This window comes from the organism of the source record quoted next, unplaced genomic scaffold (assembly GCF_019419815.1).
Source record: "Pyrus x bretschneideri cultivar Hongxiangsu unplaced genomic scaffold, Pyrus_bretschneideri_v1 Contig19, whole genome shotgun sequence".
Lineage (NCBI taxonomy): Eukaryota > Viridiplantae > Streptophyta > Magnoliopsida > Rosales > Rosaceae > Pyrus > Pyrus x bretschneideri.
In genome coordinates this window covers 380,176-448,885 of record NW_025999490.1, presented here as the reverse complement: position 1 = coordinate 448,885, position 68,710 = coordinate 380,176, and the positions used below count along the sequence as shown (strand labels likewise).

The window sequence follows — 68,710 nt, the reverse complement described above, 5'->3', positions numbered from 1 at the left end:
AAGAAATGACTCAATGATTGCCAAAACAAAAAAGGGTGCGAGCTTGAAGTCTGTAACTCCTCTTTTGCTCTGTAATGGCGTTTTCTCATCTCTCTCACTCTTGTTTTATGCTTTAATGGCTACTCGAAGTCTGTAAACCAAAATCCACCTGGGAATAGCACCTGGAAGTTGCAACCAAGGTAAATACACTAACAAATTTTGCTTCTTTTCCCATGTTATTTTACAATCTTTGTGTAAATTAATATATATATATATATATATATATCCTGGGTGTTCTTTGACTGTCATGGATTCAATGGAGTTCTGGGTTTTTGTTCATTTTTGGTGTGAAGCTCTGGATTTGATCCATTCAACTTGTTCATCTTCTGTGTTGGAATTCTGGGCGGTGCACTTGTTTCACTTGAATGCTTTTTTAGTGTTTTATACTTGATGATAAGCTTTTTAATTGGGGATTGCATATTGGTGTTTAGTTATTCTGGGAATTTTCCCTGGTAAGTTGGTAGCAATTCAAAAGCAGAATCTTCAGATTTCTAACATTGATATCTGTTTTGGATCTTGTCCAGCAGGGCTAAAGTTTCAAACTTTAAATTATAGAGGGGAAGGATTGAAAAGAATCTAGTGGAGAGGTGAATTGGTGGAAGGGAAGTAGAGTCCTTTGAATCATCGGGTTTCGAATGGCTGCAAGAATGGCAACTGATGAAAGCACTGATACGAATGGTAACGTTTGGGTTTTGGATCAGCAGCTTGATCAGCCCATGGATGAGGAGGCTAAAAGGTTGAGAAATATGTACAAGGAAAAGGTATTATCTCACTCCTTCACCCCTGTTCTGCAGTGGAACTGTTTGAAAACCGAATTCACCAGTACAAATAGAAATTCGACCTTGAACTTTCGAAATCTAGCAGTCCAGCAATTGGTTGGTTTGTTCATAATCAATTCATTAATGTCTTCAGAGATTTGTTGTTGATATTAACTTTTCGTACTATACGGTTGAAACGATTCCTTTATGTAACCTTGAAGGTATTCTGCTATTTCTGAACTATATTTGCTCTTGTTGCTGATCACTTCTTTTCTTATTCTTCCAGAAATTTTCAGCATTATTGCTTGTGCAGCTTGCATTTCAAAGCCTTGGTGTGGTATATGGAGATTTAGGAACATCTCCTTTGTATGTTTTCTACAATACATTTCCTGATGGAATTGGTGACCCGGAGGATTTAATTGGAGCTTTATCTGTTATTATCTACTCCCTCACTCTTATTCCACTCCTGAAGTACGTTTTTATTGTTTGTAGAGCAAATGACAATGGTCAAGGTATCGATATATAAGCTCTTCCTTCCCCTCCCCACCTTTGTAATGTTACCGTATTACCTTGAACGCTGTGCTCAGATCATTAATCAAAAGTATCTATGTTTTGATTATTCACTGATAGAGACAATAACATCGAGAGCTATAGATGCTGTTCTTCCGGGTTTTAGTTCATGTAAATTTATCCTCCCCATGGTTGCAGGTGGAACGTTTGCTCTATATTCACTACTCTGTCGATATGCAAAAATAAAGGCTATTCCTAACCAAGACCAAACGGATGAGGCACTAACAACATATAGTCGTTCTTCGTTTGGTCAGAAATCATTTGCTGCAAGAACCAGGAAATGGTTGGAGGGGCATGCATTTATGCAGAGCACGCTTCTTATTCTTGTCCTAGTTGGCTCTTGCATGGTGATTGGGGACGGGATTCTGACTCCAGCCATATCAGGTGCGCAGCTTCATTGTTGATATTGTAGGATCATTCTTCTGTTTAAATATCCTCATTGGTAATTTTCGTGATCATGTAGTTTTGTTTTATGGATATCCCAACACTTTCAACCTGCGTGATTAGTTCCTGTAGGCGTAACTTGTAAGGGAAGCATATTGCAATCCCTTATACTCTAACCAATCTTAATTGAGAAACTATTTTTTTAAATGGTAAAAGCTACTTCCTGGAAAGCATTTAGACTAGGTTAGAACATTAAAATACTCTACAGTTTATGATAACTCCCGCTGTGGCGAGTATGATTCTTTGTCAGTTCTATTGGAAGCTCTTAATCATATTCTGTTTGATAAGTATACTTAACGCTTAACCCTGTTATCGTTTGCAGTTCTGTCAGCAGTTGGTGGGATCAATGTAGGCCACTCCAAGATTAGTAATGGTATCTCCATACTCTTGGACATAAAGATACTGTTTCATTTGCTTCACCATGTTTGTTACTCATTGATCATTGTTTCCAAATCTAATCATAACTACTCGTTTGTTATACAGAGGTAGTCGTGCTTGTTGCTGTTGTTATACTGATACTTTTGTTTAGTATGCAAAGCTATGGGACAGATAAAGTCGGTTGGCTGTTTGCACCAATCGTTTTTATTTGGTTTCTCGTAATTGGAGGAATTGGCATGTTCAATGTTTGGAAGTATGATAGTAGGGTTTTAAAAGCCTTTTCACCTGTATATGTATATCGATTTTTCAAGAGGGGAGGAAAAGATGGGTGGACTTCCCTTGGAGGTATTATGCTTAGTATAACAGGTAAAATTTCGATATTCCATCCTTTTTTATTTGTGAAATTCAAGCAAGTTTGTGACATAGTCCCTGAAGACTGGTTGTGAACACTTACAGGTACTGAAGCACTTTTTGCTGACCTATCCCACTTCCCAGTCCCGTCCGTGCAACTTGCTTTCACATTGGTTGTATTTCCTTGTCTTCTATTAGCCTACAGTGGTCAAGCAGCATACCTTACAAAACATCCACACAACGTGATTGGTGCTTTTTATCATTCCATTCCAGGTTTGTTTGATTTCTTTAACTACAAAATATAACATTTAGGTTTTGGGTGTTTATTTTGCCAAAACTGATACCAGCTCAATATGTCTGAGAGATACCATGATACTCAAATTTCACGTAAAGTAGAAATCAGTTATTTAAGAAAACCCGTTATAAACTTTACATATATCATCAGAGTGGCATGAATGCCCTGGCTTTTCGGTAATGCGTTGCGGAAAGGTTCTGATTAATCGTTCTTGCAGACAAAATATATTGGCCTGTGTTTATTGTTGCAACTGGAGCTGCTGTCGTTGCAAGTCAAGCCACCATAACTGCAACTTTTTCATTAATCAAGCAGGCACTTGCATTAGGCTGTTTCCCAAGATGTAAAGTCGTGCATACATCAAGGAAATACCGTCACCAGATATATATTCCAGAAATTAATTGGATTGTTATGATTCTCTGCATTGCCGTGACAGCTGGGTTTAAAAATCAAAACCAAATTGGGAATGCCTCTGGTAAGTTTAATTGGATGTAGCTTGTATTATACACATCTTCCTATGTTAAAACATAATTTCATGAAATTTTCATTGTTTTATCCATCCATGAAAAGACATCGACTTCAGTTAGTATGAAATTTTTGGTATAGCATTGGTGAAGAAAGAATTTTCCTCCATATCATGCCATCTTTAAATTCTATGAAAATTTTATAGTGTTAGGAAATCTATGATGGCAATAAGGATTCAGGGTAACCATTTCTCTTCTCAAAATTATATTCTCACTGTTACTTGTCGTATCTCATTTCAAGCTTCTTGGTTGAAATTAAGATTGCACCAACTAACAAAATCTTACGCGTTGCAACAGGGACGGCAGTTTGTATAGTCATGCTGGTAACCACATTGCTTATGATTTTAGTCATGATATTGGTGTGGCGCTGCCATTGGATTCTTGTCCTGATCTTCACTGGCTTATCATTGGTTGTGGAGGGCACTTACTTTTCTGCTGTACTTCTCAAGGTCAATCAAGGCGGCTGGGTTCCTCTTGTGATCGCAGCAGCCTTCTTTATCATCATGTATGTTTGGCATTATGGTACAGTTAAACGCTATGAGATGGAGATGCACAGTAAGGTTTCAATGGCATGGATTCTTGGACTTGGTCCCAGTCTAGGACTGGTTCGTGTACCTGGGATAGGCCTTGTATACACGGAGCTAGCAAGTGGAGTGCCCCGGATCTTCTCTCATTTTATCACCAACTTACCGGCCATCCATTCTGTTGTCATCTTTGTCTGCGTGAAGTACCTTCCTGTCTTCACGGTCCCAGAAGAAGAGCGGTTCCTTGTAAAGCGGATTGGACCCAAGAGTTTCCACATGTTCCGTTGTGTTGCAAGGTATGGCTATAAAGACTACCACAAAAAGGATGATGATTTTGAGAACAAGCTCTTTCACAACCTATTCGCGTATGTCCGGCTTGAGTCCCTGATGGAAGCGTCTTCAGACTCTGACTTATCTAGTTTACTTGAGCAACAAACTAATCAGCCAGCAGATTGCGAGTTGAGCAATGTCAGCAATATGCACCACTCCAATCAAGTAGACCTGTCAATTGCATCAGTGGACTCGATCATGCCTGATGATTCTCCATCGCATGCAAACAACCCGACCTCCTTCATTCCGGCAAGCAGCCAGGCCGAGGCTGATGAGATAGAATTCTTGAACAACTGTAGAGATGCAGGAGTGGTGCACATACTAGGAAATACTGTCATAAAAGCCAGGAGGGAATCAAAACTATTGAAGAAGATCGCTATTGACTACCTATACGCATTTCTTAGGAAGGTGTGCAGGGAAAACAGTGTAATGTTCAACGTTCCTCACGAGAGTCTCTTGAATGTCGGGCAGGTTTTCTACGTATAGCATCTGCGCCAATGTTGTAAACTTCTAACACTTCAAGCTTACATATTGTCATCCATTTCAGTTCACTGTAAGTTGTGGACCGAAATCTAAGTCCCTCCCACCGGGAGATTTTTCAGCCAAATTTGTTTCAGTAACGAGTTTTCTGCTGTACTCCTCAAGGTCCATCTATTGTTTCATATTACTTCAAGTCTTCAATGGTGGACAAATAGATTAAGCAGTGTGATTTTGTGCTTGTTTATTTGTCTTCAACATTCCACTTCGAATGCTTCTGCTATATATCAGCACAGAAATTATATACACAAGTAGAAGGAAGAAAACAGGAGGAAACAGAAGGCAATTAAATTTAAAACAAACATTTAACAAGAGTAAACGAAAAAAGGTCTAGTAAAATTCAATCCGAGATGGATATTTGCTCCCGCAATGGTGTCAAATGACTCGAATCTTTTTCATAGGTGGATAATAGTTTATATCTTTGTCGTAGGTAGATAATTAATGATATTAAATATTATCATCATTAAGTAGAAAAGTGCTACAAGTTGATAACAATATTAATATTTCCTTGAAATGTCGAAAGAGGTCTTAAGTTCGAGCAAGGTTTCTTAATTGATTCACAAGGGAGTCGGGACCATATGTTTCTCTATCGTAATGCAACAATAGGAGTCGAATATTATTGTCAAGGTCACTCTAATGTTTATTTAACTCGCTAATTAGTAATCAATGTTGGGCAAGATTTCAAGTTCAAATTCCCCCTCCGTTGATAATACGAAAACGGAAAAATAAGGAGGGGGTGATGGGTTCAAATTGGATAGGTCCAGGGTTCGAAACTCTCAAAAGTAACCAAAAGGTTAAAAATCATATATACATGCGTCACAGTATTCTGCTGCACAAAAAGTCTAATATTCAGGCAACTAATTGTGCCTCCTCACTTTCAGGGACAACAATGTCAAGCCTCATCATGGGTTTATATTTCTCAGGGATCTGTGCACCTGCCTGCAAGCAAACCTCTACAACTGCCGGAGCCTTCCCGTAGAACTTCTTGAGTGCACCGCCCTTCAAAGGAGGTCCTTTGGGGTCTTCGACATGCCATACGTAATTTGGAGGGAAAACTTCATCCACGGTAGCATCCTGCCAGCCATGCTTCCCATCCCTCCATTGGTGCTTGAATTCCCCACAAAGCTTTGCATTGTGACCCCAAGGTCCCACGTGAACCTCGGAGCAATACCCGCATGCCTTCACTGTGTATTTATCCATCAGCTTCGTCACCCCCAACTTAACAGTTTCATATGCATCCATTGTCTCCTGTGCAATCTTGGGAATATCTGATGGTGGTGGAGGTGGAAACCGCCCACAAGCCCCATGTGTATCGAGATCAATAAGTGATGATGGATTTGCAGAGATCCCTGGTTGAGGCTCCTCAATCAATCCACCTCGATCGATCACTTTCCTTCCAATCATACGGATGGGTTTGGTTCTTCGACGTGAAGGGTACTCAGGGATCTCAACACCAGCTTGGATGCACAGCTCCACAACAGCTGGAATCCTGTCGTATTGAAATCTAGTTTCATGCTTAATGCGCCGACCAAAAGGGTCATAGAGATGATATGCCTCGATGGGTACAAGCACGTCATTGACAGAACCCTTGATCCAGGAGTGGAAGCTCCGGCGTTTAGCACTGGTTGCACCAAGACAGTCCTGTATGTGATGACCAGAGTGGCTCACATGAACCTCAGAGCATTCACTGCAGAAAGAATTGAAGCATTTTATCGTTCCAAGTAAAACCTAGGTTTCTCAGAGGTTAGTACACAGCTATTTACAGCCGCATCATAAATTTTGATGGATGGCCACATCATACAAATAAAGCATACTTACGTGCAAGCGTATACCGGAATAACGTGCAACAGCTGCGCAATGCCTTTAATTAAAATTTTCCAGGAATCTAGTACATGGTGAGCAACGGGAATCAGATCAGGGGCAAGTAATCCATTTTTTGGAGGTTCGAGGGGCTTCTCTATACCCAATTCTGCAAGTTTTTTGTCCTCCTTTGCGGCCTGCTTGATCTTATTTAAGGGAATAGGATACGGTTTCTTCTTATTCTTAGGTAGTACAGGTGGAAGATCCACATTTTGGGGATATGCTTCTCTCTTCCTGTAAGTTGGTTCTACTCTGGTCTTTCTACTGGCAGAAAAGATGGTTCCAAATATACTTCCTCCTTTATGAAGCTTTCCATGCTCAAACTACATTGTGAATAAAACTTAAGCATTAGGTCTCAGGATGAAACTCAAACACATGACTGCTTATATGAATTTACAAATTAAGTAGGACGATATTCTCAAAGCAGCCATACTGTCAAATTACAGTAGCCTTAGAGTGTAACACCACTAGGAACACTTGTAAGAAGCTAATTGATTAGTTGTGAGAATCCCGAAGATATGCGTGGGAACATAAATGGTTATAACAGAGTTTCTATTATCAGTATCGAGTTATTAACGGCAACTTTAGGAGGAATCCTTTCAATACTTTTTCATCCCTTTTTCTTTGCATTCATTTATTTTCTTTAAAAAATTTCAGTCTCATATGGAAACAGATGATTCTGCCTCAGTAGTGGGCAACCAAATAGTATGATTGAAAATCACAAAGTTGAGCACTTGTCAAGACTCAAAATTCAAAACACAAGAAAATTTACAGTATTCAGATAGGGGTGTGCTATCCACACACACATTTTTACTTCTCACACACCCCTTGTTAATTTATGTCCGTTGATCTTCTTCAACTCATCCGATCCGACGGCCGAAAACCAAAAAGGTGTGGGAGAAGTAAAAAGGGGTGTGTGGATATCACACCCCTTCAGATATTCATAACCATTTCAAGGAGACAGACAATCCACAAATCGGAACCAACGCTGGGTAAGTCTGATAATTGACATTAGCATTCATATGTTCCATGCTATGATTAGGAATTAATTGGCTCTAAATTGAGCTTACGCATAGCAAGCTCAACTAAAAAGCTTACAGCAATGGTTAAGGAACTGGGTACGGACTTTTGCATAATATTTCTCCAAGTCATATGTTATGCATACTTGTAGCACAGTTCCACAATAACGAACAAACAAACAAGACAGAAAATAAAAGATAGAATCAAACCTTCAACCCAAGACCATACGATGTTGCAGCTGATAACTGAGGCTGCTTGAACTCAATGGTACAGAGGCAAGCACCTACAAAGTTAAGCAAAACCAATACATGTTATTCGTAAACTTGTTTCTAAAAATAAAAAATCGAAGATCGAAAATGAAAGAAGAACTCGATCACCTTTCGGATATGACTCCCACAAAGCAGAGGATGCTATTGGAGGATTCTGGAACATCTAGCTAATATTATTACGAGTCTGCAGTCTCCTAATAAAACCAGTTACCCAATTATTAACATGGCATTTCAATTCCAATATGTAACAGCTGAGACAAAATTGCTAATGAGTGCACAATGATACAAATACAATAAAAAAAACATGGGTATTCAACCAAAAAGGAAAAATATTTCCACCAGCACAGCACCCCCGCCCAAATCCCACTTTTTTTTTTCTTGGTTAAAGCCAAAGCTAATGAAATGGTGTTGCTTTTGGACTGTAGAATTTACAGAACCCATCAAATTAATGTTGGATGGGTTCTCTGAGGCCTTTCGTCAAACACTTTGCGTGCACAGCAGACGACGGCCGGATAAACACAACGCAATTCAAAACTTTGAAGCAGGCATGCGCCCGCGAGAGAAAGAGCTTACCTTTCAGCAATTTTGAGAACACGACACTGCGAGTCTGCTGCTGTCAAGAGTTCGTGGGTGGCTGTTGTTCTTCAATTAACGGTATTATTTACAGCAAGCTTCTCCTTCATTATCTATTGATGGAAAGGACATAGTTGTAAATAACGCGCCAATACGAGGGCATATATAGGAAATTTATTATTAATTTTCGTTGGATGGTTTCTAGACCACGAGTATCGTGTATAAGCAAACAATTCAACAATGAGATAATGCACTCACAACAAGGTCACATTATTACAATAGAATTAGCCGTATTTAGGCGTCAAATTCAAGAAAAACGATCATCATTGACTCATTGCACTCGGTAAATCAAAATTGATATCTCGTCCAACCAAGTACAAACAATTACCGAGAAATCTAAAGCTACATGATTTTTTTTTTTTTTTTAACTCCCATGTTTAAGTGTTTTGTTCTTAGTTTTCAACAAGGAAAACTTACTCAATCTTATCAACAAAGCGAATAAGAAAGATTTAAGAGATGGATTAATCTTGAACCAAATGATAAATTAAGTTATTAACATGTCCAGCTAAACCCTAATCCTAACATGATGAGAATCCGAACTCCACATGTATTTATTGACATGAAAGTAATTAGCTTTACCACGTTATGTTTTATATACAAGCAATGTCAAGAAAAGATGATTTAAACACAAGATCGTAAGTCTTTAAAAGAGGAGGAGTCAAACATAAAATCTCAAGCACACAACTTTAACATGTTAAAATGTGGGCAAAATACTTTAGAATGTGACCTTTTTATTTTTTTTCTAACCAGTATCATTGTCACATTATGTAAAGAGAACGGCTTGGCTCTTTAAGATTGAGATTTATGAAACTTTGTGTTTATATTCGAACCATTCGTATTATAAATCATTCTGCAAAAATTATATCTGCAAAAAAATCAATTCAAAATAAGATTGTTTTGCCAATCAACTGTACTCTATAGATAGACTATTCGTAATTCTTTTACCAAATCCGTCTATATATTTTCATATGTTCGTTGACTATACAATCTCATATTTTATTGATTTTCTGCAATGATGATCTTTACAAAGTAAATTTATAATATGAACAGTTTCAATCATGAGCACAAAATTTCGTTAGTATCTTGAGAAAGAACTCCTCAATCTTGAGCAGCCAAAGTCAAAAACCAAAGTGACCTTTGAAGTAGATGATCAAATGAACAGGAAACCATTGTCTTTCACTACTATCTTTTTTTTTTTTTTTTTTTTTTTTTTTTTTTGGTTTATTTCATTGAATTTTGAGCTTTCAAACAAAAGGAAAAATAAAAGTTTGTATTTCACTATGAACACAAATAAATTGATTTACGTATAAAACCCAATTCTTCCCGTTTTATGCACCAAAAACACAATCACTCCGTTCCGTTCTGTAAAATAGTTGGTTGGGAGCCCTTCTCCCTATTCATATAATACACACAACCTATATGGGGTATAAATAATTTATAATAATCGGCTCTCGTGCTTTAGCCGAGATTGCACAAGGGAATCATCGTCGAACTCTGCTACTTGGGGACCTGGTTCTGTGGCTGAACCGGTGGTTTAGTAGGACGGCAAGCTGCAGTCATCACCCTCAAGCGTTTGGTTATTTCTGTAAACGACGGGCGAGCAACAGGATCCGCGGCCCAGCATTGCTCCATTAGCAACTTCCATTCAGAATCACAAAAGGGTGGCACATGTGGCCTCAATGTGTTATTCACAATGCCTCCTGCAAGTAATCAAGTGTCAGTATTTCCGGTTTTCTCTTTCAATCTCGGCTCCATACACACGAAAAATCAGCACGTCAGCAATGAACACACGCTAAATCACCAGGACTAATAAACAAGATATTATATGTGCTTGAATATCGGACTGAAGCCCAGTAAGACCATGAAGAGAGAACTTAGCGTACACACCTATGATTGCTCCGTAATGCATATTGGCATAAGGCTCCTCACCGGTTAGAATCTCCCATAAGACAATACCAAAGGAGAATACATCAACCTGTCAAAAGGCATAAAGTGGTTCAATGACGTTGCATCAACGTGTGTGAAAAAGAAAATCAGCTGAAACTGTGTGGTAGTAACATTCTTTTTCTGCCAGTAAGCATTAGATATGAATTGTACCATCCTACCTTTTCAGAAACCTTACTGCTGCCACCATTAAGAAGCTCCGGAGCCATCCATGGTAGGGTACCCCTAACACCACCAGTGACCAAGGTATTTCTTTTGATTTTTGACAATCCAAAATCTGCTACCTGCAAAATTATATAATTCTCTGCTAAATACAATGTTTGATTTTGGAACATAATAACAGTTTGGCAAAGAAGAAAGGACGATAAAAAAGACCCACATAATAAGCTCGATTCCATCATGAATTCCTGATCAACTATAGAATCTTATATAGACAACAAGAATTATACAAATACCTTGCAAATGGGTCGTTGAGGGTCTTTCAAGTTTACAAGCAAATTGTCGCATTTCAAATCAAAGTGCACTATGTTTTTTGAATGTAGGTATTCCATTCCAAATGCTGCATCCATCGCAATAATGAGCCTCTTACGACGATCAAGATGTCTGGGAATTCACAAAACCAATATAAGATAAAGATTGAAGTGCCTGGTACACTGGTAAGGATTACATCATTGACGTAACTAAAGAGAACAGTATTACCTTTCCTTGCTAAGTAAAACATGCCTCAGAGAGCCATTCACCATGAACTCGGCCACTGTGGCTAGTGTTCCTCCTGGTCCATTCTGGACAACGCCATAAAATGCCACCACATTTGGATGGTGAAGCTTCGAAAGAATTTCAGCTTCGCGCCAGAACTCAACAGTCTGAACAGGGGGAAAGAAAAGAAAAAAAGAAGAGGATCAATGGTTATTGTTATTGACATGTCACATGATGACAAGTTAATGAGCACAATGCTGTAGGTGAATGCTACCCTCCACCAGCCAGCACCGAGAGGTTACTGTAAATATCTGATATAACGATTACTACCAGACTAGATGATGGAGGGATGACAGCCATCTGAGTTTGAATCGATGGATTGTTTATAGCCTTCATTTTGTATAATATCATAATAGAAATATTCTTCACGTTTGACTGGAAAAACATATTCACCTAACATGACTCACTTGACCTCTAGCTTAGTGAACTATTGAACAAAAAAACTATCTGTTCCGACTCACCAGTCTTTCTTGCTCTGATGAACGCCCTGTGAAACAGCTCTTTTTTATCCGCTTAATGGCCACATCTGTTCCCCTCCATTTTCCATGATAAACAGTTCCAAATGTGCCAGAACCCAATTCCCTAAGCTCTTCAAGATCTTCATTCTCTATGATCTGCAATGAAATACATAGATGGCCAACAAGAGAATTAACAGACTTCAAAAATCTCCAATTTGCACAACTGAACAAGGTGCAGATGATATTAATAAGGGATAAACGTATGTGTCTGTCACTACATGATGAATACACGGCAAGATGTTCCATCAATCAATTTTGCTGTGCAAAAGTTGGGATATGTGATATTAGCATGACAATGAAGCTTCTACTAAACAAATCAAAGTAAAAAAAAATAACTAGGATTCATGTAGCATAGAAACAAGGCAGAGCTGGTATGCAATACATTCTATTAGGCAGTCATTTAGGTTTAACAGTTGTAAGATTAGAGGTGGCAAGATGCCAAAAATGGTATGAAGAAATAAAACTGTAAGTTAGTAATGGCAGTGCCATGGTAGTTAGGGAATTATAATACTATATATTCTGATGTTTGAGGGATTAGTGGCTTCCATAAAATAGAACTACAGAAAAGGAACATGGTGGGAGTGTCAACACTGCTAATAAGCAGGCTGTGCAGGCAGAATTCTATAGTGGAAAGGCAAAATTTTACTTCCAAATACAACCCAAGTACTACTAGTTTTACTCAAATACTTCCTTGACTTTAATTGAACAAGGATCCTAAAAATTCTTATAGTTGGAAGAACAGAAAGTAAAGAAAAACAGATCTGTATAGTTTATTGATTGGTTAAAACGAAGACCACTAGTTAACGTTTCCATAATGCAGATTGAAATTGTAATAGGTAAATTATCTTACCTGCAAGGTAGTAATATCAAATTCTTCCAAAGGAATATCGACAAGAGGTACACCTGTGTTCTGAATATTTAGCTCACCATCCTACAAGAAAGAGCAATAGAAAATTGGTCAGAGGCAATCAATATGATAAGTTGATAACAGTGTGATTTACTAGTAAAAGATACAGAAGAAATACCTCATACTCTGATTCTCTTACTCCATGATTTACCCCATCCAGCTGCTCACTTTCAATTCCCCTTAGTGGCGTAGGATTGTAATCTGAACCTAAATTCACTTTGTTTGGTCCAGCTAAAGCAGGCAAACCTTGACGAATATCTTCATCAAAATTTATTTGGGAATCAGTGTGACCAAAAACAACTCCATCAGACTTCAAAGGTGGAAAGCTGTAATCTACTGGAGCTCCTGATCCAATATCAGTCGGTGGGGATGAGAAACCCAGATGGTCCTGATCCATAAGGGAAACATCTTTTCTTACAAATTCATTCTGAGCCAAATTTCGGAAATACGACCAATGCTTAGGCTCGGGATTCTCCATGTTCAAGCTCAAGCCAGTTCCATCGCCAGGAAGTGGAGGAAGATCAGAAAGATCCCCTGAGATTCTAGCTTTAGAAAATATATCAGACAGGAAGTCACGCGGAAAGCGGTCATTAATATCAATGAGAATGTCTCCCTGCTCCGGAGTGCCGGCACCAGCAGCAGACTCCCCATGAGCAACACCTTTGGCTGGGTTCTCTGCCCTAGCCAATGGTTGTCCATGACCCTTGGCATTATTCTCATTGTCCTTATTGGCAGCAATCTCAGACCATTTAAATTCTGGTTGAACTGAAGCAGAATCATGTGTAAGCTTCCCAAATGTTTCCCGATCAGCAGTTTGTTGTGCCAGCGCGGCCGCTGCTTTATCATTGCTACTTGGGTCTTTGTAGTTATCTTTTGGCCAGCCCATTTCCTGATCCAATTTTTGTACCTTTGACTCAAGCCCCTCATCATAAGCATCAGCACTCATTTTACTAATATTTTCAGCAAATGCCAGTCCATCTTCAACGTGCAATAGTTTTGAAGGTAAGCCCGGCTGCACAGACTGCTCAGACTGCAAAGGGACATTCTCACCATGCAATTTATCCACGGATTCCGCAATTGGTTGTGAGTGATCAGGATGTGCTTGAGTTACCATAAACTGGGAACCAAAAGAATCACCAGATTTTGATAAACGGTTCAATTCTGCTTGTTCCCTGGGGATCCGCTCAGAATGATAGACACGCTGAGGAGCCACAGGTGGTTCAAGGTAGCTAAAGTCCATTGAATCAACCTCAGAGCCACCATATCCAGGAGTAGACTGTCCACTGGTTGTGTGGAATTGGTCATCTTCATTGATCTTTTTCCCATCATTTACATCTTCAGAGGCGATTGGTTTTTGTCGAGGTTCCTGGAGCTTTTTGCTGCTTCTTGAAGCCAACAAAGGTGATCCTGTCTCTGCTGCTGAATTGGCAACTGAAACTTGATCCCTAGAAATATGATTGAGAACTAAACTGTCAGATGAAGGGAGAGAAACAGTGTTTTCATTTTCTAAATTCCTAGGTTTATCGCTTTCATTTATCTTGTGGAGAGAACTCTCTCTCTTCATTCTTGCTTCCTTTGGTGGAACTTCCTTCTCTAAAGATTGAATTTTCTCAGGTTCACTTATCTTTTTTGCTGAGCTGTTTTTTTTCAATTTTGTCTCCTTTATGGGCAATTCTGAACCTTGCCCACGCATGCCACCATATAGCTGCTCTTCAATCAATCCCCCCTGTTGAGGGGATTGGCCGTATATTGGCATTGAATCAATATTTCCTCCAGGTGTTACATGATGTGAAGTGAGAGAACTAGAATCATATTGTAATGGAACTGATGAAGGCACAGCAGTCTGACCATCTTTCCCGGGGACAGAGTGGAAAGTTGACACTGGATGTTGTCTGGCTTCTCCACTATGCATCATCTGCCCCTGGCATGGTTGTGAATTGGATTCATTAGCCCTTGAAGAACCTGGAAATCCTGATTGAGAAGAAAGGTCAGTTGAGATAGGCACATTTGGTGCCGAAGGCGCTGTGCCAGCACCAACTGTATCAGGCACTGCTTGAGTGCTCTCCCTTGCAACGTTTAGACTGAGCAACTCTTCCAAGTTGTTGCCTGGAGAACTTGCCAAAGCAATAGAATTCTTTCTTGAACCTAAGTCAATACCATTTACAGCAACAACATACTGAATCTCAGAATCACCATCCACGCTTTCTACACCATACTGAGAATCCTCCAAATCAACATGAGAAAACAGGAACACCCTAGGTTTCTGTGATCCCCCATCTTGTAGCCCATTGAACTCATCCATCATGTTTTGCAGATCTTCATCACATGAAACAGAAACAAGTGCATCAAGATCCTCACCGGGAAGCTGATACTTTATTGCACGAGTTTGGTCATAAATTGTCAACATTTTCTGCATCAGATCCTGCCAAAAGATATCCCTGTTTAACCGTATAATACGTGTTTCGCCTCCAACATATCTAAGCCTTCCATCACTGGGACGAGGTAAAATTTTACCACCAAAGCTGCAGAGAAACTTCACTTTCCTCACTGAGCTATCAGACATTCCTGAAGAAGCATAATGAAGTCCTCGATTGCTGTCATTCCTTGATGCCTTTCTTTCAAATTCCTGGACACGCCCTTTATCTACCATGTTTGGTAACGAAGTATCAGACCCACTTTCTGAACCTGTATGGCTAATTCCCAGTAAGCCCTTTAGATCCATATAGTTAGGAGCACTATTAGGATCCCCAGAAGCTAAATGTTGCCTTGGGTTCACTCTTTCCCTCATGAATTCAAGAGCAAATTCCTCACCGGTCTGAATGGAGTAATTCAACACAGGCCTGGCTCCAACAGCAACATTGTAATCAGGAGGTCTCATGTTAGTACTAGCATTACTTGATGGATCCTGGAAGTACCTTTGATTGGATGACCCATTTCCGTCGTTTCTAGCTTCAACATTATTGTAGCGAATGTGCTCATAGTTTTTGTGTTGATCCATTGCACCTCTACCCATATTTCTATCCATGCTGTCTAAAGTCACATGGATAAACATCCAAGCAAACAAGCAGTAAATATGACACGTAAGCATGTTCCCATGGGTAGCCAACTGCAATCTTTGCCAACAGCATACATTCTTCCAACAAAGTAATCCTTAACTAGTAACCTGAGAGAGCAAATGAGGTATCACTAAATCAGTTAACCATAAGGATAATTTCTAGGCATGAGCAACGTCTAAGAAAACAACCTTCTCGAACAAGACAGTAGTCAGAAACTTGAAGCATCTTAAGCAAATTATGAATTAGAATTCAAATGCATCAATGATCTGAAAAACAAAAATGTAATCCATATACAGATAATCCAAGTCTAAAGTGCAAACTACATAATCAAATATTTTAACCCAAAAAACCTCTCGTAATTATGTAATTTTCAGAAATGCTATGCTATTCACATACATTGTACTTTGAAGCACATTCATTCGCTTCGAATCACACTTCTCCCTAAATAAGACAAAAGTGGCAAAAGGTCGTTTATAGGATTTCCTAATTTCTCAATCATTTATGCGTATTCTCAGTGATCAAACAGGCAATAAATCAACACGACTAGAATCCGAAAGACATCCTACAATTCACATTGTCTGGATCAACTTAACACTGCATCATCAATGACCAACACGACTTCCATCGTATGCAAACCGTATACAGATGTTTGACAATCACACAGCTAAGACTGCTCGGCTTTTCGCTACAGTCAATGCCAGCAACACAATCTTAATAAAATTAGACAATCCACGAACAAATGCATAACTCGTAAAATTGACTAAATCATTAAAATTATTGGACCAGAAAGGACTAGAGGAGACTTCAGATAGATTTTGAGGCGCCGGCATGCAACTCAGATTCAAGATCCTAAACCCACCAAATTAATCCCAATAAAAAAAAAACCTAATTGAGCACACAGAAACACTAAAAATAAATAAATCAAAATTCGCAACAAAAACGCAAGATTTCAGCATACAAACTCCGACCAGTCAACCTCACACAAAATTAGCTCAAAATTAAACATCTAATCCCCAAATTAACAAAAAAAGACAAAATCTTGCGAGAGATCCAGCTGAAGTCCGTACAATAATCGGATAAACAAACACAAAAACGATCCGAAAATTAAAAAAATCAAAATACAATGATTACCTCCGAAAAAACTACAATCCATCAATCAAGAGCACGAACACTCACAGTGACGACCCCTCTCTCTCTCTCTCCGATGATAGTTGAACCGTCTCTGAGCTCAAAGACCCTCACTTTTTTCTACAATTTTCTTCTTTTCATTTGTATTGTAAGAAGATTTGGGCGTCTCTGATTTTACGTCCCTCTCAGCACAGTTAAACGATTATTTAATATGCACGGCAGACAAAAAACCAAAAAAACATTTACAAACAAATGAAAGAAGGAGAGCCACGCGTCTTTATGGAGCGTGTAGGACACATGCCAGTTGGAGCCGGAATGGATATTCCCGTGGGCGTACCCAGGTGTGAACTCGGTCACATTTGATATGACCCAATTCGGTGGATTAAATATCAAGTATTCAACACAAAGATATTTGTTTCAATGCTAATGTGTCAATCTAATGAGTAAATTTTACTTATAGGTTAAGGAAAGGGAATCTGAAGACACAGATTTTTTTTTTTTCTTTCTTTCCAACGAGTTCACCCAAAGGAAAAAGAATAGGCGATCTCAAATTTTAGGATACAAAGTCAATCTCAACTTCTATGTTATTTTTTCTCATTGAATTTCATAACCGTCTATTAATATTTCTTTCAAATTCTTCCATTTAATCATAAAAAATTTGCATAACTAAATCATACGTCTAAAAATTTAGGGATATTACATTCGACCCTCTTTAACATAAATCTCGTCCTAGAGATTTCCAATTAGTAAATAATGGAAGAGATGTAAAACCAATCCCACCATTCCATTTATATTGAACGAAATCAAAATCTTACTGTATGATTTCATTCTTATCCGAAAATTAACCAATAAATAATCATCACAGGCTTCCCACATATTATAACTTCCAATCACGATCAATGGCAATACCAATAAGCATCATTGGCTATACAAAGATGTGAGCACGATTCTTCTCTCAAAACTCCTGTATACAATAATCCAACTTGATGACTGGTCTCGCGGCCGATTACCCTCACTGCAATTTCACAACAATGCGAAGTAGGGTGACGAGAGTGTCCATTTACTTCCTACATCACATATCCAAGCACTCTCCCTAAGGACTACGGGTACATGTCCGTTTGTGTAGGCCTCCAGAGGTTTAGGGGATTGAAACCCCAAGGTAGCGCACGATGCCCTTCAATCCTAGTGCCACTCAATCTAGGAGTGTCCATTTCACTAGCTATACCATATAGACTATCTCGCAGTAGTAGCCTGTCCGTATAACACCCTCTGAAGGTTTAGGGGATCGAAACCCAAGGGAACCACACAATCCCCTTCACTCTCAAGTCTTCAAAATAATTCATGTGAATGCACCTTCATTCATAAGACTCATGCAATGGTTCAATATCACTGCAAGTCATATTTCACACCAAAAAGAGTGGAGACAGAGCAAGTAGTTTAGCTAAAGTTTAGAGAGGATAGAGACTAGATTAACACACAACACTAGCTACTCATACATGCAATTTCCCAATTCACTCCACAGTTTGATTTTAACCCAAAGCTGTGAACATATCAATGATCTTCCTTGTTAAACGCATTGCACATGAAATATGTGAGTAGCCCCATATACAATTCTTGTCAAACGCCAATGTCATAAAAGAGGAAAAATGTCCTAATAAGCTGAAATTATATAGCACACATAATCTCTACTAATTAATGAAACTTTATTTGTCAACCAAAAGAGGGTGAAAAGACAAACTAGTCTTCTATCACACAAAAAAAAAATGATGGGCAATAATGTGATTTCACAAGTCCAAATTTTATTGAAATCTCACCTATAGGTGATGTTAAAATACCTTCAATATTAAAAATAAAAAATAACCAAAAGAAAAAACCTCCCACTCCCCCCCCCCCACGTCCTCTCTTTCTCCTTATCTCCTTCTCATTTTCTAAAAAAATGTGTTTATACACACAAAGTGTGTAAGCAAATGCTAATAACTATAAATAAAATCCTTGTAATCACACATTGTAACTAGAGTTTCCGGTAACTTGGAACTACCTATAATAACCAATGACTTAACCAATGTAGCAATTCATATTAGAAATAGAATAGATAAATTCTTCAAATACAAAAGTCACAAATAATCTCACAATCTATAAAAATAGCTTTTAAAAATTTACCTTAAATTGTAATGCTCAGCTCCATAACATTGTAGCTGAAAACGATTGCCAAAACTTTGTAGCTCAAAATGATTCATGAATAAAAATTTACACCAAAACTTAAGATTTTTGGGAAAAGGTTTTTCAGTGGAACAACTATTTTCTGCTTTTTGAGCAACAAACCAACGAAGAACTCAAGAATATAGCATATTGTAGAGTAGAATTGTTTGCTCTGATACCACTTGTAACGCCCAAAAAATAAAATTTATTTGGAAGCTAATCACGGTTAGGCTCAAAATAAAATTATAGTTAATCAATATTCTAATAACCACCATAAATCAAATTTGATCATTTTATGGTTGTATCTAATTTTCTTGTTAGACTGCCTACGTATCCTCAAATGGGATCAAGTCAATCGTAGTTCACGACCTTATTTAAACAGCGTAACACTACATAAGAAACAATACCTTCTTGGCTAGAAATTTCAACAATTACATGAAAATAGGACTTACCTCAAAGGATTTTAACTGTATCTTTGGTCACCAGTTTAATTAGTTGTCCTTTCAATTCACTCAACCAATCAACGATATGTATACTGTATGTGAAAATTGTCTATATATATATATATATATTCATACCCACATATATGCATACACATAGGAGTTGAGATTGACTTTGTACCCTAAAGTTTGAGCTTATACCATCAAGGGCAAGTGTACTGCAACTTTGGCCAAAGTAAGGGTATTGTACATACCTCTTAGCCTCACTTTCTACCCATGTGTTATTGTGTTTGTATATATTTGCAAGGATTTGTGAATAGGATTTGGGTCTGATGACTATCTTTTGAATCTATGTCTTTGGTAAAGAAATCTGGATGTGGTGTGCTTCTTGATGTGGGTTTGGTACATTTGTGCTGTGATGTCTTGTTTGTTTTCACCACTCGGCCATTTTCTCTAGTATTTTTTATTCGACTGCTGACAAGACTTTTATGGCAGTGATGGTGGCAGATGCTGCTTTTTGTGGTTAGAAATTAGAGATTTGGGTTTCCATTTTAGTTTATTTAATTGGGCTGGGCTTTTATGTATCTGTTCCCCCAATGTATTTTAGTTATTTTGCCTTCCCTTGTCTTGGCTTGTAACCTTTTATCAGATTAATTAAATTATTTTTTCATACCAAAAGAAAATATCACTAATTAAAATATTTCATTGGTTCAATCATCGTTTGGTATCGAAACACGTGAGTTGAACAGCGAACATCTCAATTATAAATACTGCTAGACAATAGTACCAGCGTTGAGTTTAACTGTAGTGAGAATATTTATCATTATGTTTAATACAATAGTTCGACTAAAAACATTTTTGGTAAAAATATTTTTGAAATTAATATTTAGTAACAACACAAGTGAATAATTTGGAATCTCAAAACATTTTATCTAAAAACGTTTTAAGTCATCTGAAAAGTATTTTCAAACAAGCTTTTCAATATCATATATCAATATATTAGAATATTTTAATTAACCATTCGTAAGAAATACATCCAAAATAGAAGCAGTGAGACATGTGAGATGATGGGTTGATTCAAAAAGAAGTGTACGAAGAAACAGTAGATTTGGCATTTTCTTACTTTATTTTGGATGAATGTTTAATTATGTAAGAGCTAGTTGCGAAATCCACCCCTTTAATTTTGGGTCACTTTTTAAAAGGTACCCAACCTTTTCCCTTCTTCAACAATTCAAACCACTTTTTTTTTTTTTCTTTTTCTTTTCCTACAAATCAAGCCACTTTAGTTCATACCGTTTGAGCCTACTCGTGCAACAAAGTGGGCCCCACACATGCTACGTAAGTAATTATCGAAAGACTGAAACGACCAGACGTTTATTGTCATGAATTGTTTTTCTTTCTTTTTATTCAACGATGAAAATTTTAATTAAATTTGAATGAAAACGTTTATATCAGAAGGCAAAGTATTAAACAACCATTCCGTCTCAAAACAGCCCCATCTATGAAGGTCACCCCCCTCGAAACAAAAAAGTCAATAGATGTGCTGCCCTATTACAATCCCGGAGAGCAAAAATAATTTTTACGGCCCTCAATTGCTGTCGCAAACACTGTACGTCGACCTTCAAGCATACATAAAAACATGTACGCATTCATTCATCGTATGAATGTCGAGTGAAGGGAGAGACAGAACCAAATGAATTTGCATTTGCTATTCGACCCAATTAATATCCAAATGTTTTAGTTCAGAGATCCACTTTTGTGTATCTTGAGATACATAGGGATTAGATGCTACCACTTTCTCTTCCTCCTCCACATCGGTTGACACCACATAATCTAGTTTTACATCCCTCCCCAGGTTCGGCTGTCGATTAGGGTGCCTCACCTTCAGCGACAGAAGACGGGAAACCTCATGAAGCCCGCCCCACTTCTCCAATGCACGAGCAATGTCGTAGCGCCCTGTCAAATGTCATAGCAGAAACACAAGGGCTATGCCATGGTAAAACATCTAACCAAATATGAATATTTCATGCTTCTGTGTTCTGTCCCGTTTCTTACCTGCGCGTTCAAATGACTTTCTACTTGGCATGAAAGAAGGGTCCATTCCCCAACTCCTCTGAAACCGGTTAATCTGTATGCAAGGCGGAAATTTATTAATATCGAGGTTATAGCACAGGTTTTCCATCGATAACAAGAAATTTAGCACAATATGATTGATTACCGTGCCTATCACTTGAGGTTTGCTAGAAGTTGCAACATAAAAATCTTACCTCTTCCTGCATATTGTCAAGGCTGTCCCAGTAGCCCTTTGGTTTTCGGTTTTTGTAAGCAAGAGAGAGGTTCATCAATGATGCGATCCTTCTAAATCCGCCCATGCGTCTAATTGCTTTCTCAATATCTACCCTTCCATGTACACGAAGTTGCTTTCTCATGGGCATAAATCCTTCCTGCCCATGCTCTGAGATAAATTTCAGAAGCTCACTTTTCAAAACTTCAATATCCCTTTGCAAGCCTGGTACTCTCGGCCTTTTCCTAGATGAAGTTTGAGCATCAGTATCGGAAATCTGGTCAACTGTTGCGTTACTTTTTTCATCATCATGGCCAGTGCTACATGAAGCGGTTTCTTCCTCCGTATATATGTTTTCATCAGATGCTTTTGACGAGTGTGCCGCCTCCCCTTTTTCTACGTAATCCCGTATGGTACATAAATTTGAAGGGAGATCTTCATATATGACCTACAATGCCACAGATATGTGTCAATAGACTGTCCTTTTCAAGGCTCCACATGCAATTACAGATTAGAAATGGAATGCAGACTTGATTTCACAAGAGACAGTTAATCATTCCACCAATATCACCAACTACTTCTTCATATGAAATGCTCGTGAAATTAGTATTCTTTCCAGCCTCATGGCAAGCTATGAGGTATCTACACCGACAATGTTCTCAAAAGACTAATATTTGAAAGAAGTAGGCAACCAGAAGATAAACATTTAGCATACAGTCCATGGCAGTATAGGCATGATAACGTTGAGAAGTATTATTCCAACCTCTTCCATAATAGCTTCGGAAAGAAAAGTGTCTTTGCGCATTTTTGATTCCACAGAGTACTTTAACAGCGTGTGATGACTTCCTAGCTGCTCTAAAACCCATTTACCTCGAAATGAGTCAAAGTCCCCTTCAACCTGTTCAAAACTTATCTCCTCTTCAAGCTGCTCACACAGGTCTAGGACAACCCGTGCGTGAAGTACCATATAAAGTAATCCCTTGCATCCTTCCTGCATATTACCGGAAGGGTAAGTTGACTTTTGTATCACTTATAAGATGATCTCTGCCTTCGCATCACTTACAGTACTTAAAGTAAAAGACATGTTTTTAGCACCAAAATTTTAAGGATCAGAAAGTGCCTAACATAATCTGATCCCAAAATTAAATACCGACTATTTAGAAAACTTATGATCTTTATGAAAAGACTGCTAGTACCTGCAGAATGCGGACTTTGTTGTTTTCTCTTGATAATATCCTACTGATTGCCAAGTTTGGGACTATCCTGGAATTTGTAATTTCACAAGGAAAAAGAATCAGGTAGATGAAAGAATTTTAAGTAAATAAAATAGCGTGCCTTTCTTAGAAACTTGCCTGAGCACGAACTGCTAAAAGAACCTATGTACTCAAATGAAAAGTGAACAAGCATACTTACTCAGGAAGACTTTCATAAGCAGTCAAAACATTCCATACTTCACGAACAGGAGCTTTTACTGTTACGCTAGCAACAACACAGCGATGAACGCCTCCATTTTCCTTCAGCCAAAATCATTTTATCATCAGTTGCTAAACAGAAGAGTCCCTCTCTAGGACAGAAAGGCTTAGGTGAGAGTGTAGGGTCAATTGGTTACCAATAGACCATCAAATCTCCGAAGATGAACCTCATCCACCAAGAAAGGCTTATCAAGTCTGCACACTTTCCCAAAAACACCCCAGTTACTGTTCAACTCGGTTGAAGATGGGATCAATGGACCAGGAATAGAGCCAGGAATATTCTCTTTGAACTCATTAAGTGGATAATCCTTTTCACTCAAAGAACCGTCGATGTTTTTGGGGAGTGAACTAGTAGCAGCCATGGATGCGGTAGGCAAGGAACTTTCTGTCATTGTTATCTTCTGATCCCCTACAAAATTCTTTTCTGATCTGCAAGCCAAGGCCCGAAGATTCACCGGAAGATCTGATCTGATAATTCTCTCCAAGAAAATGGCGGGAAAGTTGAATCTTGGTATTACATTAAGTTCATATGATAAAATTGTTGATGATGACCTGCAATCATCAATGAGAAAATTAGAAAATAAAACGCAACTTCAATAGCTGATACAGCGAAGCAGGCAAAACGCAAGCACATTGTACAACCAGTTAAGATTACAAACCAAGTACTCTATCCTTACCTTGTCCCGCATCTAACGGCCCATTTGCCTTCGAACTTTTTGAAGTCTCCATCAACCATGGAAAAGTGGAGCTCACGATTATTATGACTCTGAAAAATGAACAAAAGTTTCAAATTACAAAGTGCAACGAAATGAAAGATGCAAACATAAGAACTTTAAAGCAACTCACTTTGCTTATTAAACAACACCATCAAACCCACATAACCATAAATTGAACCAAAAGGTAATCATTTTATCTTGGACAAGGCGATATTCTAAACTACTCTACCAGGAGGGGTTCAAACTCGGGTGCAAGGGAGCCAGTTGGACTAAATTGCATCTCGAAACAAACAACAGCATTAAGAATCCAAAAATTGGGTTCAATTTAGACACACTCACCAAGTTAGAAAATTCTTGAAGGTCCAAAACAACCCGAGCTTCGATATGCCAATACAGCGCCCTCTGCAAGCCTCTCTGCTCCAACCAAATACGCCCCGGATGCGGACATGGAATTCTCGCGCTGATATCAAACATTAAGCAAAAGGTCACTCATAAACTTAATAAAAATCAAATCTTTAAACCAAATTTTAAATTCGAAAAACTGAAGGCGTTAGTACCTGGAAACAAGATTGGGGATGAAGTCAGCGAGACGCTCGTAATCAGTAAGAGCATTCCAGACCGAATCGATATCGGCATTGACCAAAATATCGGCCTTGATTCGGCGCTCCCTCCACGAAATCAACTCCACTTCGCACTGCACCTTCCTCTCTCCTCCTCCTCCTTCCTCCTCCGCCTCTTCCGCGTTTCTGGGTTTCTTGTAAACTGTGCTGCTGCCATTCCTGGTGCCGCCGTTCGTGAATTGGTGGTACTGATTCCATCTGGGTCCGTCTGCTAGGGACGAAAATACCACGCACAAATTGTTGTTCGTGTTGGTGGTGGTGTGGGGAGTGTGGCATATTCTGTAAATTGGGGCGTGTTTGAGGGGTCTTTTGGGAGGGTGGAGTGGGGAGAGAGCTCCATGGTTAGGGTTTGAAGCTTTGCAGGCGATCATGGAGGTTGTGAGAGGGAGTGAGAAAGCAGAGAGTGAGATGGATAGCGAGAGAGTGGAAGGGTATTTTTGGATTTTCGACCGTTAATTGGTAACCACCAGTTTTTGGGTGGTGTCGTTTTCTGTGGACTTGAAATTGTGTGGTGGGAAATACGACTTGGCACTTTTGGCGGGTTGGGCTTGTAGCGCCAAACAAAAACCCAAACCTTTGACCCATTTGGTTTATTTATTTTATTTTAAAAATAATGAAAAAATAAATAAACATTTTTTTGGGGGAAAAACAGTCTTAGTTTGTTTATAAAATTAGCTAAGATGTCATCAACAAAATTAGCATCCTGAAATACTCTTCAACAGAATTTTCTTTATTGGGTCGTGCATTTAGTATGAAAGTTCAATTTTTAAGGCCAAAGCTTCAACAATGAGCACCTTGACAAGCACAAGAGGTTTAGATGTTTTTAGTAGGTAGTTTGTGTTAGGGCGATGTGTTGCTACACTTTAAGCCTTTAACAGTCGCTTTGTTGTTACGCTTTAACGGTTACTTTTGTTGTTGCTGAAATAGAAAGAAAGACGAATTCTTGACAAATGACAGTAACGACAAGTCTCGTTAACTTTGGTACCGTTTGGTACGTGGGACGAGACGGAACAGAGTGGGACAAGGCGTTCCGTCCCACGTTTGGTGCACCTAAAACGGGTGGAACGAGTTGTTCCACGGGACGAGTTTTGGGTGAATTTTTGTTCCACCTCACCCCCTGGAACGACTCGTTCCACAGATGTGGAACACAAAATTATAACCTCTCCGTCTCCTTCTTCTTCCTTCTTGTTTCCATTCGAGGGCATCTTTGCTCCCGCTCTGTTCCGTTCCGTCCCGTCCCGTCCCGTCCCATCCCATTCCGTTCCGTCCCGTCCCGTCCCGTCTGCATATCAAACGATACCTTTACGTTTTGGATTATTCGTGCTCTTTTCAGTGTACTTCCACACTCTGAAACAGATATGAATGCTGCACATCATAAATGTGATCCATGGCACTTTATAAATGTGATTAAGCGTATACGCAAACGCATTTCTACATTGAATATGAAAAATAGTTAAACAACGTAATAAGTGTCTGACAAACAATTAAGTGTGTAATATGACATTTTCTCAACACTTAAGTGTGTGTTTATGATTTTTAAAAATTGGGTGTGAACTATTGTATTTTAGTAGACAGTTTATTTGTTCTAATCCGTTGTTATTACGCTATAACGGTCATTCTTCTCGTTAAAGAACGGAGAAAGAAATCAAAATCTTGACAAGTGACAATAACGACAAGTTTTGTTTCACATTAAGTTTTAAATTATTCGCGCTCTTTTATTGTATTCTCATGCTTCATAATATAAATAAGTTGCACTTATTATAAATGCAATCTAGCACAAAATTTATATACCCTTACGTACTCAATTTCAAAAGTAGTTAGACGACATAACAAGCATTTCACAAACACTTAGTTTTGAAAACAAAAAAGGAAAATATCTATATTTGGATTTGTATGCATATCAGTAAACAAACACATGCATGGTGTTCCAAAAAATAAATAAATACATGCATAGCATATTTGAATGTCCAATTCCGTTGGACACAATTTTCATCCCTAAACTCGTCTTTTTTAAGGTTGTAAATTTCATTGGAAAAATAAGGAAGAAATACATTAATGCTTTTATTATTTTATATGAAAATGACAATGGTTTGGTGAAGATGAATTTCTATGAATTAATTGTCTTTGAAATTCTATTTATGTTTGAGGTTTAAAACAAAGACAGAACTGTTTAAGATAATGACAATAATTAGATATGATCTGTTGTAGTTTAAGAAAAATAGTGGAGTACAAACTTAGTAAGTAGTTTATGTAATATTATATGTTTATGTTACGCTGTCACAACTGCTCTTGTCGTTGTAAAAAGAAAAAAACAATATTTAACTTCACATTTACGACAAGTCTTGTTCACATTAAGTTTAAGATTTTTCGCGCCCTTTCAGTGTATTCCTACACTTCGAAACAAACACAAACAGTGCGCATCATGAATACGATCTAATGCATAACATAAATGTCATTCTACACCGAATCTTAAAAGTAATTAGACTACTAAACTAAGAAACAAGTGTTTTGCAAACACCTAATCGTGAGATGTGATTTGAAAACTAAAAAGGATAGTATCTATAATTGGATTTGTATCCAGATCAGTAAACAACCACGGGCATAGCATATTTGAAAGTCCAATTCCATTGGACAAATCTTCATCCCTAAACTTGTCCTTGTTAGTTTCCAAAATAATAATAATAATAATAATAATCCTTGTTATGTCCTTTAAAGGTTACAACAACCTAAATTTTCAATTGGAAAAACAAGGAAAAATAGTTTAATGATTTTCTATAAAAATTAAATCACAATGGTTTGGTGAAGTTAAATTTTAATACATTAAATCACAATGGTTTGGTGAATAAATCAAATTGTCTTTGAATTCTACCTATGTTTTAGGTTTAAGAGAAAGAAACAAATGTTTAATATAAATGACACGAATTGGGTACATATCAATTGTAACTAGATAGGGATACTAATTTAGTAAGTAGTTTTTGTTACTAAGATGTGATTTTTGTTACGCTATAACGGTCACTCTTGTCGTTATTAAAAGGAAAAAGAAGACAAACTCCAAGTAATTAACAATAACGACAAGTCTCGTTAACTTTAGGTTTTGAATTATTCGCACTCATTTAGTATGCTCCCGCGCTACAAAATATATAAGTGACACACATCATAACATACGACTTACAACATAATTTAGATGCACTTCAACACCGAATCTCCAAAGTAGTTTAAAAGGAAAAAGAAGACAAACTCCCAACAATTGACAATAATGACAAGTCGCATCAACTGTAAGTTTTGAATTATTTGTGCTCTTTTAGTGTATTCCCGTGCTCCAAAACAGATATAAGCGGCACACATCATAAATACGACTCACCACATAACGTAAACCCACTTCAACACCGAATCTCCAAAGTAGTTTAAACAACAAAGCAAGTCTCTCACAAACACTTAATTGTGTTGAATAAAAATAAAATCTATAATTGGATTTGTACCCAAATCAAGTAAAGAAGCACCTGCCTAATATAATTTGCAAGTCCAATTCCATTGTACACAGATGTTCATCCCTAAACCTTGTTTCTCTTTTGGTTCAATATCCCTAATCTTGTTTTTAGCTCCTCAAATAAGCACTACCAAATCCGAGTTACCAAACTTACGCTAAAGATTTCACCGAAAATACAGTAAACAAAAGCTGAGCAGAAAAGAAAAGGTACGAAAGAGAAAGCTGCAGACGAAGGAAGAAAAAGAAAGTTTTGGAAACAAGAAAACAGCCACTCCGTTCAAAAGAAACCAGCTAGCGAATTGATCATGAAAATGGAATAGAGAGAGAGTGAATGACATCCCTATCTCTCTCCTCTGTCTCTGTCTCTGTCTCTGTCTCTGTCTCTCTCTAAAAGCTATTACATAACACAGAAGAGGGTTGAGTTGTGGAGGTGTAATGGAGGGGAAGGAGAAAAGCAGAGAGGGCTGATGAGGGAAGGGGAGAGAAAAGGGGAAGAATATGGGCAGTGAGAGAAAGTTCTGAAGAGTCTCTGGATCCGCCACGTGGCGAGTTTTGAGTGGTGTTGAGCTTTCAACTAAATCAAATGGCAACAACATCACCAAACCAAAACCAAAAAACAAGAACAAGATGGGAAGAGGAGAGAGAAAGTACCCGCACTACTTTCTCTCTCTTTCTATCTCCAACTCTCTCTCTCTCTATCTCTCTCCTGCCATGTCAGAGTGTAACCCCGTCCCCATGACACCGGCGAATCCGTATTTGTATGCTTTCTCTCTCTAGAAAAAAAATTTGAGAAGGAAAATAAATAAGATTGGAAAAACCAAAAACTCTCTCTTTCCTCTCACCCTATTTATTTTCCTTTGTCTCCCTTTCGCTTTCTCTCTCTTTCTCGTATCTCCCACAGCCTTGCCTTCCATGCCCTAAACCTCCCCCCACCTCCCCAGCTCTTCCTTCCAATCCAGCTGCCTCATACTGCTGCTCCGTTTCTTGGGTTTTTGATCCATTACTTGATTGGTAAGCTTCTTAATTCATCTTGGCAGTCTTTATTTCTCTGTTTTTGTGCTCATTTCTTGGTTGGTTGTATCTGGGTTTTTTGAATTCGTGTGAGTAGGAACTTGCCCGTGTGTGTTTTTGTGCTGGTTTTGATGTGGGTTTTGTTTGATTGATGAAAGATTGTGTTTTTTGAGGTTTGATTGTGGTGGAAAATGGTGGGGTTTGTTTAGTGGAATCTTGGTTTTTGTAGAATTTAGATTGTGTAATAAGTTATTAATAGGTGTTGAAATGGGGTTTGTGTTTAGCTGCAGCTGAATGTGTTTGCATGTTTAAGTTTTTGTTGATTTGATTGTTAATTTTATGGTAGTTTGCGTTTGGCATTTGAAAGTGGTAGCTTGGAAAAGATGGTTGAATTGCTCGATTGTCGGTTGTATAGTGTGTTGTTTTTGCAGTAATGTTGCAGTATATATGCTAGTTTCTTCGACGTGTTTAGATTATCTTGTTATCCCATGCTGCTACAAAGTTGACGTTCGGCAATGTACCTTATAAATGTTAATCCAATATCATACTGAAGTGAATTATGCTTTTGTAGCAGGTGCTAAGGTTGAGTTGTTTGGGAGCTGTCACTGTGGCCCGTGGTAGCCGATAAAGAATTCATTTTTAAGAATTTAAATTTTCTTATCCCTGCTGAATCTAACAATTACTCTGGTAAGTCTCCTGTATCCATTATCCTTGATAGAGCTTCTGTAGTTTTTATATAACATACCTTTTCTCCTTATGTTAACATTTTTTGTTTGCGTTTGCGCTAATCTTATGCTTTTTTGCTTCAAACACTTTATTAAATTAGAGTTGTGTGCCAGTGTTTTTCTAGAAGCTGCAGTGGCCTAAGTATGCATGTAGAAGCTCTGATGTGCTGACTAATCCATTATTCCTGACGTGCTTGCTGTCACTGTTGACTATGTTTGTAAGACCCAGGTCTAAAGATGAAGGAAGACAGTTCGTCACCTAGTAAAATGATAAACAGAAATTGGGTCTTGAAACGAAAACGTAGAAAGCTTCCTCATGGACCTGATCAGTCTAATGGCAAAGAAGACACTTCAGTGGCCTCAGAATCTCCAGGGAAGACTTCATCTTCAGATAAGCGCAAGCTGAAAAATGAATTAATTTCTGAGCGGTTTCAATCCAAGAAGAAGGGAAATGACGGGGTTAGTTTTTGCATAATTGATTAATTACTGAACCGATTTCTTTAACCTGAAAGCAAATCTTCATTGGAATAACTTTATCATTGGGTGGAATTTGTTTTCCATTTTGTTCATTTTATATTACTCTTCATACAAAAGTTATTCTGCAGCCTACTCAACTTCTTTGTGATTTGAAACGCTATACTTCTTTACACACACAAAGCTTTGAAATGGAATAATAGCTCAACAATTTCAATATCAAGTTTGTTCAATTGAAATCTAGAGATTGGTATATACAGTTAAATTGATTCCTGGGTACATGGTATGTGGACGATCATCATAGGAGGCTTGATCGACTGAAGAGTCAAAGTTAATTTCTGACTGAAACGGTTATTTTAGAATATGCAACTGAGAAGTTCAGTTTAGTTGCTGAACTGTGAGTTCCTGGTCTGCCGAAGGGTTAGATAAACATAAAGAATGGGCTCATATTTTTTGGGTTTTGTATTCCTTTTGAGTTTGTTGGCACAACATGTTGTCCCAGATACAGTAACAGCATTTATACTGCAGTTATTGCGTCTGCATGGAACATAATATTGTGCACATTAGCAGTCCGATGTTTGCATTCGGGCAATGAGTAGCTACTTATGTTTTATGCCTATTTTGTAGTATTAGTTTCTCTTAAGTTCTCTCTGACTTCATGCAAATTTTTGTCTAATCTAATTCTCTCTCATCCAGTATTTCTATGAGTGCGTGGTCTGTGACCTTGGCGGTAACTTGTTATGTTGTGATAGCTGTCCCCGAACCTATCATCTCCAGTGTCTTGATCCACCTCTTAAGGTAGATATATATTGAGATTGTACTGCAATAGCTTGTTTTGCGTGATCAATTTTCTTTTTAGCTGTACTAATGTGCAATTATTGTTTTTCCCTTTATTGTAAAATCTTTAATTGTTGAATTCATCACGTGAAGCGCATTCCGAATGGGAAGTGGCAATGTCCAACTTGCTGTCAGAAAAGAGATCAGAAAAGTAATCTGCTTGAACCCAGAAACTTTTTGACAGAGACCATCTCAAAACGAGCAAGAACAAAACTTGTCACTACTAAGTCCAAAACTGGAATGAAGTCATCTGACAGGGAGAAAGTATCACAGATTTTTGGAAACTCTATTGTTGCAAAGAAAAGATCTTCAAGCAAAGGAAAAGCTGTTTTAACCCATCGAGTCAAATCCTTAGAGAAGAACTCCCAGATAGATATATGTAGCACCAAGCCGACTCATTCAACAGTTGGTGGTTCTGCAGACGGTATTTCATCATGTGTGAATGTTGATGATGAAAAACGATCCAGCATTGTCCCAGAAGAGGATTCCACAGACAGAAAGTCGAGCTCTCCTGCTAAAGAAGTTGCATCTCATTCTAAAGTTACATTGTCAGAGATGAATGATGGAGCTCCTGAGGCATCTGCCTCTCCTGATGTGAAGCCGGATCCATCTTGTACTGATGGATCTCCACATAAGACCATTGTTCTTGCGATCAGTGCTACCACTGACAAGGCTAAAAAAAGAAAACACAAGGGAAATAATCATAAGAGTAAAAAGAAGCCCAGGACTGATAAGGGAAAGTCTGTTGGTATTTCCAAACAATCTGGATCTAAAGCAAATTCTACAAAACCGAGGATTGATAAAGCACCTCGTAAGCATAAATCTATCAACCATGGGGTTTCTGCTATTTTGTCAAGAGATGAAATTGGAACCAAGAAGTCAGATGTCCAAAGCAAAGACGAGGTATGATTAAATTTTCTGATTTTTATATTGGACATATGCTTATATGTAGGAATTGTCAGTAGGCTTTTGATTACTTCTTAATAGTTTTCTGAATCATGCTGGGTTTTTATACTGTTATTTCTATCAAGTAATTTCATGTTCTTGATGTCGATAAACTGTTGCTATTGGGATAAGTCCTTTGTTTTGTTATGTTTAGTTATACGTAGTAATATCATTAATTTGTTTTAGGAGCTTCCTGAGGGAGCAAAAGACTCATCACATAATGCAGATAAAGCTGGAAGTCATGTAGTTGAAACAACAATTTGTAGAGATAGTTTTACTGCTCAACCTCTGCAGGTAAATGAGTTTTCTAGAATATCAGAATGTTTTTATCACTGGATATATAGAAAATATGCTCTCTTGTTTTGGTTACTTGACGTCGCCATACAGATTAATTTGTTTCCTGTATGCTCATGTCACAGGTTGATCGGGTTTTGGGATGTCGAGTTCAGGGTGATAATGCTCAATCTTCTCGTCATTTATGTGTGACAGCTACCCCTGACCTGTGTCCTGCTGATTTGCAAGTTTCTGAGACTCAAAACAGACCATCAGATGGAAATTCTGCTTTTGATAATGACATGGATGTCGGAGCTGCAGACAATGTTGTCAATGGTGCTGATGGGGATGAAAGCATGAAGGTTGAAAATCTCACTGAGGTTTGTGAAAATGTTGTCAGTGGTGCTGATGGGGATGAAAGCACAAAGGATGATGTTAGAGTGGATAAATTACATGTGTACAGAAGATCTGTGAACAAAGAAGGTAAAAAAGCTAATTCCATGGATTTGTCGAGGACGGGTGCTAAGGATTCGAGTCCTGCTAACATAATTTGTAAAGATCAAGATGAATCTGCTGTAACTGCAGATGATTCAGGAAAAAACCCTGAAAAAACAGCGACTGTGGAGAATATCGAAGTTAGTTTGAAAAGTCATGATAATGATGAAGTTCCTGAAATTGAAATGCATGTATCTCCTGACACCCAAGATAAAAAAGATGTAGATACAGAAACTGGAATCAGTAGCAGCCCTCAAACCAAAATTGAGGAGCCTTCACCAGCTGAGCCTGCAGGTGGTAGTGATGGGACGGTATTGTATGAATTTTTAGTTAAGTGGGTGGGTAGTTCTCATATTCATAATAGTTGGATTTCTGAATCTGAGCTAAAATCCTTGGCCAAGAGAAAATTAGAAAATTACAAGGCTAAGTATGGAACTGCTGTTATAAATATATGTGAGGAACGGTGGAAGCAACCACAGCGGGTGATTGGTCTCCGTGGTGTTGAAAATGGTTCAGGTGAAGCTTTCATAAAGTGGAATGGTCTCCCTTACGATGAATGTACTTGGGAAAGACTGGATGAGCCTGTCATTAAAAATTCCCAGAATCTGATTGATGAGTTTTATCAGTTTGAACGCCAAACACTGGAAAACAATGCTTCTAAGGATGATTCATCAAAGGGGAAGGTTAGTTGTCAGCAAAGTGAAATAGTTACTCTGACAGAGCAGCCTAAGGAACTGAAGGGTATATTGTTTCCTCATCAGCTTGAAGCTCTGAATTGGTTGCGGAAATGCTGGCATAAATCCAAGAATGTAATACTAGCCGATGAGATGGGGCTTGGTAAAACTGTGTCCGCTTGTGCTTTTATTTCATCATTATACGTTGAGTTCAAAGCCACTCTCCCTTGTTTAGTCTTGGTTCCACTTTCCACAATGCGTAATTGGCTTGCTGAGTTTGCATTATGGGCACCTGAATTGAATGTTGTGGAATATCATGGGTGTGCTAAAGCACGAACCATAATACGCCAGCATGAATGGCATGCTAGTGATCCAAATTCATTGATTAAGAAAACATCTGCGTATAAATTTAATGTTCTTTTAACTACATATGAAATGGTTCTTGCTGATTCCTCACATCTCCGCGGGGTTCCTTGGGAAGTTCTCATAGTTGATGAGGGTCATCGTTTGAAAAATTCAGGAAGTAAGCTTTTCAGCTTGCTTAACTCCTTGTCTTTCCAACATCGCGTACTGTTGACTGGTACCCCTCTTCAGAACAACATCGGTGAAATGTATAACTTGCTTAACTTCTTGCAGCCGGCATCATTCCCTTCCCTATCCGCATTTGAGGAAAGGTTTAATGATCTTACAACTGCAGAAAAAGTGGATGAATTGAAAAAACTTGTTGCTCCACATATGCTTCGGAGGCTTAAAAAGGACGCTATGCAAAATATCCCCCCCAAGACTGAACGGATGGTTCCTGTTGAGCTGTCCTCTATCCAAGCTGAATATTACCGCGCAATGCTGACAAAGAATTATCAGATATTGCGGAATATTGGGAAAGGGGTGGCACAGCAGTCGATGCTGAACATCGTAATGCAGTTGAGGAAAGTCTGCAATCATCCGTATCTCATACCAGGCACTGAACCCGACTCTGGGTCTGCTGAGTTCCTTCATGAAATGCGAATTAAAGCTTCAGCCAAGTTGACTCTGTTGCATTCTATGCTTAAGATTTTGCACAAAGAGGGCCACAGAGTCCTCATCTTTTCACAGATGACCAAGCTGCTAGATATCCTTGAGGATTATTTGGCCATAGAATTTGGACCTAAAACATATGAGAGAGTAGACGGCTCTGTTTCAGTGACTGAGCGTCAATCTGCAATTGCGCGTTTTAACCAAGATCAAAGCCGATTTGTCTTTTTGTTATCAACACGCTCTTGTGGCCTTGGTATCAATTTGGCAACGGCAGACACCGTCATTATCTATGATTCTGATTTCAACCCGCACGCTGATATTCAAGCTATGAATCGAGCACATCGAATTGGACAGTCAAAACGACTTTTGGTGTATAGGCTTGTTGTTCGTGCTAGTGTTGAAGAGCGCATCTTGCAGCTTGCAAAGAAGAAACTTATGCTTGATCAGCTTTTTGTGAACAAGTCGGGATCCCAAAAAGAAGTGGAGGATATTATAAAATGGGGAACTGAGGAGCTTTTTAATGATTCTCCAAGCACTGATGGAAAAGATACCGATGAAAATAACAGTAACAAAGATGAGGCAGTGGCAGATGTTGAGCATAAGCATAGGAAGCGGACTGGTGGCTTGGGGGATGTGTATACAGATAAATGTACCGATAGCAGCAACAAGATTGTATGGGATGAAAGTGCAATTTCAAAGTTACTTGACCGTTCAGACCTTCAGTCTGGTTCAAGTGATATTGCTGAAGGAGAAATGGAAAATGATATGCTTGGCTCAGTAAAGGTAAACTACATGTTGAATTTATCTAATGCATTTATTAAGCTTTTTTTCGATTAGAAGTTCATTGTTTTCATTTTTGTTGCATGCATATTGGTCTTGTTATCCTACTTTATGCTGTTTTTATCTTTCTTGAAAATTACCATAAAGACTGATAGTCAGCAGATTTGGAAATTTGATTTTCGTCTGCGTTGTTTATCTCATAAAGTTTCTAACTTATATTTTAACCAGGCCACCGAATGGAATGAGGAGCCTGCTGAAGAGCAGGGAGTTGAATCATCTCCAGGTGCAAGTGATGATACTGGGGTACCAAATACTGAAAGGACAGAGGATAGCGTGGTTACGGAAGAAAATGAATGGGACAGACTTTTGCGTCTTAGGTAACAAATTCTTCTGTAACCCATGTTCACTGTTCCATGTGTTATCACAGCTTAATCTGCTAATTGATATTCTGCATCCAAACTTTAATGTTTCTGATGAGGTTTCCTGTATACCAAGTGCTTTCCATCTCCCATTTTCTTGATTTATTAAGGACTTATTTGCATTTTGTTGGATTTATAGATGGGAGAAATATCAAAGTGAGGAAGAAGCAGCTCTTGGTCGTGGGAAGCGCCTGCGGAAAGCTGTTTCTTACAGGGAAGCATATGCTGCACACCCAACTGAAACATTGAGTGAGGTACTCAGAGTTAGATATATGCTTGATTGAAGCATGTTGCTTCTTCTACTCTACCTTTCTTTTGTATCTGCACTTTCACATTGCTGCTGAAAATGTCGCTAAGAAAAAACTTTCGTTTTGTTTTTTTCAACAGTAGATACACTTGGACCATCTGGGAAAATTATTTACCGCATAGCTACTTTGGGTTAAGTTTCTTATTTGCAATGGTCTAATTGGTTGCATGTAAGCAGGGTGCTGACGAGGAGCATGAGCCCGAACCAGAGCCAGAGAGGGAGTACACACCTGCTGGACGAGCTTTAAAGGACAAGTTGTAAGTTCAGATCTCCTTCTAGTAGTTCCAAGTAGTTCTACCGTAATTGCTTTAGTTCAGCAGCTTTGCAGTGTACCTAGTTGTGTTCTGTAAAAGGGATATACATGTGTAACTTTCACATTTTCGAAAGATGCACTATTCATTTGAGTCAAGCATCCTTTGCTACGTGGGTCAGGCTTTGATAGTTTAAATGAATTCAGAACTGGAGCCTTAATATATGGATTACCAAATCTGAAAATCTCTATGAACTATTTGGTGGATTGCGGATCTCGTTAATTACTTTTATTTTTACTCAACAGTGCTAAGCTCCGAGCTAGACAAAAAGAGCGGCTTGCTCAGAGGAATGCAGTTGAAGAACCTCAACCTAGTGAGGGACCACCTGAGTCACTTCCTCAGGGTCCCACCAACACTTCCAAAGATGGGGATCAAGCAACTGAATTAGTTCAGTTTTTCAGAGAGAGACCTTCAGTAATTGACTTGGAGGACGATAAGTTAGATGCTCCAAAGGCCAAGACTGATTCTCCCTCACGATTGGGCCGGCTATCGAAGCATAAAAACAGTCACCTTGATCTTTCTGGTAATTCTCTTGACTACATGTCACCTGACATGTTCCTTCCCAGTCACCAGGTTCCAGGAACAAGCTTACTGCCCTCAAATAATTTATTACCTGTTCTGGGACTCTGTGCTCCCAATGCTAGTCAAATAGGATCATCAAATAAGAAATTCTCAAGGTCAAACAGCAGACAAAAAGGAGGTCGGCCAGAGTTTCCATTTAGTTTGGCTCCTCGGTCTGGGACTTTGAATGAGACAGAAGTAAATGGTGATGACATGAAACTATCAGATGCACCAGCTGAAGTATTACATCTCAAGAATAAGTTGAATAGCATCCCAAATGGTGGTTTCCCATTTAGGCCGGTACATATTCTCTCTCTTTCTCTGTCTCTGTCTCTCTGTCTCTGTCTCTGTCTCTGTCTCTCTCTCTCTCTCTCTCTCTCTCTCTCTCTCTCTCTCTCTCTCTCTCTCTGTCTCTGTGCGTGTGTGAGAAAATTTGTTGATGCATGACCACAATGCTTGGTCTGTTTGCAGTATCCTCCGACTTTTCAAGGAAATAGTCATGATCGTCCAGAAAGTTCCAGTGCTTCCTTTTCTGATTTCCAAGAAAAGATGGCATTGCCCAACTTACCATTCGATGCGAAATTGCTACCAAGATTCCCACTTGGAGCAAAGAGCATGCTGAGTCCACATCTGGACTTCTTACCTAACCTATCATTAGGTAGCAGACTTGAATCTGCTGGTGGATCCTTGCAAGAACTTCCAACAATGTCATTGTTTCCAAATTTACAGTTGCCACCAGATGCACCCAGATATAATCAGCAAGACAGAGATGTGCCTCCCTCATTGGGTTTGGGGCACATGCCAACTAATTTTCCGTCTTTACCTGATAACCACCGGAAGGTGCTTGAAAACATAATGATGAGGACCAGTCCTGGATCGAGCAACTTATTTAAAAAGAAATTTAAAGCAGATATCTGGACGGAAGATGAACTTGATTATCTATGGATTGGTGTTCGTAGGCATGGAAGGGGCAATTGGGATGCAATGCTGAGAGACCCAAGGTTGAAGTTCTCAAAGTTTAAAACTTCAGAAGATTTGTCAGCTAGGTGGGAGGAGGAACAACTCAAGATTTTAGACGGGTCAGCTTTTGCAGTGTCTAAGTCAACCAAAAGGGCTGCCAAATCCTCACAGTTTCCAAGCATATCTGATGGAATGATGGCACGGGCACTGCGTGGTAGTAGACTTGTTACACCACCAAAGTTTCAATCCCATTTGACAGATATAAAGCTGGGTTTTACTGATCTTTCATCTGGCTTTCCACATTTTGAATCATCAGATAGACTCGGTTTGCAAAATGAGCAATATCCCCCTATTCCATCTTGGTTTCATGATAAATTCAGGACTAATTTTTCCGGAGATTCTGCTGCCGTAGCTTCTGACAGAGCAGGGACGTCTTCCAGTGTTCCTGCTGAGCAGCCATTTGTTGTCACTTCTTTTGGTACCAGTTGCTTGGGTTCGTTTGGAGGCTTGAATTCCTCAAGCAGCTATGATGTGCAGAAGAATGAAGATGAACAGGGTGGCCATAGGTACGGGAAGTTGCCTTGTCTGCTTGATAGATCACTGGATGCCCTACGTGATATGAATAATAATTTGGCAAGAGGTGAACCCTCCAGTTCAGGATTGCTGCCTAATCTCAAGAGAGGAATCTTAAAGGGAGATGATGTTGCTGGAAGTAGTTCTTCAAAGGACACGCTACCCCATTGGCTACGGGAAGCTGTAAGTGCTCCTGCTAAACCCCCAGTACCTGACCTGCCACCCACAGTGTCGGCAATAGCTCAATCTGTCCGGTTGTTATATGGGGAGGATAAGCGAACTATTCCTCCATTTGTGATTCCCGGCCCACCTCCTTCGCTACCAAAGGATCCAAGACGGAGTCTAAAGAAGAAAAGAAAGCTGAAATCACATCTATTCAGGCGGGTTCAACTAGATGCTGGAAGCAGCCAGGACTTTCAGAGCAGGCACTTTGGTGACAATGCTTCAAGCTCCATTCCTATGGCCCCATCATTTCCATTTCTTTCACAAGCAATGGCTGCAACTTCAGGCATTTCACGGATTGAATCCGACCTCAGTGAGCCTCTGCGTTTAAATGTGGTAAACCCATCATCTGCAGCGCCACATCTGAATCAGCACAAGAAAACAACCATGGGATTGTCGCCTTCCCCTGAAGTGCTTCAATTGGTAGCATCCTGTGTTGCTCCAGGTTCACACCTGTCAGCAGCTTCCGGCATGACAAGCTCAAGCGTCCGTGACACAAAACCCTCATTGCCGAACTCTGTTGACCAAGTGGAACTCTTGGGCTCTCAAACTGTGACTGCAGTGGTAAGAACGGAGGCTAAGCAGGGCTCGCCTGTTAGAACGTGTGATACTCAAAGTGCGGATTCTAGCAAGACAGAGTCAGATCCCTCCAGGACAGAACAACCCGATGTAGAGGAAATTTCTTCTGAGGGCACTGTCTCGGATCATCCCATGAGTGATCGGGAATCTTAGCTGTAATATGCGGAGCGAAGATTAGAACATAAATATTCTTTCGTGCTATTCAAGGCTCCGTCGTGCTTAAAATTTTGTAGGTCTCTTGTAGTGCACGATAAACTAGCCGGATATAGGGTTGTTTTAGGATAATTGTGTAAAGCTCATGTAAGAGAATGAAAGTATAGTGTTGTTGCCTTCTTTTGCAATGTGTGTATCCATGGAGCTTTCTTCCTCCTTGTGGTCTCATCAATGAGGTCTGATTACTGAAAAAAATGGCTGGTTTTGGACTTTGAAATCTCTGGTGACCGTTCCATTTGGCGGTCTTGTGAACTGTTGATTTGTTTATAGTTGAATGAGAGGAGTTGCTGCTTTGTGCAACCAATTCTCCACTGCTTTTGTGTATATTTTGTTTTGATTGGTTAAGTGATAAAGGTTCATCAGAAGAAGTTCGATATAACTATACTATTTTTATCGTCTTATACATTTTTTTATTTCTGGTCATTCAATAGAATAAACTAAACGAAAACAATGAATAAGATTACACAAGCGTGTGTGTGAAGAAAAAAACGATGCGTGGTTATTATTGATCTTTTATCATGACCGATTGTGGAAAGAAAAGTGATTTCCGTAACTTCCTTTTTGAACAATTTGCACTCATCCATCTAATTTTTTATCTGTTAGTTCTTTTCTGATTTCCAAAACTTCTGTGGTGGTAGGGCTCCCCCCATCTACTGACTGGTGAGAAAGCAAAAGTAGTCACAAATTTTGTCATTTGTTTTGCTTGGGGGTCAAAATTTTCATGTGAACCTAGCAATGGGACGATGATACAAATTTAATTTGGAATTTTGCTATCTTTTGTCCTTGCAAATCTTATTTTCTGAACTGACTTGACATCAGCAAAACATCACAAAAACAAAAAAACAAAAAAAAAAAAAAAAATTCACAAATCAAAGAAAATAAAGAACGAATATAAAAAGAAGAAAAAATAAGAAGGTGAAAATTGATCATCAAACTATTATCTACTAGTCAGCACAATAATTAACTACTGGTACAAAAATGTATAAGCTTAGCTAGCTACCCCATCATCATCAACTACCCCTCTCTCTCTCTCTCTCTCTTTCTTTCTCTCTCTCTAGAAATCTCAGATGCCAGCCTCTTCCAATATACAAAATACCCATTACATCCAAGTCAAAGATTACAAGCTCAAGCTCGATATATATATATATATATATATATATAATTCTAGTGAGGAGTGGTGGTGATTAGCCTTGGAGTAGAAGCTGAGTTTCCTGAGGGGTTGGCCACAAACCTGGAGGAAAATGCACAGAACTTGAAGTAATCTTGGTCATCCAACAAGTTCCCACATCCACTGGCATCAAAGTTGAGAGAATAGCTCAGTGGATCATAGTGGCACTGCAGTGAACGTTGCCTACTAGCTGCAGCCCTTACCCTTCTCCTATGTTTCCTTAGCTTCCTCACCAGTTTGCTTAGACAAGTGCAGTGGGATGATGAAACATTGATACACCAACTGGCGGCTGCAGCGGCGGCAGCGGCGGTGGCTGTGGTGGTGCCACCTTCTCGGCCACCGGTCTTGGTGGGGCAAGTGGTTTTGGACCAAGAAATAAGCCACATTGTGAAAATATGGAACTTCTCTAGTTTTTTTGAGAAATTTGGAGTTAGTGAGTTGAAAAAGATTACAGCGAATGATGTGGTGATGGAAGTGACTTTGGATAAGTGTATATATGGAGGGGTGAGAGGGAGGTGTTATCTCACTTTTAAAAGTAAAAAAAAAAAAAAAAAAAAATGATAAATTAAAAAAAAAGTTGCATGCAAAGCCAAATTTTTGAATGGTTTTGTGGTACTTTTCAATGTATAAAAAATGTATCATCCACATCACAGAAAGCCAATGTGAACCTTTTTAATTTGGTTTCGATGACCAAATTCGGAGGTTGCTCAATTCTAAGTCTTGGTTCATTTTTACTGTTTTATGCGTGTTAGAGGATAATAATTTTATAGTTTGATAATCAAACTTTATGAGTAATTTTATTGGTTTAATTTATCATTCTCATTAAAATAAAAAATAAAATAAAAAGGTTTGGTTTCAGACATTATTTCTCGAGCACATCTAAATCACAATTAAATTATTAAAGTTAATATTTCATTTTGGGTATAAAATGAAAGTTCATTGAATCACAATTAAATTATTAAAGTTAATATTTCATTTTGGGTATAAAATGAAAGTTCATTGATGGTTGGTGCGAATTTCATTTAACAAATATACTTTAATTGAGAGAGTTTGAAATTTAAAGTATATCGTACAATCATGTCATAACGTTTATAAAAAATATGTGAAACGTTTAATTTAATGAACTCGACCTACAAGTGAACTCAACAATTCAATGACTACAACGTGTTCATATGCTTTGTAGAGAATCTGTGTTTGTTATATCTGAATGTGAGATTAGGGAGAAACTACCGTCCTTAAGTTGAGCGTAAAAGCAAGGTTAACTTATGTGGATCACTAACCACCATGATTAAGAGAAAAATGATTAAAGCAAGTGTAGGAAGTGACGCAGTGAGGCAGTGGCATCCCAATCCAGTCTTTGTCAGAGAGCAGAGAAATAATTTGACTGAAAGGACACAAGTGGCCAGCCTCGGTTGGTATAATATTCTTTGCATAGGTCCCACCTATCAAACCAAACTGTCAACGATCAAAGATCTGAATCTGTAATTTTATAATGTTAGCAAACAAAAATAAGTTAATTATTAGAATTCTTTGAGAACTATCTTTATATTAATTTCTATTTTTTTTATATTAATTCTTCAACTCATTCAATTTGATGGACGGAAATTAAGATAAATATATGAAAGATAAATAAAAATGTATAGATAGCACCACTTAATGTTTTGCATGCTCTTGATAGTAAATAACTAAATGATAATTACAATCCCGTAAGAGAGAGAGAGCTAGAAAGAAAATAGTTACTGAGCTCGCAAAAGACTTGCATTCACCATTACATATAAATTTCAATAAGTGTTGTATACTATTTTAAAAATCCTCGCCTGGGCGGCGCTAGGCGGTTAGTCACCTCCCTGATTAATGTATAGGCGTTTGAAAATTAAGAAAGAACACCTAGATCTGTTGAGGTGCCCGCCTAGACTGCCTAGGCACTCACCTAGCCAGCTCAAACCAACCTAGATTGTGACTCACTTAGACAGAAAATAGATAACTTTCATTTTGCATTTTTTTTTTAATAAATTGTAAGAGACTTGTTGAATACTTAAATGAGCACACATTATATGCGTATTCCCCATGTTTTCATTATGTTCTAATACTTCATAATATATATGTCATTCTATTTTGTAGTTTATGATGAAATTATATATATTTTAAGTATAAATAGACACTTATTTACACGAAATATAATAAATTACTTAAATCCACCTAGTTCGTCTAAGCGCCCGCCTAGACCATGCCTATCCGCTAGGTCTCAGCTCACTGTCCGACTAGCACCTAACATTTTTTTAGAACCTTACTTGTATATAGTATCGTATGCAAGTTTTTCTTATTTATGTCCCGTCTCATGAGTGCCCTATATTATGATTCTCATCATGCTCTTTTCGCTCTTTCTAGATCTCTTCTTGTAGATCGAGTAATAGTAAAAAATCATGTTAACGATTCATTAGATTCTCTGATTTTCCTCTTGTTGATGGAAAATTCTATTGCCTAATTAATGTTAAAATCAGATCTTATCTTTCTCTTCAAATATTACTACAAAGTTGAAAGTTGATGACATCCAAAAATCCATGTCATAACCAAGTATTCTTATTTTTGGGGTTGACACCAAAATCCACATGTCAGAAAATCAAATCATCTAGCATTTGTTTGTTTTTGTTTGATGGGAGCTCTCTAGTGTTTTAGGGTTTTGAATTGACGAAAGCATGCAAGTCAATGTGCATTTGTGTAAAGACGAAGATCAGAGAGAGAGAGAGGAGATAGGGCATGGTCGATCACGTGGTGGCCCTGGTCAGCAATCGGTTTATACAGAAAAAGAAAGAAGAAAAAGTCGTAGATCATGCAAAGCTGCACATGGCCTCTCCTTTCACCATGGGGTACCTGGATCTTATATACATGTATATGTCCTCTGAGTCTCTCTGTGGTTCCATGCCTCGCGGTTACATTTACTTGAAGTAAAAAGGCCAAAATCCAAAAGCCAAAGACCTATTATTATTATCGTTGTTTTCTTTAACGCATTTTTACTGTTTTTTCATGCATTGTAAACCCTATTTCCCTGCCTCTCTCTGAGATCTGAGAAAGAATTCTGAATCTATGATCACTTGGCTACATGGGCACGGTAAGATTTGTGCAGTATCAAATCTAAGTGTACTTTCTGACCTCCATTATGGACCCTAACACCCGGGCATTCTAGTGTCCTGAGCATTTCTGAACGTAGTTAATAAGATTTTGAGATCAATGAGAAGCATAGTGCAAGAGTAGTGAATTGTGCATTGGGTTTGTACGTCAAGTCGTAAAGAAAATTTATTAGGGTTTTATGCACTCGATGTTTTGTGTTTAATCTTTACATTCTCAAATATGGCTCTTGATAAATTTATATATAAAGTTATTTTATGCAACAGTTAAGTATTTTTGTAGATAATATATCGACAATAACAATTTTAAATTCGTTATGTGAAACATAGTAACGAATATTTAGTCCTTATCAAAAACATATCTGCATTTTAACCGAACTTAGAAACACTATAGATATAATGTGCAAACTTTCGTGTAATTTATCACACGTTTGAGTGAGTGTGAACAAGACTTGACCGATCAATGAAATAATACCAACGGCTGAAGTTCTTGTTGTGTCAACTTTTACAGCAATTGCTTGAATTTTTTATCCTCCTTTTGTCAGATTGATTCTTTTACCTGTTTGACAGTTTGACTGTTTACTTTCAGGTCCAGTAAACCCTGACCTTAAGCATATTATTAAGTCTTTATATGTACAAACCTAAATAATTCGCATTGAATCCTAAGTTGCATTACTCCTCTCTTTTCATCGTTTTCGTGGATAAAATAATGATGGTGGGATAAGAACGAGGTCTGCATAGTCTTCCATGTGAAAGCATGAATAACATATTCAGGCATATCATGTGCTTAAAAAAAAATAAAATTAATTGATAATATAAGAAATAATTCAATCTTTTATAAGTTTTTGCATGATTTGATTCTTCATCGGATTAGACTTTGTCCTTGCATTCTCACAGTATACATGTATATTCTCTAATTTTTTATAAATGATATTGTGTAATTCTTTGTTTCATCATCCTCTGACCAAGTTGCTCTGATAAATGTCTTCTTCCTCACGAAAAGTTAGCATTCGGACATATATATTCTACTGTTAGGATCCTCCGTTCGGTCTTAGATTTTGTTTTCATTTTTTTCATTCAAAGGGCTGAGGTTTCATTATGCTAACTAATGTTCAGGCTGGTTATGAGATTTTAAGTGCTCAGTGCGAAAAATAATAAGTGGCTTCTTAATAAAAATTCTTGCTACAAAACTAATTTATATGTCTATAATTGTATTAATAAAAAATCTAGATGAATTATTATTACTTGAGCTATAGTTCAAATCAAACAATAACATGAAAAAAATAAATAAAATAGAAAACTTCATTTTAATCTTTAAAAAAGACGAGTTTTAGATTATATGTCACATCCTGGTCTAGGCTCCCACCACATCCCGAGCTCGACTCCACCGTAGCACGATATTTTCCGCTTTGGGTCCCGACCATGCCCTCACGGTTTTGTTTCTGGGAACTCACACGAGAACTTCTCAATGGATCACCCATCATGGGATTGCTCTCGCACGAACTCGCTTAACTTCGGAGCTCCTACGGAACCTGAAGCCAGTGAGCTCCTAAAAGGCCTCGTGCTAGGTAGAGATAAGAATATACATATAAGGCTTACATGATCCTCACCCCTGGACGATGTGGGATCTTACAATCCACCCCCCTTAGGGGCCCGACGTCCTCGTCGGCACACTTCCGGCCAGGGATTGGCTCTGATACCAAATTGTCACATCCTGGCCTATACCTCCACCACATCCTGGGCTCGACTCTACCGTAGTACTATATTGTCTGTTTTGGACCTCGACCACGCCTTCACAGTTTTGTTTCTGGGAACTCACCCGAGAACTTCCCAGTGGGTCACCCATCCTGGGATTACTCTCATGCGAACTCGCTTAACTTCGGAGTTCCTACGGAACCCGAAACCAGTAAGCTCCCAAAAGGCCTCGTGCTAAGTAGAGATGAAAATATACATATAAGGCAACCGTTGGATCGTAATGAAATTTTAATATGTTATTTAAAAAGCATAATGTAGATCTTTGGAAGTTACGGATCATAAATCCGAGGAGTGGATCTTCCGGATCGAGTTACGTAGAGTTGTCGACCCTACCGTTTACCATTGACCAACAGTTGACTTTTGGTCAATGGGTCTCAAATCATTCTAGAACGTCCTTGGGGGATCTATTTTATGTAAGTTACGTGTTTTATAGATAAGAATTCTGAGATATGGTTTGATAATTGTTCTAGGCGCTGATCGTTCATGACGCCTCAATGTTTATGCTAGGGAGTTATAACGTTAACTCTAGGTGAGTGGGTTTTTGGTTTTCTATATATACGTGTATATATATATATATATGTTTTCCATTTTCCTAGAAATTGTTTTAAATGGATTTACGTTTTTAAATGTCATGTCAATTGCATTACATTTTAGTATATGCATGACGCTGCGGACGCCCATGTAAGCTTCAGGTGAGTGCATATTGATGATAGCGATTGTAGTGTGTATGGTTATGTTTAGATGCATTTAGTGCTCATTATCCTGCACCCCAGTGTTAGAACTTCGCCCGAGGCTAGGGCCTAGCCTTCAAGTAATCATTCACCTCCTGCACCGCACGCTCAGCTTGGATCCAAGTCAGGTGCCAGCCTGTCGTATAGACCACATTAGGTGGTTCCGACTCGTAGGTGATATGCGATTCGTCGCATAGCCTTCACGTGATCGTAGCACTTGAGCGCACTTATTTACACCCAGCCAGTCGTACAGACCACATTAGGTGGTTCCGACTCATGTGTAGGAATTAGTAGATAAGCTATAGATTCAGCCTTATAGGTCACGTTAGGTGACTCCGTCTGACATATCAGTTTACATTAATTTATTTCACCTGTCTTACTTATTTTATTGTTGAGATACTGGACATGGCATATACTTGGTTTTCATTATTCTCGAGCATGATTTCTACATATGTATGTATTACTATTTTTTGAGAAATTATACGGGTTTTACGGTGAAGGGTTATTATTTTTGGAAAGAGAAATGGTTTCAAAAAGCTTTGTTATTGCCCATTCATGTTTTTTGTTTTTTGCCCCTCTAGGTTTTAGCTGCTGAAAATTCGTATCGACGAGGATTCTTGGCGAATCTCAGTATAGGTGGCTACCTCTGAGGGTATGATCCTTACCCACACTACTGTACTTTACTTATGCTCTGACGTCACGTTAAAATGGGTTCGTTCTCGCTCACAACGCACTCTTGTCTTTAGGCACTTTTAGGTTTAAATTTATTCCATTTTTCACATCACTATACTTTATGGCTTCATCACCTTCCAGGTGTTGGTCAGCGCAGCTCGATTCGGAGTCCTAATAGACATTCCGAGTCGGGATGTGTCATTATAACCTTGTGTAAAATTAAAATCCAATTTATAGCAAAACCGGCAAAGCTAAGCTAAAAATATAAAAGTGATTTCTCTTTTACATATGGAGGCCATACTTCTCTTATTCACATACAGAACTTAGAAATTTACGAAGATGAAGTTCTTTTACCACAAACCAAGTACATATATATCGTCATCTATTGCACATGCTCAAAACCACAACTGCTAATGGTTTGGATTGGCATAGAAATTAAAATGTAAAATTAAAAACATTATTTTTTAACATAAGACATGAGCTCCCATTCTTCTTTTGCCGCTGTACTTCAATTACTGCCACGCTCCCCTCCTAATCTCCCTTCCCTCCTATTGAACGGTTACGATTAAGTCACGTCAACGTTTTGTATTAATTTTTTAATAGCCAAAAGAAGACAAAAAATAATTTGTGAGATAAGAGAAGGGAAGGGGATAACAATAGGAGAGAAGAAAATTCTACTCCATCTTTGAGTTGCTATAGTGATCTCCATCAATCTATTATAAATCATGAAAGCAAACAACTTCTTTTGTTGTTGGAAGATAGACGATGTCCAGATACTAAGAAAATAATTCTTCTCTCCTAAGAAAATAATTCTTATGGAGGTACAACCATACAGATGAACAGATTCTATACTCATTAAGGAGGAAATACTGAAAAAAACGTATTGGATAAAGTTACTACTTGCATCGGTTCACTTTTTACAGGGAACTGAGACTCCAATTTGTAGGTCTCACTTCCTAAAAAATGAGGTGAGGCAGAGGCAGCCTTAACAAAGACTTATATGCCTAAATTTTGCAAAAGATAATATGTAGTGCTATGTTATCAATAAACTTGCATTCCAAATAATTTGGGAGAAAATAAGAAATAATGTGACGAAAATGGTGTGAATACAGGCTACAGTTTACAGCTTCTCTCAACACTTTTCACGTACACATTTTCCTAGAGCACGTGCGTAGCATAATTGTCATAGTTCTAATTAGCACTTCCTCTTAATTTCGTCAAAGAGTGAACCAGAGTTTACTTAAATGGAGGATTTTGGTTCCAGTTTCAGTTTTTATAGTCAAAACGATAGTGATGATTACGAAATTAAGGTTTCGAAATCAAATATATAATAAGCCTTGAATGGTGATCAGCTGCTGACAAGATTAATTATCTTTATTAATTAATTAATTACGGATTCTAACTAGGTAGTGGCTACAACTAATTGTTATTCTCTCTCTCTCTCTCTCTCTCTCTCTCTCTACTTGTGGTCAGATCATGCTCTTTGCACGAACTCTCTCTCTCTCTCTCTCTCTCTCTCTCTCTCTCTCTACTTGTGGTCAGATCATGCTCTTTGCACGAACATAATATTATTTTTTACTATCATTCCACCGCTTAAAGAACGTATATTTTTTGTTGAAATTTTATATTCGGAACAGTTTAAATTTTTTTATTTTTATTGACGGATTATTTTTACAAAAAATTATTTGAATCGAAAATCGTTTAGTTATCTAAATGTATCAATAAATGGACGGTTCTTCATGAGTACTTGGTACATACATCCTTGATGTATACGATATATTTGAATAACTAAACGAACTCCGATTCAAACGATTTTTTGTAGGAATAATCTTCTAATGAAAATTAAGAAATTAGACTGTTTCGATTATAAAATTTCCACAAAAAAATACATTATTTAAAAGCAGTGGAATGAGCTCATTCTCTCAAAGAGGAACGCAACCATTATCCTAATAGTATATAAGAAACACATAAATTTGTGGGTGCATTAATGTTCGAGCTAAGTGTCTACATATGTCTAGGGTTTCTCAAAGTTTATGTGGCTGCATATATTGTAATCTTCTCCACATGCCTGCATACATATATATAGTAGTACCAAATTCAAATGGGAGTATACTTGTTATATAAACTGTAGGGAAAATTTCAAGATTTCACATTCCAAGTCCGAGCCAACCGACCAATATTGTGTAGAGGCTATATATATATATATATATATATGTATGTATGTATGTATGTATTGACTCTTAACGAGAGGGTATGTAGGAGCATCGTGCATGCAATACTGGCCCTTTCCCGAGACAGATTTATGCGATCCGTAAAAATAATATTTCCTTAGGATTAATGCAGCATTTGTTATGAATATAATTATTAATTATAAATGTGATTGTGTAAACTTAAAATACAATTTTAATAAAATTTATCACGATTAGCATAAATAAAGCTACAAGGTGAAGGAATAATGACACAATTCTCATATACCTGAACTCTTCTCTCTTGGACGTCCCCTCTCCCTCACCTACTTTTATAATTAGTTTCAAACCAACATTTTATTTTTCAAGTAAAGTTTTAAGTAAGATTATGATATCATTTTTGTATAAAAAGTTTATAGTTTAAACAACCGTGTTGCCCACTAGAGCAGTTCTCTGTACAAATTGTTTGTTTTATATCACTTATTAAAGTGAATAATGAAAAAAATATATATTATAGTTAAAATGTGATAGTAGCATAAAAGCATGACAAAACTTGTCCAAAAAAAAGAGCATGACAAAACAGTCAGTAGGCAATACCATTCGAGAACCTAGCTAGACCATGGTATTACGTTTCAAATCCACAGAAAATGTATCAATCAAGGGTGTGTTACTCACATATCTCATTTTACTTCTCACACACCCCTTAATAATTTCTGTTCGTTGATCTTCTTCAATTTATCTGATCCGAAGGCCGAAAATTAAAAAAATGTGTGAGAAATAAAATGTGGTGTGTGGAAATCACACCCCTCAATCAAACGATCAAAACTGATAAGACCCAGCAGCAAAAAATAACCAGTACATGAACGCCACCATCTATCTTGCTAGGCACTAAACCAGTACACATATTAATTAATGGGTTATTTCTAGGGTTTGTAAACCATGTTTATGAAAGATAATCATCCTAATTAACGGTTAATTAAGTTCTTCAATATAATTGGATGCCAGTGGAAAACTTTGAAACCTATGCTCTGCTACGCAAATACACGTCTTGGTTTAAGTCGCACCTTGAAAAGTGAAAACAAAAACAATCGACCCCACTCCTCCTCCTCCTCCTCCCCTAATTGACTGAAAACTAATAGTTAATTATTTAGGGTTCAATTCACTTGGAAGTTGGTTAATCATTCTACGACGTCCATGCAACTGTGCAATGCATATTCATTGATCTTCAAACACAAGGCATTGATCAAGATATCAATCCCAATTAATCAAAGGAAAACTCATGACTCATCACCTGGTTATACATTGTATTTCTTTGGTCACCTGGAACATGGTGCTCTTAATTAACTACTACATGACTCATCTCATTGTTCTCAAAATCATGAAAAGTTATATATGGTTAAACATTATAAACCAATTCACGTGTTATAAGTGAAGAAAGAGATAGTTTTGTTATGTTAATTGTCACATCATTTAGTATTTATATCATATTAAATACCGAAAAAGATACTTAGAGAAAAGTCTAAATTTGTGATAGCATTTGTCTTTATGTTACAATTGTTGTTTGTACGGCGCTCTTTTTTTTCTATCCTGAAGTTTTGTCTCAAAAGGTTTTCTTTATGGAGATTTTATCAACGAGACCCACATAATTGTTACTTTGGTTTGGTTGGCATTGTATTTTACACATAGTTGACAATGTTGGTTTGTATTTTATTTTACTTTGTGATAGTTTTTCAAGCAACGTGCCTTTTAAAACGACACAGCTCAATTTTTAATGGTCACGTTTGAGTTTTGAATAACTTTTATATTGCTTAATATATATTATCTATTGGTGCTTAAATAAAACAAATTTTACCATAAAAATATATATGAGGTAGTAAATACTCAAGGTAAATTTAACATCATGCAGAAGTTGAAGAAGTCGACTCATTGGCACTGATTCCAAGGAACAATGCTTATTCTCAATAAGGTAGGAACTTGCATAAGTAGTAAGTCTCACTAAAAAACCCTAAAGCTATGGCAAAAACTCGAGGAGGGACAAAATCCATAGTCCAAGGAAAAATGTATGAGAAATGCAAAGTCAAAGAAACGTCTACAGGACGTCATTCAGGGATATGACTAACCCAAGGTGGGTGCCTCGTTAAAACCTAGTTAGGTAGCAAAAACCCAGTGGGAAAAATGCTCCTAATCGTAGGGAAAAAGAGAAATAGCAAAGTTACAACTTATAAAGTCCACGCATACCAATTCCATGAATAAGCTTCTGAAACGTCGTCTTCGGTAGTGATTTGGTGAAGAGATCGACTAGATTGTCTTGTGAATGGATTTACGTTGACTTCAATCTTTTGATGCTCTTATTGTTAATGTGTAAAGAAAAACTTTGGCGCAATGTGCTTGGTGCTGTCTCCTTTGATGTAACCCTTCTTGAGCTGCTCGATGCAAGTTGTGTTGTCTTAAAAAATCGTCATCGAGGCATTAATGGCGGGATAAAGATCATAGTAGCTTTGAATATGGCCCACTACTACTCTCAACCAAAAGCATTCCTGAGTTGCTTCCTGTAAAACGAGAATTTTAGCATGGTTAAATGAAGTGGCAATTAAGGTCTGTTTAGTTGACCTCCAAGAGATTACGGTGCCTCCAACGGTAAAGACATAACCAGTTTGAGAGCGCGCCTTGTGCAGATCATATAAGTATCCTACGTCGGCATAACCAACAAGGCGAGAATCGACTTGAGAAGCAAAGGGTGTGGCATTATTCGAGGATTTATAGGAATATAACAAACCCAAATCCGTAGTACCTTTAAGGTAACAGAAGATGTCTTTCACGCCAATCCATGTTTGCGTGTAGGTGCATTACTGTATCTTTCCAAAAGATTAATAGCGAATGAGATGTCAGGTCTAGTGTATTGAGCTAAGTACAATAAAGTGCTTATCGCACTTAGATAAGGAACTTTAGGCTCCAAAATCTCTTCATCATCCTCTTTCGGACATAAGAGATCTCGTTTTGCATCTAGTGATCGAACGACCATAGGAGTACTCGAAGGCTTCATTTTATCCTTATTAAAGCGGAGCAACACCTTCTAGGTATAGTTTGATTGATGAACTAGGATTCCATCCGAGCAATGCTCTATCTTGAGACCGAGACAGTATCGAGTCTTACCTAGATCTTTCATCTCAAATTCCGACTTCAAGTGAGTGGCAGTTATTGCGAGCTCTTTAAGAGTTCCGATGAGATTCGTATCATCAACATACATTGCAACAATCGCAAATCTGAAATGTGACTTCTTAATGAACACACAAAGGCATAGTTCATTGTTCACATATCCCTGACTAGTCAAATACTCACTCAAACGATTATACCACATTCTTGTTCACATATCCCTGACTAGTCAAATACTCACTCAAATGGTTATACCACATTCTTCCAAATTGTTTCAAACTGTAGAGTGAACGCCTCAGCCGAATTGAGAGCGTGTTCCGGCGTTTGGAAATATTTGAACCGGTCAATGTAAGTCCTTCAGGAACTTTCATATAAATTTTCGTATCAAGATCCCTATAGAGATACACGGGTACTACGTCCATCAGCTGCATATCCAGTTTTTTAGAAACTACCAAACTGATAAGGTAGCGAAAAGTAATCATATCTATAACGGGTGAATAAGTTTCGTCATAGTCAATCTCGGGGTGTTGTGAGAAGCCTTGTGCAACAAGACGAGCTTTGTAACACACAATTTCGTTATTCTCATTACGCTTCCGAACGAAAACCCACTTGTAGCCAACGGGCTTCACATATGGAGAAGTATAACCTACAGGTCCAAACACCTTACATTCATCAATGGAACGTGGTTCAATATCATTGCTTAATATGATCTCAGTAGCTACAAATGCTAATGCATTGTCGACAATCATCTTATTTCTACGCCACACATCATCTCATCTAGCATAATAGATCGAAATCTCACGATTCTCGGGAGGAGGATTCGTCTCTTCAAGAACACTTCCATAATCTAGAATTTCCTCATGAGTTGGGTAGAATGAGTAAGCGATAGTCAGATTCACGGTAGGCTCTTCAGGACCTTGTGCTGTGATTTTCCTCTTCCGAGGATGTGAATCTTTTGAACCAAGGAGTCTGCCAGGCTTTTATGTAGAAGCAGATAATTGGTTAACCGCTTATGTACGTGGATCACCAAGATTGGTGTCCCGGGCTTCCAGGATGGTAGTCCGTTGTACATTTGGTACATTCATCTTTGCAGGCGTATTCGCAGCTGGAATATCTGATCTTGTCACGCGCGTTGGATTGGTAAAAGCATTTTGCATGCTCTGAGCTATGCCCTAGAGATCTAATATGCGATGCACTTCAGTTTCAGACTGAACGGTGCGGGGATCTAAATAAGACAAAGCGGGAGTCGTCCACGATAATTTGTGTAATTCTTTAAGAACGTTGACGTTCTTATCTCCCCCTAACGACGAGAAGACTATCTCATAGAAGTGACAATCCGCGAAACGAACGGTAAACAGATCGACTGTCAAAGGTTTTAAGTAACAAATAATCGAATGAGAATCATATCCGACATAGATTCTCATCATTCGATGATGCCCTATTTTTGTACGTAAGGGCGGCGAGATCGGCACATATACCGCACAACCAAAAACGCGCACATGCGATATGTCGGGTTTGTATCTGGTAACCAACCGAAGGGCACTAAATAGTTGTGTCGCAACAAGCCTCAGGCGGACCAACTTTGCTGCGTGCAATATTGCATAGCCCCAAGCAGCGATCGGGAGCTTGGTACGTATAATCAATGATCGAGCAATCATTTGTAGGCGCTTAATGAAAGCCTCTGCCAACCGTTCTGAGTGTGAACATGGGGTACTAGATGTTCAACTTTAACCCCAAGCGACATGCAATAGTCATAAAAAGTTTTAGATGTGAATTCTCCATCATTATCCAATCGAATAGATTTGATCGGATAATCAGGGTGGTGAACCCTGAGCTTGATAACCTGAGCCAACAGTTTGGAAAATGCAGCGTTCCTTGTGGACAACAAGCACACGTGTGACCAACGTGTAGAAGCGCAACCAAAACCATAAAGTATCTAAATGGTTCGCAGGAAAGGTGAATCGGTCCACAAATGTCCCCCTGAATCCGTTGTAGAAAAATGGAAGGATTCGAACGAATCTTGTCATAAGAATGCTTAATAATAAGCTTTCCCATTGAACATGTTTGACATACAATTCCTTGGATCGAACCTAAACTTCGAGTTAGTGGATGCCCGTGTGAAGATTTGAGGATACGGCACATCACTTCCAGGCTATCCCAAACAATCATGACAAAGTGTAATTTCGTGCGCGGTCCCAGTAATAGGGCCGGCCATATAGTGGCATTCAATGGGGCGTATGGCCGTAGTATACAAACCACTCGGGTTACGCTCTATCTTCTCTAGAATACGCTTTTAGCCATATTCGTAGGAAGCTATGCATAGAAATTCAACTCCATTTCTACGTGGGTTTCATCGTGGTAATTGTTATCTCTAATGTCCTTGAAACTTAGCAACGTTCTTCCGGAACCTGGAGAATATAGTGCTTCATCAATTGTCAAGATTGTACCATTGGACAACATTAGAAGTGCCTTACCGTATCCTTCTATTAGTTTGGATGGGCCTGAGAGGGTTGTCAGAGGTGCATTCTTAGGTATGAAGTTAGTGAAATAGATGCGTTCACGCAAAACAGTGTGTGTGGTTGCACTATCTGCCAGACAACTAACTTTCCCACTAGTCATACCTAGAATGAAAAATTAATTTGAATCGGTCACATGCATAAAAGTTCGTAAAAATAAATATCAATTCAAAGCAATTTCATTTATTCAAGGATGGTAATTAATTAAAACTTAATATCCAAAAACAAATCACCAACTAACAATCCAAACATAAAGGAAAATTGTTCAAAAATCAACCAAAAAAACAAGGGGGTTCGGCCACTTAGTGGAATTCGGCCCTAATTAACTTATTTCAACTAAAAGATAAGTCTATGTCTAAGATTCTAATCTTCCATAGGGATGATATCCTCCTAAAAGTCAGAAACCTCCATCTTTGTAGTCTTCGATTCGTCCACTTGCATGAAGTTTGATTCAAACTTCTTACGACGAGAATGATATTCATCTACAACCTTTTTGGGAGCTCAATAAACACGGGACCAATGGTCATTCAAACCACAACAATAACACATATCCTCATCCATGGTTTCAGGTGCTTTACCTTTATTCTTGAAGTTCTGGGCTTTGGGAGCGAGGTTTGTGCACTTATGGGCTTTGTTTCCTCTCTTATATAGGCCTTGGCTCTGTTGACCTTGGTGGGATGGCTTCTGACCGCCCCTACCACGCCTCTTTTGGCGTTTTGGGCTTTGGTTTGTGTTATAATGTGTTTCAGGCACATCAGTCGGCCCAGTAAGTCAAGCTTAATGATTCTTCATCAACAACTAGTTATGCTTTTTAGCAAGAAGTAAAACAGAGATCAAATCCGAGAACTTAATGAACTTCTGAGCTCTATATTGTTGCTGCAAGACAATATTAAAAGCATAAAAGGTTGAATATGTATTCTTCAGGAGATCCTCTTCAGTCAAAGTTTCATTGCAAAACTTGAGAAGTGATCGGATTCGACAAACTTCATAATTATATTCATTAACAGACTTAAAGTCTTGGAAGCGTAAGTGCTACTAGTTGTGTCTTGCTTCAGGTAAGAATATGTCCTTTTGGTGATCAAAGTGATCAGCCAAAGCGACCCATAATGCACGTGGATCCTTCTTAGCAAGATACTCAGGTTGCAAAGCGTCATGGATATGTCTTTGGATGAAGATCATAGCGGTGGCTTTTTTAGCTTTGCCAACAGGGCTCGTCTATTGCTTCTTTAATAGCAGGACGCAAGTTCTTTGCAGTGAGGTGGAGTTTCACATATTGAACCCACTTGAGGTAGTTCATTCCAGAGACCTCCAGAGCGGTGAAGTCGAGTTTGTTCAAATTCGGCATGTTCCTATCACAAAAGAGATGGACAAGATGTGGTTAGTGTAATGGAGAAAAAATAAATCCATTCACTTAGGAATAGAACATACAGGTTCTAATAGACATGTATTGGTTTAATTTTGCATGGAAAACTTCATGTTTTCAAATAAGGCATGTTTATAAGAAACTTCAGGTTTCAAAATAATTATGAACTTTAGGTTTATATATTTCTGCAGGCAAACACAAATGTATATGCAAACAAATATGAATTGATTTATAATTGTAATTATAATTGAATTGATTTATTTGGACTTCGGGCCAAATTAAAGTGTGAGTGAAAAAATATAAAACCCATTGGGCCTAAAATAATTAGGTGAATAAAACTTAGGGCCAAAAAAAAAATGAAGCCACGGGTGGCTAAAAAAAATTTGTGCCATGTATCCTAAGCCCAAGAATTGGGCTAGGGTTTCGAGTAGGTCTGCAGGCCTACAGTGAGTACTGGGCAGGGATTGGACTGCTGTAAGCAGACCCAAAAAAAACTAAAAAAAATGTTTTTTTTTCTTTCGCGCGGGCCGCTTCAAGAGAGCCCAAAAAAAATTCACTTTTTATTTTTTATTTTTTATTTTTATGCGGGCCGTGAGAAACTGTTTGGGCCGAAGGAACTCCAAAACCCAACGGGCTGGAGCAGTATGCAAAAAAAAAAAAAAAAGGCCAAGCCTAGTGGCTTGGGGCGGGCAAAGAACCGATGGCTCCTGGTTTCAGCTCGGCTCAAGCTGCAAGCTTGGCAGCATGTGGGAGACAATAGAAGCCCAAAGGACTAACTATGTGTGCACGGTGTGGCCCATCACCATGGATGGGGTAAGGCAAGACACGGGTTCAAAGAACCCTAACTGTTCTAATCGCAAATTTTTTATTTTATTTTTATAATTCAATTATATGCATATTCAAAACAATAATATGTTAATTTAATTCATTGTGATGCATATACAAATATAATTGATTCAATTCATAGCAAATATCAAATTCACATAATTCAACAATTATGATTATGAGGCATACACAATTTATGTATAATCTAAAATACGTAAAATGTAAAGTTGGGTCATGCATCATGGTGAATGTTCAAGCTATCAGGGCTGCAAAAATATCGAAAAAAAACTGTTGTTTTGAAAGAACCTGATTGCGTGATGATATGGATAAACTGGTTTGATGCAGAAAAATTCTTCAACGTCAGATTCCTAGGCGCAGCGGTAGGTGCGTGTTGATAACGTGTTGTGATCTATTTTATTTGACAAGAAGAGAGAGGGCCGGAGGCAAGGAGAAGAGAGAGAGAGAGATGTGTTTGTGGAATTGTAGGGGAATGTGTGTGTTGTTATTTTTTCTACATTGTGTCTTGATTTATAGTAGTAAAGGGAGAGAATATATTCCTTCATCTCCAAGGAATACAAGATACAATAAGAAAAGATAACTAGAATCAAATATAATTTAAGATTTATACAATTATACTTAAACTAGGAATGTTTATAACAAGTTACTATTTTTTTCGTAAACAAATAAAGTTACTACTTGCTAATGTAGGAGACGATCAAAATATATTGCTGTACTCAAAAGAAGATAAAAAAAATGGAGACGGTCAAAATCATTTTTGGAAATTTTAGGCGGGTCCCACGTGAAGGGGGAGAAGAGAGAGTATGGCAAAATGGAATGCGAGTACGGGAGTCGCAACTCGCAAGTCCGAAGCCCTAACCTTCATAGCCCGAAGCTTTTCCTACTCGCGGCCACCGATTGATCCGTCCTACTCTCCAGACCCTGGCCGATTCAGTTCGGGTAATTCCAATTCTCCTTTCCTTATTACTATCAACCCAAAGTTCAATTTTGTTTATCTATTTTTGTTATTTTTGTGATTTTTAATTTATTACTTATTAGCTCTGCACTTCAGTGATTGCTTGCAGCTTCATTTTCCTAATGTGCTTCTAATTATTTTGAATTTTATTTTATCTTCCTTTTTTAGCTGTTGTGAACACTTAGTTACTCTTTCTGGGTTCATTTTCGTTAATTAATGTGGAATTTCTGTTCTAATTAATGATCAGTAGTATTATTATGCTCTCTTACTTCTCACATGTAGGTTTTTTGTGTGAAATTTTTCATTTTTTGACTGCCACTTGATTGGTTTTTGTGTTCTTCAATTGGGTATTTGGCATTATGCTGAATTATGATGTTTTATGCTGAAATTTAGATTCTTTAATTTTTGTTTTTGTGGGTGAAATCTTCTGCATTTAGTGTTATTTGTAATGTGAAGTAGATAAGTAGTAATTAATTAATTCTTATCTCTATAATTTTCATTTTTGTGTGTGTATCTTGGTATTTCAGTTTGTGTATGTATCTATAATTTTCATTCTCCTGTGGTACTGCAGTGAAATGTTGTTAAAGTTTTTGACTTGTGATGATCCTGTCACTTTTGGTACTGCATCTAGTTTCCGGTTGTACTAAATATAACGCTTTTTGCTGCCGCGGGCATATCTGAACAGGTTGCTTTAAGAAAATTTAGATTCTTTCAATGGGGATAGATCTTGAACGGCCTTCGGGAGAATGCCGTAAAGAAGGTATTAGAGACCATGCCATTGTGAAAGCAACTAATGGTCCTGCAAATGATAATTACGATACAGGACAAAATGAAAACAAGGTGGTTGCCAGAGACGAAATCAATTTGAATTCTACAAAAGATTTAGAACCTCATGATGGAATGGAGTTTGAATCAAAGGAAGATGCATTTTCGTTCTATAGAGAATATGCCAAGTCTGTGGGGTTCGCTGCTGTAATAAAGGCCAGTCGTCGATCAAGAGTATCCGGAAAGTTTATTGATGCAAAATTTGCATGCACTAGACATGGGAGCAAACGAGAATCTAATACAGCTGAAGCACCAGAGTACGTTTCAAACCCCAGAGAATCTAGTATCTGTGACTCTGTTAAGAGAAAACGAGGTCGCTCTAACCGATCTTGGGAGAAAACAGATTGTAAAGCCTCCATGCATGTTAAGAGGCAAGATGGTAGATGGATTATTCGTAGTTTCATAAAAGAGCATAATCATGAAATTTTTCCTGATGAAGCCTATTATTTTCGCGGGCATAGGGATTTAGATCTAGGTAGATATGATGTTGATCGCTTAATTGCTATCCGGAGAAGAACAAAGAAGATGTATGTTGATATGGCCAAACAGTCCGGTGGCTTCAAGAAGTTAGATAATCAACAAGGTGGTGGGACAAATCAATCACTGAGCAGGAAGCATTTATCTTTAGAGGAAGGAGATGCTCAAGTTATGCTTGACTATTTTGTGTATATGCAAGATGAGAATCCTAACTTCTTTTATGCGGTTGATCTGAATGAGGAGCAGCGTTTGAAGAATGTTTTCTGGGTTGATGCCAAAGGTAGACTTGATTATGGGAATTTTAGCGATGTAGTATTTCTTGATACCGCATATATCAAGAATGAATACAAATTGCCGTTTGTTCCCTTTATTGGCGTGAACCACCACTTTCAGTTCATTTTGCTTGGATGTGCTTTACTAGCTGATGAGAGTAAATCATCCTATGTCTGGCTGATACGGGCATGGCTAAAAGCAATGGGTGGACGTGCTCCAAGAGTAATACTTAGTAGCCGAGATAAAGTCCTGAAAGAAGTGATTACAGAGGTCCTTCCTGATTCTCGTCATTGTTTTTGTTTGTGGCACATATTCGGCAAGATTCCTGATAAGCTTGGTTATGTGATTAGGCAACATGAAAAATTTATGGTTAAGTTTAACAAATGCGTTTTTAAGTCTTGGACAAATGAACAGTTTGAAAAAAGATGGTGGAAAATGGTTGACAGATTCAATTTAAGGGATGACGCATGGTTCCAATCATTGTATGAGGATCGTGGACGATGGATTCCAACATACATGAGAGACACTTTTCTGGCGGGTATGTGTACAACCCAGCGGTTAGAAGGTATAAATTGTTTCTTCGACAAATTCATGCAGAGGAAAACTCCGTTGAAAGAATTTTTAGAACAATACAAAACAATCCTTCGAGAGAGGTATGAAGAGGAAGTAAAAGCTGATTTTGAAACATGGCATAAGCAACCAGCATTGAGATCTCCATCACCATATGGTAAACAAATGGCAACTATGTATACTCATGCGGTATTTAAGAAATTCCAAGTTGAGGTTTTGGGAGTAGTTGCTTGTCATCCAAAGAAAGAAACTGAAGACGGAGTAATCAAAACTTTCAGAGTTCAAGATTTTGTAGAGAGTCAAGATTTCATTGTGGAGTGGAACGAAATGACATCGGATGTATCCTGTTTATGCCGTTCGTTTGAATTCAAAGGTTTTCTTTGTAGACATGTGTTGATTGTACTGCAAATGTCTGGTGTACACAGTATTCCATCTCAGTATATATTAAAACGTTGGACGAAAGATGCAAAGAATAGGCAAACGATGAGAGAAGGGTCTGATGCAGCTGAGTCTAGAGTTCAACGTTACAATGATCTATGCCGACGAGGCTTTAAATTGAGTGATGAAGGTTCTTTATCCCAAGAAAGTTACAGTATTGCGTTTAATGCATTGGAAGAAGCTCTGAGAAGTTGTGAGAGTATAAATAACTCAATCCAGAATGTAACAGAGCCAATCTCGCCAAAGACTCATGGTCCTCAAGGCTCCGAAGGAGAGAACCAAGGCAACAACAATATCGAGACAAATAAAAAAAATGGTGCATCCAAGAAAGGACAGGTTAGTTGAACTTGTGGTGATTATTATTCTTATATTCCTGGTTGTGTTTTCTTTTGGAAAATTTAAATGCTCGTTTGGTTTGGTATGTCTTTGGAATTCTTTTAGGTGCATTCGGAGCCAGAGGCCATAACCATTGGGATGCAAGAAAGCTGGCAACAAGTGGTTAGTCATGCTATGTTATTGTTTAAGCCTTACCCATTTTATAGCATAAAAGGAATTTCTTTATGTGGGTTCCAAACTGGTTGCCGGGGCACTTGAAATTACGAATTCCAGCCCGTGATTGTTTTATAAATCGCAAGAGAGCATGCAAGAGATGGTACAATATAGTTAGCAGCAATCATAATGTTTAGCAAAACACTTCTTATTCACATTGCTGTTTATTATTTCCTAAAATTTAGAGTGGCATGTTTATTCTTAGGCAGAACTCACCTCAAGAGCTCCAAACTTCGATGGTTATTATGGCAGTCAACAAATTGTTCAAGGAATGGTAAGATATTATTCTCATCACGAAATTACAATACTGTGTTCTGTTCAAGGAAAAAGACGTCTGTACAACAATTTATCCCATGCTTAAAATTGATTTGAGCTGTGTCCCTTGGATCTTCTTGTAGGGGCAGCTAAACACGATACCCTCCAGCCGTGAAGAATATCATAGCAATCAGCTTATGCCAAGGCTGGTAGTGCACATTTCCTATTTGTTTAAGAACGTAATTTTATGGATATTTTCATATAAATTTCTAATTATTTATAAAAAAGTACAGTACAACTTCTTCACTAAATCCTTCGTTTCTGCCACAGGGTCTAATAAACTCAATCGTGCCCATCCATGATTCTCACTACATGACTCAGCAAAGACTGCATGCGGTGGTACAGAATTCTTTTGTTTTTTCATAAGCTCACGGATTTTTTTTTTCGTTTAATCATAAATGAAAGGAGAGTCCATTCGTTTGAGGGGTGATGTCATTTGTTACTGTTAGTACCATTTCTGTTTGCATTTCTTGGTATAGTAATGATACCCTGTTGTGTGTAGGCGCAGTTGCATTTCAGACCACAATCCATTCCGAGTTATTTTGACATTCAAGATGGTTTGCAAGATGTGGTATGCAAATACTAACCTAGGTTGTCTGGATTTTTTCTTGGCGTGAGATTCTTGACATCGGTTTTCATTCTTCTTCCAGGACCAGTCTACTGTGGGAACCAATCAACCACATGGCTTGTCATCAAAACATTTGCATTCTAAACACCCATCTCATCAGTAGCGAAGTGTTAGTACCTGTCTACCAAAGGTGAGTTATAAGGGATTGACTACCTGCTCCCAAACGTTTCAAAACCAACCTTCGTTGGCCTATATTCCATCATAGTTTTATCGATACCAACCTCGGTTCCTAGTACAGACTTTTCTTTGATTTCTGTTTTCCAGAATCATAAGATTATAATGTAGCAAATCTATTATTTCACAGGTGAAGAATGTGGGAATGAAGCAACACTCTGCAGCAACTGAGAAATCCAAAATTGAAGGAATCTAACGTTGCAGATTTTGTCGGAGAACAGGGAGAGATCCGACCATGATCAGGAAGACGGAAATATCGTTGGTGTTTGTCCCAGTAGAGATGTGGAAATCCCTCAATTCCAAGAACTAATATTATCCGATTCTTCTTTTTTTAGCTTACAGCTATTCTGTATAGGTGATTGCCTCCTCTGTCAAATACAAATGTACATTTTTTTTAAGTTAATCCAATTTCCAAGTCCAACTAATTAGCCATGTTCATATTTTCCATCCCCAAGCATTAGCACCATCTGGGGGTTTGGAGAAGCGATTTCCGCACTTCTTTTCCTTCCCACGCACTCCTCCCCATTTATCCACCAGTTGACTTAAACAAATCAAAGGAGGATTGAGAGGAGTGCGTGGGAAAAAAGTGAACCGCGGAAATAATTTCCTGTTATTAAACTTGTCGAAATTTAATATCGAGAACATTGACTAATCTCGCGAAGAGGAGTACATCACATTGACTAATCTCGCAAAGAGGACTAAATCTTGATCGTCTTTTTTATTTCATTCAAGAGAAACTTTTGCGCCAAGAGCTTTCAGCTTCTCTATTAGTTGCTCTCCTTCTTCCTTTGACACTCCTGTCTTTAGCACCGATGGCGCCTTCTCCACTAAATCCTTTGCTTCCTTGAGTCCCAAGTCGGTGAAGCTCCTTACCTCCTTGATCAGTTTTATTTTTGAAGCAGCCTCAAATGACTCCAATTTCAATTCGAATAGAGTCTTTTCCGGTTTCTTCTCCTCCTTAGCTGCCGACGGTCCCTTCGTCGCCAATCCTATTCCAGCAGCTCCTGGCTTCATGACTCCTACAACTGGTGGTTCCGTCATTCCCTTTTTTCTCATCAAAATGGAACCCAGCTCAGCAACTTCAACCAGTGTGAGTGATGATATTTCATCGACAAGCCTAAAAACCCGATCAGTTGGAGGACTACGATGCTCCGTGGGATCAAATGTTGCTGGATCATAATCAGCAGGGAGTCTTCTTTGGTCAATCTCCACCTCTTCCTCCTCTTCCTCTTCTTGCCTTGCAGGTCGACCAAAGTTTCGACAAAATCCATTTAATCTACCAGGGTTCAGTGCTCCAACGGAAGAAATAAGGGGTCTTCTGCAAATTCCATTAGGCAAATGATTCCGTAATCTTAAGATCAAACTCATCTTTTCAAGGTTTGCACATGAGTCGGTTCTATAACAAATGGAAATCAACCTATAACGAACCCATTCACTTCTCGCAATCGCTTATCTGGATCCGGAATCCACACAAAACCTGTCAGATGCATTTGCTAAGGTTAATAGAGTTTCTAATGCTAAAGAATCGAACGTTAAAGCTAAAAAAAAAGGCTTGAATCAATACACTCTCAGAAACAAACAGAACTATCCTTCTTCTACCTGCACATCATTTCCCATTGAAAAAATTTATCTCCGCCAACTCTTTGTAAATTTCTATCATTGGGAGGTAATGATATCCAAAATTTTTGTCTTCAACATCCTCCCATTAAAAATCAACAAATAACTAAAAAGGGGAGGGGAAGTGCTTGGTTTCTGAGGGTAGGGGCGGAATCGAATTCCCGAATTCCATCATTTGGATTCCGAGATTGGTTTTGTGTATTTCGGGTATGTTTTAACCACAAGATTCGGACTTTTGTCTGCAACAATCAAAAGAAGAACAGACAGGAAGCAAGAAATCATTAAAGTTTCCAACTTTTGATTGAAATTTTCTGATCCCATTTTCTGAGCAACCAAACAGAAGGTAAATTTATGAAACTAACAAACAAAGAAGCGCCCATTTCCGGAGCCTGATGGAAACTCAATTAGGCAATCACATGAAACCATTTCTGATTCACAAGTCCAAAATCAATCATCACAGAGAGAGAGGAGAGAGAGTACCTTACGAGTTCTGAGCTCGTGTAAGTTTGAGGTAGAACCCAACAGAGACTGAGCGAGAAACAAGGGTTTTTGTATATGTTTTTTAAAGGAAAATAAAAATCCCGGGTTTAAACAGGCACGTAAGACCGACCCAAGAGTAGACAATTGCCCCCTATTCAGTCTCATTTTTCCTCGATTGGTTAAAGAGAGTTTTAACGAAACTCCTAGTACTGTTCATTTTAAAAAATTACATTTTACCTTTTTCTTGTACTATTAACTACACATTTATTTGTTATTTTTCATTAAAACTAAAGTTTTTTTTGGACTTCTTCCTAAGTTTTTCCTTTGGTTTTAAATCGTTTCTATGACATGATCCATGATCCACATTTAATTCTCTTTTCATGTTTTTGCTTCGAATCTGTTTTCGATTGCAAGAAGTCCTTTACCGTGGAAAGAAGTTGAGCTATTGTACGACGGTGTGAGTTTAAATTCCGTCAGTGGTTAATCTAACATTTAATGATTCTAATCTAACAAAATCTATTATTTAACAAAGAAAAAAAAATCTATTTTCGATTTTTAGAACATGGGAGTGACCGTACGATGCTTCATGATTCTCATCCTTTTCTTGCCCATCATTTTCAAATGATTCAGTGGCTGGACGGAGATGGTTTAACCGGACGATAAGCTTGTCGGAGTAGCCGGAGAAAAAAAAGCATTGCAACCTGCAGGTTTCTTCCATTCCATGGGTGTATTACATTCTTAGTTACAATCGTTGCGCGTTAGAGTGAATATTGGCCGACTATCTTTGAAGTTTCGATTAACATTTGTTATGCTAGATATCCCATTGGAAATTCATAGGATGATACAAATGCTTGTAAGGACTTAAAACCGGATTTTGTAATTGCCGAATATTGTAGCATGGACTTCTTGTAACTGAGTAGGACAATAAAGTTGATTGGCACCGAATTTTTATAAACTCTGCCATTGCCTAACCTGGTATTATAACTAAGCAGAACATTAAAATGATTGGTTGTGTGAAGAATAAGTTTGCCATTGCCGAGCCTAATATTATAACTAAGCAGAATATTAAAATGATTGGTTGTGTGAAGAATAAGTCTACTATTGCCGAGTCTGATAGTATAAATGATTGGTTGTGTGAAGAATAAGTCTACCATTGCCGAGTCTGATAGTATAATTAAGCAGAACATTAAAATAATTGGTTGTGTGAAGAATAAGTCAAGTGGTTAAATGATTCATTATCCTCGTGCAATGTCAAATTAAGCATGCGTGGTGCTCGACTCAACTCACCATCCCACGATCACTTTTTAGAGTTAGAATTTGGTTTTTGCAAAACACGTATTGATAGAATTGAAGCATGACCAAAATAAATGTATCCCAAAGACCTTCACTTTATACACTGCAAATCACCCACTAATATTATCACAAACAGTCAAATATATAGGACCTAACTCACACTCTAGTTTTTCAGTAAAATACAGCCGCACAAATCAAGGGAAAAATACCGATTCTTTCAACTGATTAGAATGTTATCTCGCAAGGGGCATGGAAGGTTCTTCCGCGGCAAATAGCTTCGAGGTTTTCTCCACCGTATGAACAAAGAGGTGAAACCTCTACACCTGCATTCAACAGCAATTGTGTCAATGCAACTTTCCCTTATTTTTTTTGTTTCCTTCCCATACGTTTATGCACATGCTAGAATGCAAATCAAAGCAAAGTGCATGAACTACCAGTTGCATATAGAGGCACTGAATGTGTTAAGAATCCGCCAGCAGCAACTACCCAACGAGTGTGAAGTCGGAGAACAAGAAGCCTAGCACTATCTGGAGTGTCAAAATTTGACCCGTTTGCATGTTTTACTGGTGCAAACTCTTCTTCACGCAATACCTGAATATTTGGCAAACAAATGCAATCCTTAGCACCGCAACATCAAGAAAGGAAATAGTGGGGATTAGAGTACAAGCAGGGGGTAATGAAATTACCTCAAAAAGTGCAGTTGAGGGAGCGTAGGGAAACGCATCAAATATGAATTGCTCTAGTTTGAATCCCATTGACTGTCCATGGATCGAAGGAATTTTCTTCTCAGCAAGATGGTAACTGCATTCACGTGTTTACAATATTATTGTTAGAATAGCCAAAACTATCTATGAGAAATTCCAAACGCAAGGCAATTAGAGAGATCGAGAGAGACTGACATGCTATCCTTCTCAAGGCCATTAGCCACTTGGTTTAGAAAATCCAGGGTAAACATGTGCAAACACACCTGAAACATGCAAAGTGGCAAGAAGCTGTCATAACTCATGATTGAAACTATAAGCTAAAGGGACATGAATTCTCTTCTTCAGGCAATTGGACCTCAATCCACTAAAGAAAGCATAGAATTTACAAGACAGTATTTATTTCAAAAGAAAGAAATAGTAGATCAGAGGTAACAATAAGCATTACATTACTCCAACAAAAACGAAGACGTCCAGTTTCTTGATTGATTGCAGATGCCAGAGATGAGTCCATCTCACTGTATTCAACCACAGTTAGAGGTCCCCCTTTTCCTCGACGTACAAACACACCAACCTTTTCTTGTGGGTATGCCTGTAACAAAAACCCCAAATAACCCAAAATGATAATAGTTCTAAAATTCAATATGTATGGAATGATACAAACTTTCAGAACTCATGTGTAAAACTGATATATCAGTAAAATAGTTATGCAGAAAAAAGTATATTCTTCCAAAAAGATGAAGGAGCAAAAGTAAATATGTGCGTATGTGTCACACAAAGAGAGAGAGAGAGAGAGAGAGAGAGATAAATTCTTATCACTTACCTTACGAACAACTTTTGCAGCGGCTGAAACACCTTTATCAATGAAATATCCCAAGAACGTTGGATCAGCTACACGAACCTGCTTTCAATAACCTAATCATTATACCTCTAAAATAAGAAAAACTTCCAACTCTTTTTTTTTTAAAGAACAATTTTACACTCCAGTTGATTTAGCTTTTGGTGGAAAATAGACGAAGAATTTTTATTCTCCCTCTTTGTTTGTTTAATGTAGAACCAAAAAAATTTGAAATCACATCTCGGTAGGTTTGGTTCCTTTATCCAACTCCCTACCATGCATCATCTATTTCAGTGGACACTTTAGGTGGGACTGAGAGGAGAAAAAGATGAGTATTTTCTTCCTTGACCAACCAAATAATGGAAGAGATGGAATTTCAATTGCTCCCCCTCTTTTTTCTCCTCCTTGCAGACTACAGACACCATTCGGAAAGGAAGAAATCTCACCAGTGCATTGTCAACTCCATAGCAATCCACATATTTAATTCCTCTTGTAGCCATATCTTCTAATAATCTTGATGATTTTATAGCTGATAAAATGTATGGGTCCAATTCATTAAGGAATGTCTTATCAGCAGTTAAGGAAAACTGAGGAAATTAAGCTCAGCAGTAGTAGTTGACATGTTGAACCAAATCTTATGGGAAAATACCTGAATATACTCCTCCATTCCCATCCGGAGCCTTAGCTACCTGACTTAGAAGAATAAACTGGTGTTAATCATAGGCCTTTTTATTTTTTGAGGGTGGCAGTATATCACAATCTTTTATGGAATGGGCAAACAGTGCCTGTCAAATGGGCAGTATAGCACAATCTTTTATGAAATTTTTTTCCTATTGGTCTATTCCAAGCATACCTAAGGTAAGTAAGTGATTCTAAAAAGCCTTAAAAAAAGGAGGTAAAACAAAATGAGGTTTCCGAACAAACGACAGTTCAAAAAGAAGTCTAACTCTGTATGGAGTTTCCATGATAAATCTGCCATCCTTTGAAACACAAGGTATGGTACCTTGCTGAAAGAAGGTGACCTGCATCAAGGAAGTTTGAACATAAGGAAAGTAAGCAAAAACACGTTTTCCTTCATAGTAAGCAAAAGCATCCCAGATTATCAACAAAATATAAGAAAAATGAACCTGAAAAATTCTCACCTGGTCAGATTCGAGACCAAAGTATTTATGACTTTCAAAAAATTTCCGTGTGGATTCATCAGTAAATGGACTGGTCAGGATATACCAGTGTATTTGCAGTGGAGCAGCAGAACCTGAATAATATAGCAATTAGTATGAAAACCAAATTACTTAAGACCATAAAGAACCTCTTGCAATGAACCATAAAAGTGCCAGCTTAGCTGCTATTAGCCTTATCATACGAAAAAAATTTCACCTTCACCAAGACTTAGGGGTTCATTTATGGTAGGAAGCTACATTGTTTGGTAACCAAGCCTATGGACTGGAGAGAGAGGAAAGGAAAAAACAGAGAAATAAATCATACCCTCATTTATAGCTTGAGCAGCTAGTCTTTGGACGCACAAAATCCGCTCAGCTTGGAGTTGAAAGAGTGACTTTCCAGATGGAAGTCCAATGTCTAAAATATGTACAAAAGTTATTACACAGGTGATAAACATTTCAGCTAAAAGTTAACA

The 68,710-nt window shown here is 38.1% G+C and overlaps 8 protein-coding genes across 20 annotated transcripts in view; 3 read left to right on the top strand and 5 right to left on the bottom strand.

Moving 5' to 3' along the window:
• Positions 1-4,928, top strand: part of LOC125476433 (potassium transporter 11-like) — an 11,852-nt gene extending 6,924 nt beyond the window's left edge. Inside the window, 8 exon segments of the mRNA XM_048582610.1 lie at positions 660-800; positions 1,084-1,309; positions 1,506-1,751; positions 2,134-2,184; positions 2,295-2,555; positions 2,646-2,813; positions 3,053-3,307; positions 3,654-4,928. Coding sequence (XP_048438567.1) covers positions 660-800; positions 1,084-1,309; positions 1,506-1,751; positions 2,134-2,184; positions 2,295-2,555; positions 2,646-2,813; positions 3,053-3,307; positions 3,654-4,696 — 2,391 coding nt within the window. The 3' untranslated portion in view covers positions 4,697-4,928.
• A 602-nt stretch (positions 4,929-5,530) lies between these two features.
• On the bottom strand, positions 5,531-8,627 carry LOC125476511 (APO protein 1, chloroplastic-like). Of its 2 annotated transcripts, none has more exons than XM_048582730.1 (5): positions 8,470-8,627; positions 8,005-8,090; positions 7,837-7,910; positions 6,566-6,930; positions 5,531-6,434 (listed from the first exon to the last, which is right to left on the bottom strand). In XM_048582730.1, the coding sequence occupies exons 2-5, from the start codon at positions 8,057-8,059 to the stop codon at positions 5,597-5,599; spliced, it is 1,332 nt and encodes a 443-aa protein (XP_048438687.1). In that variant the 5' UTR covers positions 8,060-8,090; positions 8,470-8,627; the 3' UTR covers positions 5,531-5,596. The 2 variants fall into 2 exon arrangements, with proteins under 2 accessions (XP_048438687.1, XP_048438688.1); XM_048582731.1 differs by having other exon boundaries at positions 8,005-8,080; positions 8,470-8,621.
• A 1,153-nt stretch (positions 8,628-9,780) lies between these two features.
• Positions 9,781-17,003, bottom strand: LOC125476432. Its single transcript, XM_048582609.1, has 9 exons — positions 16,842-17,003; positions 12,773-15,817; positions 12,598-12,678; positions 11,691-11,843; positions 11,173-11,336; positions 10,929-11,076; positions 10,635-10,757; positions 10,417-10,504; positions 9,781-10,229 (listed from the first exon to the last, which is right to left on the bottom strand). Exons 2-9 carry the CDS (start codon positions 15,740-15,742, stop codon positions 10,027-10,029), a joined length of 3,930 nt encoding a protein of 1,309 aa, XP_048438566.1. The 5' UTR covers positions 15,743-15,817; positions 16,842-17,003; the 3' UTR covers positions 9,781-10,026.
• A 4,160-nt stretch (positions 17,004-21,163) lies between these two features.
• Positions 21,164-24,991, bottom strand: LOC125476510. Its single transcript, XM_048582729.1, has 10 exons — positions 24,507-24,991; positions 24,289-24,409; positions 23,911-23,999; positions 23,371-23,785; positions 23,175-23,275; positions 22,958-23,024; positions 22,525-22,752; positions 21,745-22,209; positions 21,533-21,605; positions 21,164-21,433 (listed from the first exon to the last, which is right to left on the bottom strand). Exons 1-10 carry the CDS (start codon positions 24,938-24,940, stop codon positions 21,186-21,188), a joined length of 2,241 nt encoding a protein of 746 aa, XP_048438686.1. The 5' UTR covers positions 24,941-24,991; the 3' UTR covers positions 21,164-21,185.
• A 3,665-nt stretch (positions 24,992-28,656) lies between these two features.
• Positions 28,657-39,740, top strand: LOC125476509 (protein CHROMATIN REMODELING 4-like). 8 transcript variants are annotated; one of them, XM_048582728.1, is made up of 12 exons: positions 28,657-29,067; positions 29,642-29,754; positions 30,022-30,251; positions 30,963-31,064; positions 31,197-32,006; positions 32,235-32,342; positions 32,468-35,287; positions 35,513-35,661; positions 35,843-35,957; positions 36,188-36,267; positions 36,567-37,182; positions 37,354-39,740. In XM_048582728.1, exons 3-12 carry the CDS (start codon positions 30,030-30,032, stop codon positions 39,367-39,369), a joined length of 7,038 nt encoding a protein of 2,345 aa, XP_048438685.1. In that variant the 5' UTR covers positions 28,657-29,067; positions 29,642-29,754; positions 30,022-30,029; the 3' UTR covers positions 39,370-39,740. The 8 variants fall into 8 exon arrangements, with proteins under 8 accessions (XP_048438685.1, XP_048438683.1, XP_048438684.1 ...); XM_048582726.1 differs by having other exon boundaries at positions 30,016-30,251; XM_048582727.1 differs by having other exon boundaries at positions 29,918-30,251.
• Positions 39,741-57,683: 17,943 nt separating this feature from the next.
• LOC125476507 (protein FAR-RED IMPAIRED RESPONSE 1-like) lies at positions 57,684-62,570 on the top strand. 3 transcript variants are annotated; one of them, XM_048582717.1, is made up of 9 exons: positions 57,686-57,880; positions 58,468-60,815; positions 60,921-60,977; positions 61,234-61,302; positions 61,427-61,492; positions 61,614-61,682; positions 61,846-61,914; positions 61,994-62,101; positions 62,276-62,570. In XM_048582717.1, exons 2-8 carry the CDS (start codon positions 58,611-58,613, stop codon positions 62,072-62,074), a joined length of 2,616 nt encoding a protein of 871 aa, XP_048438674.1. In that variant the 5' UTR covers positions 57,686-57,880; positions 58,468-58,610; the 3' UTR covers positions 62,075-62,101; positions 62,276-62,570. The 3 variants fall into 3 exon arrangements, 2 of the variants coding, with proteins under 2 accessions (XP_048438674.1, XP_048438673.1); XM_048582716.1 differs by having other exon boundaries at positions 57,687-57,880; positions 58,582-60,815; XR_007257760.1 differs by lacking the exons at positions 61,994-62,101; positions 62,276-62,570 and having other exon boundaries at positions 57,684-57,880; positions 58,582-60,815; positions 61,238-61,302; positions 61,846-61,862.
• A 227-nt stretch (positions 62,571-62,797) lies between these two features.
• Positions 62,798-64,379, bottom strand: LOC125476508 (50S ribosomal protein L7/L12-like). Of its 2 annotated transcripts, none has more exons than XM_048582718.1 (2): positions 64,243-64,379; positions 62,798-63,622 (listed from the first exon to the last, which is right to left on the bottom strand). In XM_048582718.1, the coding sequence occupies exon 2, from the start codon at positions 63,511-63,513 to the stop codon at positions 62,869-62,871; it is 645 nt and encodes a 214-aa protein (XP_048438675.1). In that variant the 5' UTR covers positions 63,514-63,622; positions 64,243-64,379; the 3' UTR covers positions 62,798-62,868. The 2 variants fall into 2 exon arrangements, with proteins under 2 accessions (XP_048438675.1, XP_048438676.1); XM_048582719.1 differs by having other exon boundaries at positions 64,248-64,377.
• A 1,233-nt stretch (positions 64,380-65,612) lies between these two features.
• The window catches only part of LOC125476348 (UDP-N-acetylglucosamine diphosphorylase 1-like), a 5,106-nt gene continuing 2,008 nt past the window's right edge, over positions 65,613-68,710 (bottom strand). The window contains exons 5-15 of one of the 2 annotated variants that reach the window (XM_048582291.1): positions 68,560-68,652; positions 68,217-68,329; positions 68,022-68,096; positions 67,724-67,763; positions 67,521-67,603; positions 67,060-67,137; positions 66,685-66,828; positions 66,435-66,502; positions 66,222-66,336; positions 65,970-66,126; positions 65,613-65,858 (exon numbers count right to left, since the gene is read on the bottom strand). In XM_048582291.1, coding sequence (XP_048438248.1) covers positions 65,761-65,858; positions 65,970-66,126; positions 66,222-66,336; positions 66,435-66,502; positions 66,685-66,828; positions 67,060-67,137; positions 67,521-67,603; positions 67,724-67,763; positions 68,022-68,096; positions 68,217-68,329; positions 68,560-68,652 — 1,064 coding nt within the window. In that variant the 3' untranslated portion in view covers positions 65,613-65,760. The remainder of the gene's footprint in view (positions 65,859-65,969; positions 66,127-66,221; positions 66,337-66,434; positions 66,503-66,684; positions 66,829-67,059; positions 67,138-67,520; positions 67,604-67,723; positions 67,764-68,021; positions 68,097-68,216; positions 68,330-68,559; positions 68,653-68,710) is intronic. The other variant, XM_048582292.1, reaches the window with a different exon arrangement.

What these genes read in the sequence shown, in the direction of transcription:
- LOC125476511 (XM_048582730.1), bottom strand. Translation starts at nt 8,059, where the DNA reads ATGTTCCAGAATCCTCCAATAGCATCCTCTGCTTTGTGGGAGTCATAT. An exon ending in CGTATGGTCTTGGGTTGAAG is followed by an intron (nt 6,931 to 7,836) that starts GTTTGATTCTAT and finishes TTCACAATGTAG; the next exon opens with TTTGAGCATGGAAAGCTTCA. An exon ending in ATTCCGGTATACGCTTGCAC is followed by an intron (nt 6,435 to 6,565) that starts GTAAGTATGCTT and finishes TTCTTTCTGCAG; the next exon opens with TGAATGCTCTGAGGTTCATG.
- LOC125476510 (XM_048582729.1), bottom strand. Translation starts at nt 24,940, where the DNA reads ATGATCGCCTGCAAAGCTTCAAACCCTAACCATGGAGCTCTCTCCCCA. An exon ending in GCTTATGAAAGTCTTCCTGA is followed by an intron (nt 23,025 to 23,174) that starts GTAAGTATGCTT and finishes TACAAATTCCAG; the next exon opens with GATAGTCCCAAACTTGGCAA. An exon ending in CCGAAGCTATTATGGAAGAG is followed by an intron (nt 22,210 to 22,524) that starts GTTGGAATAATA and finishes GTGGCATTGTAG; the next exon opens with GTCATATATGAAGATCTCCC.
- LOC125476432 (XM_048582609.1), bottom strand. Translation starts at nt 15,742, where the DNA reads ATGCTTACGTGTCATATTTACTGCTTGTTTGCTTGGATGTTTATCCAT. An exon ending in CATCAGAGCAAGAAAGACTG is followed by an intron (nt 11,337 to 11,690) that starts GTGAGTCGGAAC and finishes CCCCCTGTTCAG; the next exon opens with ACTGTTGAGTTCTGGCGCGA. An exon ending in GCAGTAAGGTTTCTGAAAAG is followed by an intron (nt 10,505 to 10,634) that starts GTAGGATGGTAC and finishes GCCTTTTGACAG; the next exon opens with GTTGATGTATTCTCCTTTGG.
- LOC125476508 (XM_048582718.1), bottom strand. Translation starts at nt 63,513, where the DNA reads ATGAGTTTGATCTTAAGATTACGGAATCATTTGCCTAATGGAATTTGC.
- LOC125476507 (XM_048582717.1), top strand. Translation starts at nt 58,611, where the DNA reads ATGGGGATAGATCTTGAACGGCCTTCGGGAGAATGCCGTAAAGAAGGT. An exon ending in AACAAATTGTTCAAGGAATG is followed by an intron (nt 61,303 to 61,426) that starts GTAAGATATTAT and finishes ATCTTCTTGTAG; the next exon opens with GGGCAGCTAAACACGATACC. An exon ending in AAGATGGTTTGCAAGATGTG is followed by an intron (nt 61,915 to 61,993) that starts GTATGCAAATAC and finishes TTCTTCTTCCAG; the next exon opens with GACCAGTCTACTGTGGGAAC.
- LOC125476509 (XM_048582728.1), top strand. Translation starts at nt 30,030, where the DNA reads ATGAAGGAAGACAGTTCGTCACCTAGTAAAATGATAAACAGAAATTGG. An exon ending in AGAAGAAGGGAAATGACGGG is followed by an intron (nt 30,252 to 30,962) that starts GTTAGTTTTTGC and finishes TCTCTCATCCAG; the next exon opens with TATTTCTATGAGTGCGTGGT. An exon ending in CAACTGAAACATTGAGTGAG is followed by an intron (nt 35,958 to 36,187) that starts GTACTCAGAGTT and finishes GCATGTAAGCAG; the next exon opens with GGTGCTGACGAGGAGCATGA.